The sequence below is a fragment of the Chanodichthys erythropterus genome, chromosome 10 (genome assembly GCF_024489055.1).
Source record: "Chanodichthys erythropterus isolate Z2021 chromosome 10, ASM2448905v1, whole genome shotgun sequence".
NCBI classification, from domain to species: Eukaryota; Metazoa; Chordata; class Actinopteri; order Cypriniformes; family Xenocyprididae; genus Chanodichthys; species Chanodichthys erythropterus.
In genome coordinates this window covers 53,795,884-53,856,187 of record NC_090230.1, presented here as the reverse complement: position 1 = coordinate 53,856,187, position 60,304 = coordinate 53,795,884, and the positions used below count along the sequence as shown (strand labels likewise).

Genomic DNA, 60,304 nt, shown 5'->3' with positions numbered 1-60,304 from the left:
GCGCTCGCATCTGATCTCAATTATCGTCGTGCAGCGGTCGAGGATCGAGCCCAGCCAATGGCGGTGATGTTGGACCCTCTGAATTCACCGGCTGAAAGCGTCAACTGCAGCGTACATACGTCCTGTATGTCACATTAAACAATGGGGGTTGGGGGTCTTATTGAATAATTGGTTCCTCATGGGTTCTTTCTTGAGGAATATTAATTACGGGATGATTAAAACCTTTTTGGGGTCTTTGGGTGAGCGCTGTGAGGGGAAGTCAGGCCTAGCGCGGGACGGTGTACCGTTTGATGGGTTTAACTGTCATTTTGGGAGGAGATCGGACATTTGGTTTGTAGTTCAAGAGGAGGCATTTCTCGTCTAGAGAATTTCATGAGGACTGAGGTTTTGGCAGTGTTTCCCAAATTAATAGAGTCTTTCAGCATCTAATTTTTCTTACGGTCACTGGAAATGAAGAAAAGAAAAGCACAATGAAGAAAGCTGCGCCACATATGCTTTCACAGAAAAAAAAAATGCCTACTTGTTTTTCTCTCAGACAAGATGCCAAAAAAAAAAAAAAAAAAACTGCGGAAAGAGTTTGTTTGTCTATCTCTCCTGTGGTCCTTGGATCCTTAAAGACACATATCAATCTTCTATCTTTTTAGTCTAGCTGTGGTTAGTCTTAAAGGCAGCACAGGCTTCATTTTAATGTGTTTATTAGGACCAAGTATGTATACTAAATTTCAGCCAATTCACTTTCTCCTGATTTAGACAAGACTCCACCATGTGGCAGTATGTAGAACAACAGCCTGATGTGATTCAAAACCTCAGGTAGTCGTTAACTTTATGGGATATGAGCAATTGAGGAGTGTCCAATTCCGCTCCTGCAGGCCACTGTCCTGCAAAATTTAACTCCAACCCCAATTAAACACACCTGAACCAGATAATCAAGGTCTCACTAGGCATATTATAAACTTCCAGGCAGGTGTGTTGTGGTAAGTTGGAGCTAAACTCTACAGGACAGTGGCCCTCCAGGACCACCTGTACACCCCTGCCTGACACAGATTTTAATGATGGTGCGTTCAAGTCCTCCTGGGAAGTTCATATTTACGAGTTGGGAAGTCGTGTGTATGACGTCAGGCTTATTTTGTTGTAAATGAAAAGCCTGACAATGTCAATGCTAAATACCTAGGCCTAAGTTTTGTGGTATTCCGCCATGTTTCTCACTGACACCCCACCAACTCGTAAAGATCGGGGCTTAAAAAAAATGTTGAGCTCCCACTTGTATTTAAGACTTTGTGGTGGCGTTCATGTGTGTTCAACTCGTACAATCTTTTTGATATGACTTGAATGCACCATAAGTCCTGATGCATATTATAATAAATTATGTTTAGGAGGGTTGCATTTGACAACTTCCTCTTTTTTTCTTTTTAAAATGTATTTATTTATTGTAAATTTGCTTACATCAAAGTTCAGAATCTTTTGGAATGATTAAAAGTAGGCTGGGACTACTGACACACATTTCATTAGTCAATTGGATTTTGATTCACAAGCAAGTGATTCGATTCCGATTCAATTCAGTTTGATTCAATATCGATTATTTCGTATATGCTATATATCAGGTAGCCTACAATACAAATTTTCTCAAGGGAAAAAAATCTCTCATGCTGTAAACTACGGGAGTCAGTTGGTATAGGCTACATTACTAGCCTATAGGCCTATATGTAATATTTAAGGTTAAAATGAACAAAATTTTACATAAGTTATAACATAAGTTATAGCCCACAGACACATAACTTTACAATCACATAATTATAGCCTATATTCCAATTTGTTTTTTGAAATATAAACATTTAAATGGTGGCTGTCATAACTTTACAGATTTATTCAAACATGCATTAAATATTGAAGAACATTAAAAAATAATGTATAATATGTAATATGGTGCATAGATATTTAGCAAAATGCTCCTCTCAAGAGTTCACTTTCTAGCTGACTAATGAGTTTATGGCCACTGAAGAGGCCATAGTAATTTCCTGAGGTAAATGTGACTTACGTGACATATTGTAAGCTGTTTTTATTGACGTCTTGCAGCGGTTGAAACAATGATTACATGATTACATGAGACATGATACGAATTTCGGTACGAAGGTGTACTGTATCTTTTAACATACCTTCAGATGTTCATTCATATTTATTTTGCGCTGTAACTGGTATTAAAGCGGAGGAGATTATAAGTTCACGTACGCTTCGAGCTGCCGCTACGCTTAAACTCAGGCGCAACACAGCGATCTGTCAAGCCACATTAAACAGTGCTAAAACGGTATTTATTTTTTTGAATTTGAGTCTTTGTAAGGAATTCGCTCTACAATGTTCCGTTCATTCATCAACTGAAAACAGGATAGAATAATCGATTCTTGAGATTTAAGAATCAATATCGGATTGTAAAAATTAAAATCGAGAAATCTATATTTTTACCCAGCCCTACTTTGTAGTGCAGTGAATATTTTGGGGTATAGGTTTATTTTTGAAAGTAAATTTCTCTATAGACACACACCTTAAAGTTATGCTAGGCTACAAAGACGCTATTGAACATTTTTCACTGTTTTTGCCCAGAAAAAAAAAAATACAAAGCAGTTTATTCAATACACATTATAATATTGTGTCAAGAAACACGGCCTATTGTAGACATTTTAGCTAAATTTAAACAGTAAACAATTATGAAACATTAAACGCATTTTTTAAGAAAAGCATAAAATTACATAAAAATACCAAACCACAGTTTAGTCATAAAATATTGTAATTCATGCATTTAAACAATACTTTTATAGCATATTTATATATTTTTTTAAAAATGTATTCGAAACAATTTATAAAACATACTGTGACATGACATTAATGAAAAAATACTCGTTAAAATCTATTGTCATTATTGACTATTGTTTGAATGTGCTAGTTTTATTGTTTTCACAATAGTTACCCAACAGCTTTAGCAAAAATATGAGTAGCCTATTCAAAGCAGAAATATATATATATATATATATATATATATATATATATATATATATATATATATATATATATATATATATATAATGCTCATATTTATCCTACACAAGTTGTGAAATAATCATAGACTGTAAAAAAATATGGACGTAGCGTCCGTGACGTCACCCATAGAGTTCTGAACAGCAGTTTTGAAGCGAAAATGAGGCCGCGGCCATCTTAGCTGCGCGTCACCGAACGTCACTCCCGGATAACTGAAAATGGGCAAAGAGGCGGGGAGGTGGTTTGAGCTGATGTGATTGGTTGCTGAAACCACGCCCGCCTAGCTCGACGTGACCACGTTAGCAAGCAAAGGAGCTAGCTATCTAGATACTATCTAAATTATTAATGAAGATAAGTTTTAACATCAGAAAGTTATAAAGGTTTACTGTCAATTTACGGTGTTTTTTTAAGATATAGATGCTCCAACACCAGTCATTTGTGTTGGGTGTGCAAATAACAACATGGAACATCAAATGGGACTTCATACCTTTATAATAGAGATCGCGAGATGAATCCAATCTGTGGCACTTGGGTAAAATATAAATGTCCATTGCAAAAAAAAAAAAAAACATTTCACATTTCTTCTGAATGATCTGCTCTCTGTCATCGTTCTTCAAGAAAGGATGCAATCTGAGCAACGATCGTATCTAACAAACAAATGAGCCTGTGTCCAAAGTATATTTTTTTCAAAATAGTGCAGCAGTTTTCGTTATAATATCCAAGCAGTGCTGTCAGAGTTGTATATCCTCCTGGTTTTGTCATTGTAGTAACGTTAAATCTCGCAATCAAAACTTTCAGCCAATGCCACGATCCAACAACGTGTGTTCTGTCTCTTCCGCATGCATGCACACAGACACACATCAGTCTCGACTATTATGCAGCAAGCCATATTTTATAATTGTATAAAATAATCGAGAAAAAAAGCACAAAAACGGCTGAGATGCCAAATTCAGCGGCAGCTGAGGTAACATGACAGCTCACAGACAGCAGCGCACTCTACCTGTCACTCAAGTGACCACGCCCTTAATTATGCAGAACTTTTAAGGCTTAATATAATTTAAACGGATAAGTTATAAAAAAATTCACCCCCCTCAGAGTTGTCATGAAGGGCAAAAATAGCAGTATAGACCAAAACCACAATTTGTACCAACTTGTAAACATGTTTTTTTCTGCTATAAACTTGGCCAATTTAACATGGGACTCTATGAGATTCTGCTCTCTTTTGGAGCCTGTCCCTAGCGGCCAGTCGATGAATCGCAGTTTAAGTTACTTCCGTATTGGCTTCACGAGAGAAAGGGGGAGGTTGCCGCTTGGAAATAATCAGTACATTTGTTCTGTTTGTGAAACCAGGCCAAGTTTGGTTCATGTTTAGTGCAACTTGTGATTTGAGAAAAAAAGAAAACAAAAAACAGAAAAGCAGTCATTTTAAATGTTTATTAAATACAGACACTCATTTAGCAGATAAATCATCTTTTATGAACATCTATATATATATATATATATATATATATATATATATATATATATATATATATATATATATATATATATAAAATGATATCAGTGTTACAGAGGACATTATAGAAAATTAGCCCAAAACTGATATATATATAAAAAAAGTCACATTTTGTAATGACATGAAATTTTTTTATGAAATTTAAAAAAAAAAAATCCTTTTCTTTCTTTCTTTCTTTCTTTCTTTCTTTCTTTCTTTCTTTTTTCCCCCCTGGTAAATCCTTTTTTTGGTCCCTGGTAAATCCTTTAGCGTCTAATTTTTTATTTTTATCCCAAATATTCCATTGTGCTCACTTTATCCAGTAAATCAAAAGTAAAATAATACATTTCTCTAGGCCTACATTTTTCATATGGAAGTGTTGACTATGGATTCTGTATTTGTCTGCTTCAGCTACTCAGTGATCTTCTCAGAGCACAAAGCTCTCCTGGTCTCTCTGGGAAAGACTTGGCATCCCACAGTCCCAATCTGCACTTAAGACGTTATTCTCTGACTTGGATCATCAACTGCTTCCTTCAACCCACAATTTGCTCAAGTGTGCTGCAGTGGAGATTCGACTATAGATAAAAGAGGGCCGGTGTTTTACATACACTCAGCAGGGCTCTCCTGAAATTGAAATATTAATGTATCTATACAGCGGTGGTGTGGAGAACAGGTGATTTACTGAGGTTGTAAACCTCAACAGCTCTTGACAAATGAGAGCTGCATAAAAAATAAATAAAAAAACCCTAGACTTTCATCAAGCTCTTTAGTTTTCACACTTTCTCCGTTTCTCATCTCTGAAAATTCCACGAGGTCAAGGCTTTCGAAAAAATTAAGCTAATTTTGTATTTTGAACAGTAACGACCAGCAGAGGGAGACAGTAGACAGTAACCGACTAGAAGCCGCTAAGTCTTTGCTAAATCAGCAAGAAATGAGGCTAGTTGTCACAAGGGCTCACAAATTATTATTATTATTATTATTTATCTAGCAGTTTTGTATGTTGGTTTCAAACGTCTCTATGATTTACATGTATATGCATTTTGCAGAAGTTTTTATTTCAAGCAAGATAGATAGGCTACAGACAGACAGACAGACAGATAGATAGATAGATAGATAGATAGATAGATAGATAGATAGATAGATAGATAGATAGATAGATAGATAGATAGATAGATAGATAGATAGATAGACAGACAGGCAGACAGAGATAGATAGATAGATAGATAGATAGATAGATAGATAGATAGATAGATAGATAGATAGATAGATAGATAGATAGATAGACAGACAGGCAGACAGAGATAGATAGATAGATAGATAGATAGATAGATAGATAGATAGATAGATAGATAGATAGATAGATAGATAGATAGATAGATAGACAGACAGGCAGACAGACAGAGATAGATAGATAGATAGATAGATAGATAGATAGATAGATAGATAGATAGATAGATAGATAGATAGATAGATAGATAGATAGATAGACAGACAGACAGGCAGACAGACAGAGATAGATAGATAGATAGATAGATAGATAGATAGATAGATAGATAGATAGATAGATAGATAGATAGATAGATAGATAGATAGATAGGCAGACAGACAGACAGAGATAGATAGATAGATAGATAGATAGATAGATAGATAGATAGATAGATAGATAGATAGACAAACAGACAGACAGATAGATAGACAGATAGATAGACAAACATAGATAGACAAACAAACAGATAGATAGACAGACAGACAGACAGATAGATAGACAGACAGACAGACAGATAGATAGATAGATAGATAGACAAACAGACAGATAGATAGATAGATAGACAGACAAACAGAGATAGACAGACAGACAGACAGATAGATAGATAGATAGATAGATAGATAGATAGATAGATAGATAGATAGATAGATAGATAGATAGATAGACAGAGATAGATAGATAGACAGACAAACAGATAGATAGATAGACAGACAGACAGACAGATAGATAGATAGATAGACAGACAGACAGATAGATAGATAGACAGAGATAGATAGATAGACAGACAAACAGATAGATAGATAGACAGACAGACAGATAGATAGATAGACAGAGATAGATAGATAGACAGACAAACAGATAGATAGATAGATAGACAGACAGACAGATAGATAGATAGACAGAGATAGATAGATACATAGATAGATGTTAATTGCACATACAATTACAATTCTAAAGTTGGCCAAAACAATGGTTTGATATTTATTATCGTTTAACTATTCCCATTGCTACATTTATGTTTTCATAATGGTTTTACTAATTATATTTTAATCAAAGCCATTAAATACCAGACACTGAAAAACAATTGGCGGACAATTGGATTTACTTTAAAAATATGTTCACTCAGAAACTGCTAGTACATTTATTAAAGTAATTATGAAGAAATAGCAAGTAAAACCTTGATTTAAACGAAATTTAAGTAGAAAGAGTGAAATTGTATTTTCTTGTAAAACACAAATTAAAAAATTAAACTAAATTAGTTTTATTTACAATTTCGAAAAAAAATTTTTTACAGTGTATAATTTGTATCGAAATGTTTAATATGTTGTGTAAGATGGCTTTTTTATTTTAAGATATACTATTTAATCAAAAATGTATTCTTGTCAATAAACAGAAGGTTCCCATTTTGACAACTTGCCTTGCTGAAACATGTTTTTAATAATATATCCTTTTTCCTGAGCAATAATTGCACGTTCAATAGGTTTTTGTAGCTACGACTGTAGAAATACATTGTTTGGTATGTTTTGACCCTGTTATGTTCCAGCTCTCAGCAGTACTGCTGTTATGGTATGACTGATGAAAGCTTGTCCTATAAACGTCTGAATGTGAATTGGGTCACTTTTTCCTATGATCCTCTTCAGACATTTGACTATAAGTAACATTGCAACTACATGCAACTAACTCTCATTAGAGTATTAGTAGACTCGACTGTTAGGTTACAATTAGGATTAGTAGAATAAGTTGACATGTACTTGTAAAGTTACTTATAGTCAGTAGAATGTCTGTTGGGGACCATAAAATAAAGTGTTAGCAGATATTAAGCAGACAGTCTAATACTCTAATGAGAGTAAGTTAACATGCAGGTGCAACGTTACTCAAGAGAATGTCTAAAGGGGACCACCAAAATAAAGTGTTACCGTGAATTGAGTTGTGCTCCACATAAATAATGTTTTTATAATGTTTTTTGTTGTTGTTAAGACCTCATTTTTTATTACACCATCATATCTTTCCATGATGCTGAAGTGACTTTTCCAACCCTCGATATCAGTTACCTCACTCTCCATGTTTGCTTTTGCTCCTGGAGTCAGAATGCAGATGGATGGTATCCTGCTGTCGTTTGTTCTGTATGGAACAGTCATATGGGCAGTGGTTTCAGTCTATCTTCTTATCTGTCTCTACCTGCTCTGCACTTTACGCTGTAGGATTCAAAAAGAGGAGAGTGACATGGAAAACACTGACTTTGGAGACATCTTATAGCTTAATGTTACATCTGTCTCAGGTAAATATTGTTGTTGGGCTTGTAGAGTGAGTTGGCTAGTGATGGGGATTATTCACTGTCTTATGCATAGGTTTTAGTTTATATATAGGATGTGTGGTAGAGATCTTCAATGCAGGACATTGTGTAACTTTCACAACCAAAGTGTACAGGAAAGGACTAGTGAAATAGGTTATATGCATTATTTTATGACTGAACATGAGTATATTGTGCAGTTATAAATCAAGAGTTTGTCCAGATTATTTCTTTTTATTTTTCTCACAAAGATCCAGCACTTTTAAAATACTGTACTCATGAAACATTCAGCTCATATATAAACATATTTATATTTAATGTTTCATTCAGATTATGGTTTTATGACTGTGCTAACAGCAGCTGGTCCTGGCAGAAGATTCAAAGTTAATAATACAATCAGTCAACTTCCTTATTTGCTTAGGAAATTATGAAATGTGGTTTAATGTAAGTTATAAACCTAACCGGATATGAGGTTTCTTTTGCTCATTTTGGTATAAATGTACTGCTAACACGAGCCCTGACTCATTAAACTCATAGATTAATCATATGAAAAAAAAAAAAAATTGTTGTCCTGGGAACATGAGCTTTTTTAATATAGGATTTATTTATTATACATGACAAAAAATGATAAGAAAATAAATGTGTACTGGTGGGAAATGAAATGTTATTTAAAGCAAAACAAAAATTAAAACAAAGAAACACTTTAGAAGAATAACGATGCTTCAATTTTCAATATTTAGTAATAATTTTGTAGCCTATCAGTAGTAATAATAGGTAATTTGTTATGCTTATGCTAAAAATACAACGTATAATAGAAATATTGGCCCTATATTTAACATATAGTACGGTGTAGGCTATGTATTTTACCAATACTGCATTGGGGAATAAATGCAAAGTCATATTATGAGCTGAAACATTCGCCAGATTTTATCACCACATTCATCATTTAGGGAGGCTATGTGATTTTTGGCTCTCAGTTGTGGCCACGTATGTAAAACTAGCGTGATAAACGCATTCAGGCCGAACTCATGATCTCATTTTGATCTCATATCCTCTAGTGTTTGGGAGTTGTCACAGTCGTGAAAGGTGTGGCTTATAGTGGACACACAGAGACGATTTAGCAGAGGTAAAGTTGAAAGTTTTGTTGCGATGTATACTGAAATATGTGTTTATGCCAGTCCTGCACTTACCAACAAGGTCGATTTTGATGTTTTTCTGTGTTACGATGTGTGTTGCCAAGTATTCGTCTGTAAAAGACGCGAGAATCATCACGTTTTGTTGGGTTTTCTCTCAGCGAGCATAGTGATGTTAACGGATTTTGTCATGCTGTCGTTAATCGTTCATAAAATTGCATAGAGCATAAAACTTTGCTATGATTCTTGCCTGTTTGCGATGTAATCCTCCATTTTGACCAAATTCATCATAAATGCGTAAAGATACGCAGCCTTAGGGGAATTAATTCAGCTTTACATTATCCAAACTTTTGATAGTGACTAAAAAACAGAAGAATATTCATTTACATTTATTTACAATATAACTAATATCTGATTGCAGAACTTAAACCGACCCACAAACAGCAGGAATGTCTTCTGTATGGGTCAGTACACTTTTTTTTTTTTCTTTTCAGTTTCACTTCAACCATTTCAGCAAAGATTAACATTACATTTACTTTTCTTCTTCTGAAAGTGTTATTTAATAAAGATAATAGTTTATTCAGAAAATGTAATACTTTCTGTTTTACTTTCAGGATGATTTGGATCTTCTCCTGGAGTCCCCCTCCTCTCTGACTGTTAATGTAAGTTTGGCATTGTATATTAATAGTTTTATACAGTAAATTGTATTTGAGCATAATTATTTAGTTATCACCATGTCATGTCTTTTAGTAGTTTTATACAGTCAATATATATTGTATTTTGAGCATAATTATTTAGTTATCAGCATGTCATGTCTTTTAGTAGTTTCATACAGTCAATATTTATTGTATATTCAAGCATAATTATTTAGTCATGTTTTATTAAGTCAACATCACGTGGCACCATTAAGGAGAAGCCTGGCTTTAATCCAGGGGAGGATGCTGCTGCTTTAAGGAAAGCCATCGAAGGCATTGGTAAGGCACTAACCTGGGTGTGGACTTTAGTAAACTTACACTGCACACATTCATCTGAGATGTTGAAACCTTGTTGCTTTTTTTTACTGGCTGTCATTGACCTTATGACACAATGAGGAACTGTATGTGTAAATATGCATGTTTGCATTTGCAATTTCTCAGGCACTACTGAAAAGACTCTTATTGACATTCTGACTCAAAGAAGCAATGCCCAGCGCCAGCTGATCTGTAAAGCGTATCAGGACGCCACTGGAAGGGTAAAACACCACCGCTGACACATTCCCTGGACAATGTTGCAAATTACTGTTGTCTAATGTTTTAAAGCCATGCATATGTTTTTTCATCTTAGACTCTTTGCGATGACTTGGAAGGTGATACACGTGGAGATTTTGAAGATATTTTGGTGGCCCTGATCACTTCTCCTGCTAAGTTTGACTGCCAAGAGTTCATGCGTGCTATAAAAGTACACAATCTTGTTTCTGTTTGACAGCTAATAGTTTAAATGTCTTTATTTGGACTTTATTTAGAATTGAACCAAAATGAAGTCATTAGCTATGTTTTGCACACATCTATTTTCATGCAAATTTTGGAATACAGCATAAAAAACGCTGGATGGAAATGCAAAGATGCGTATAATTCTAAACGTATGCATATAAGTAACATTCTAAAAACATATGCGCTCAGTTGAGGCTGATTTTATTTATCCAATATGAAGACTTGCACATACAGTGGGTACAGAAAGTATTCAGACCCCCTTACATTTTTCACTCTTTGTTATATTGCAGCCATTTGCTAAAATCATTTAAGTTCATTTTTCCCCCTCATTAATGTACACACAGCACCCAATATTGACAGAAAAACACAGAATAGTTGACATTTTTGCAGATTTATTAAAAAAGAAAAACTGAAATATCACATGGTCCTAAGTATTCAGACCCTTTGCTCAGTATTTAGTAGAAGCACCCTTTTGATCTAATACAGACATGAGTCTTTTTGGGAAAGATGCAACAAGTTTTTCACACCTGGATTTGGGGATCCTCTGCCATTCCTCCTTCCAGATCCTCTCCAGTTCTGTCAGGTTGGATGGTAAACATTGGTGGACAGCCATTTTTAGGTCTCTCCAGAGATGCTCAATTGGGTTTAAGTCAGGGCTCTGGCTGGGCCATTCAAGAACAGTCACGGAGTTGTTGTGAAGCCACTCCTTCGTTATTTTATCTGTGTGCTTAGGGTCATTGTCTTGTTGGAAGGTAAACCTTCGGCCCAGTCTGAGGTCCTGAGCACTCTGGAGAAGGTTTTCATCCAGGATATCCCTGTACTTGGCCGCATTTATCTTTCCCTCGATTGCAACCAGTCGTCCTGTCCCTGCAGCTGAAAAACACCCCCACAGCATGATGCTGCCACCACCATGCTTCACTGTTGGGACAGTATTGGACAGGTGATGAGCAGTGCCTGGTTTTCTCCACACATACCGCTTAGAATTAAGGCCAAAAGTTCTATCTTGGTCTCATCAGACCAGAGAATCTTATTTCTCACCATCTTGGCAAACTCCGGGCTGCGGGCTTTCATGTGTCTTGCACTGAGGAGAGGCTTCTGTCGGGCCAATCTGCCATAAAGCCCCGACTGGTGGAGGGCTGCAGTGATGGTTGACTTTCTACAACTTTCTCTCATCTCCCGACTGCATCTCTGGAGCTCAGCCACAGTGATCTTTGGGTTCTTCTTTACCTCTCTCACCAAGGCTCTTCTCCCCCGATAGCTCAGTTTGGCCGGACGGCCAGCTCTAGGAAGGGTTCTGGTCGTCCCAAACGTCTTTCATTTAAGGATTATGGATGCCACTGTGCTCTTAGGAACCTTAAGTGCAGCAGAATTTTTTTTGTAACCTTGGCCAGATCTGTGCCTTGCCACAATTCTGTCTCTGAGCTCTTCAGGCAGTTCCTTTGACCTCATGATTCTCATTTGCTCTGACATGCACTGTGAGCTGTAAGGTCTTATATAGACAGGTGTGTGGCTTTCCTAATCAAGTCCAATCAGTATAATCAAACACAGCTGGACTCAAATAATGGTGTAGAACCATCTCAAGGATGATCAGAAGAAATGGACAGCCCCTGAGTTAAATATATGAGTGTCACAGCAAAGGGTCTGAATACTTAGGACCATGTGATATTTCAGTTTTTCTTTTTTAATAAATCTGCAAAAATGTCAACAATTCTGTGTTTTTCTGTCAATATGGGGTGCTGTGTGTACATTGAGGAAAAAAATGAACTAAAATGATTTTAGATTATAGCTGCAATATAACAAAGAGTGAAAAATTTAAGGGGGTCTGAATACTTTCCGTACAGACTGTAAACTACTAATAAATTCCTCAGTGCACAACAAGAAACTCAAATAACTTTGCCTCATGTGAGAACTCATGTGAGATGGCATAACTGGACTAACCAGTGGACCAATTTTATTGCACAGCATCTCAAATGTTGGTTTGATCGTTTTGAAATGCTTGAGCAAAAGTCTGTCATCAAAATGATTTGGTATAATGACCTCTCGCACGACTGGGTTCCCAAACACCAGACGTTATTCACCTCCGAACACAAGATACCATGACAGTGTTTATTGCATTTTGTCTGTGCGCTCTGAGGCGCAAGTCATTTGTGATGTAGGAAAATAGAGCCACAGTGGCTTCACCGATTGCAACAACTTCCATTTTTATTACAGATATTTTGCACCAATTTGCCAGGAAGTGATGATTTAGTTCTCTTGAACACATGGGATGAAACTGTGCTTTATTCGCAAATGTTTTATGTGAAATCCCCATTTGGTGCATAAGTTAAATTTGCTGCTTTGGATGAAAACTTAGCTATTGAAGTTGCTAACAGAATGACTTTCATCACAGGGTGCTGGTACAGACGAAAGCGTTTTGGTAGAACTATTTGCATCACGCTCCAACCATCAGATCAAGGCTCTGTGTGATGCATATTTGGCTGGTTTGTATCTTTAATGTTACTCTTTTCATTTTTTTTTCACCCAAGAAATATTATTTACAATATTTTGCTGGGTATTTTGACCCTTGAATCTCATTAACTGTCGTTTTCAGAAACCGGAAGAGCTCTAGTTCACGACCTGAAATCTGAGGTGTCAGGGGACTTCGAAAAAACATTGTTGATCCTCGCTGAGGTACAGTCAAATCATTTTTTTCAGTCCTGCATCATATTTAAATTAATTCAAATGAGTTATGCAGCTGTCACGCTTACAATTTGTTTGTCTTTCTAACTAAAAGGGCAAGAGGGATGAAAGTACCAATGTGGATGTGGCAAAAGCTAAAGCGGATGCTAAGGTGAAGTGAAGACACTATTGCTAATCTTTTGTCAGTTGCTTAACTTCAGCTAAATGAATCAAAATGAAAAAACAAAATGTCCCAAGACTGTGTTCCACCCTTCAAAATGGCGGAAAGCATGTGGCTATTTTCTGTTATATCTACAATTGATATTTTTGTGCAGATCTTGTATGAGGCGGGAGAGAAAAAGTGGGGAACGGACGAGAGCAAGTTTATCGACATCCTCTGCCACAGAAGCGTTCCTCAGCTCAGACAAAGTATCTGAGAAAAAATATCCCTCATTTTATATATTATTTTTATAATATATAAATTAATTTATAGAATTTATAGTAATTTCGAAGTAAACTAAATGTCAAAGAGTGATAATCAGAATTGAATGGAATACTATAGTTTCAGAATCACCCACTGATGAGCAGTGTTACTGTTTACTTTCAGCAGTGTGAAATGTCTTTCAATCTTTTTGTCTTAGCTCTGGTTGAGTATAAGAGTCTGAGTGGAAAGACCCTTCAGGAAAGCATTGAAAAGGAGATGTCTGGAAAACTTGAGGATATTCTGGTGGCTATAGGTGACATTTTAAAGTTTTTTTTTTTAGTGGTGTTTGTTAAGGCACTATTAGGGGCCATTCACACAACACGTTTTTTCATTCCACTGCACTACTTTTTTCATTGTTTTTCAGTGTAAACTTGCTAGATGGATGTGTTTGACTGTTGTGCTCACATCTTTCACAGCATGTCATGCATGACACGTCATTCTAAAAATGCGGCGGTCAAGTTAAAATGTTCAACTTTTTAAAAAACGTGTCTCTATACCTTTCATGTTTTGTTTTTTTCACTTGACCTGCGACTGTTTTTAACCACAAAAACGTATTCTGTGTGAACGGCTCTTCCTTATGCTATGCATGCATTTTTTTTTTTTTTTTTTGTAAATTATTTTATCATTTTATTTTTACATATAAAAGCTTGTTTGTGCCACTGAATGAAAAAATAAAAAAAGCTAATTGCAACTTTTTATCTTACAATTCTGACATTTTTCTTCTCAGAATTGCGTGATATATAGTTGCAAGGGTGTGTTTTAAAGTCAGATTTGTGAGGTATAAACTCACAGTCTTTTTTTCACCCTCAGAATTGGACTTTATAACTGACAATTGCAAGTTTATATCTCACAGTTCTGAGAAAAGAAGTCAGAATTGCAAGATAAAAACTCACATTTGCGAGAAAAGAAGTCAGAAATGAGAGAAAAAAAGTCTCGCGATTCTGACTTTATAACTTGCAAATTGTGAGTTTATATCTCGCAATTCTAACTTTACAATATATCATGCACTTCTGAAAAGTCATGTGTGGTTAAAATAAAAAGTTGCAATTATCTATTTTTTATTTTGTGGTGGAAACAAGCTTCTAAAGTTACATGCTGTAATTTTCCACTTGAAAAATCTAATTGAAAATGCCTCTACTTTAGTGAAATGTGTGAAGAGTGTCCCAGCATACCTTGCTGAGCGCCTTTATAAAAGCATGAAGGTTAGATCTGTCTTTCTGTATTCCCCTTTTTTACCACATTACAATGAAATGTCTAAAACTGTGAAACTCTAGAACAAAACGAGCAGAATTTTTGAATAGAAACTTCTTTTTTCAGGGTGCGGGTACCACTGAATCTACCTTAACTAGAATTATAGTGGGCCGTTCAGAGCTCGACCTGCAGGAGATCAAGACAGAATATAAGAAGCTGTTTGGCTCTTCCTTATACTCCGCCCTTGAGGTAGGAAGCATTAAATAAGAACTTATAAGTCAAGAATGTCATTGTCCAAAATCCTTTTTTGCTCCTAAAAATGCGCTTTTAACAAGATCCCATTTTGTTCCTTAACTTTACTGAAAATTGATTTACACCTTAAGTAACATGTGAATGACTCGCATGACCAGTGTCTGAACATGTATTGCAGAGGAAATGATTCACATCCTCAGTGGGTGATCAGTCCCGCCCTAAACACCTTGAGAAAACCTGTGGGTTTTCTCAAGTATGCGTATTTGCAGGTTGAAGTAATGGGCATGCCGAAAAGTAGCGGGTGTGCTGAAAAGTCTTTGGTCACGAAAGCTGCTTGTTATGCTATGGGGTGAGTTAGGGGTTAGTTTCTGTTGTAGCATTGTGTACAGGGGTTGGACAATGAACCTTAAACACTTGCTAATATAGTGTTTTGCACCTATAAATGCGTGACCTAGTGGCCAATCTTCACTCATTTTACATTCCATCAGTAAGAGCAGAGTGTGAAGGTTGAATTAGCAGAGCAATAGCACTGCTGTACATGAAATATTGCAATCTACACAACATAATGGGAGATATATCAGAGTTCAAAAGTGAACAAATTGTTGGTGCGCATCTCGCTGGCTCATCTTTGACAAGGACAGCAAGTTGGCATACCACCACATAGGACGAACCACATCCGACAGGATTAACTGTTGACACAAGAGGCCCCAAAGAGGCTTAACACATGGATATATTATACACATTTGTTTTCTTTCTCAACTCTTTACATTCACCTAAACAGTTAGTTCACCCCAAAATGAAAATTCTGTCATTAATTACCCTCATGTCGTTCCACACTCATAAGAGTTTCGTACTTCTTCGGAAGACAAATTAAGGTATTTTTGATAACAGAATGCTCTCAGATTTCCTTCCATAGACTGCCTTTGCAACTATCACTTTGACGCTTCAAAAACGCTTAGTCCAGATTTTCTGAAGAGAATCAATCGCTTGTTATGATGAAAAGATTTAATTTATGCTTTTACCCGCATGTAAACATTGATCAGCCAACATAAGCAGAAGCTCAACTGAACCAAACTTCAATAGCTAAGTTTCCTCTTCCGTGCTGCGTAACACACGAGAATGAACCTCATTGGTTACGAAACACATTTGAGCTTCCAGAAGAAGTTGGTTCTTGTGTGTTATTCACATTCGGTTGAGCTTCTGCTTATGTTGGCTGATCAATATTTACATGCGAGTAAAAGCCTAAATGAAATCTGTTCATCATAACAAGTAATTGATTCTCTTCAGAAAATCTGAATTAGTTTTCCAATTTCTTTTTGAAGTTTTTGAAGCGTCAGAGTGGTAGTTGCAAAGGCAGTCTATGAAAGGAAATCTGGCAGCATTCTGTTATCAAAAACATCTTAATTTGTCTTCCGAAGAAGAATGAAACTTTTATGAGTGTGGAACGACATGAGGGTCAGTAATTAGTGACAGAATTTTCATTTTGGGGTGAACTAACCCTTTAAAACATAAATGACTGTTTACGTGAATACTCTCCAAGACCGGCATTTTGACATTATTTTGTGTGTATTTGACTGCTTAAGTGCAATAAGCAGCAAAAAATAACTCAATTTAGTACTGAGAGGCGGCTTTATGTTCGTGCACTTTGGGTGTGAACACAAAAACTGTGCGAATGCGAAAAATAATGTGCAATACGCACAATCCCACGCCGAAATTCAAGCTCTGTAACACCAAACACCGGCGTTCAGACGTAGAACACGGAAGCGCTGCACTGTGTTTACTGCATCAGTCCCTCTGGCCACTGTGTAGGACTTGTATCTGTCATTTCCAAGATACATTGATGCTGTATTGGTTGCAAAAGTAGGCCCTAGACCATATTAATAAATGATTGTGGTCTAAAACCAGGTGTTTCAGTTTCATTGTCCAACCCCTGTACCTTTCGGCATGCCCATTATGATCTGCAGTTATCCCTGTCTCGATTTTCTAGGTGATAGCTGCTTTCAAGTCATGTTGAAATCAAATTTTTTTGCTCATGAATGCCATCATAATGTTGTAGTTACCAGTGGGAAACTCTACATTTTCTTTAAACCCTAACTTACAACTGAATTGTGGTGTATCAGTTAAAAAAATCATGACATTTATAATTAGGTTTTAATTGTGTTGACAGTTTAGTTTTGTTGTGCACTGTTGGTGAAGAATGGTATTAAAGCTGGTCAGAAAACACTGCTCACTTAGTCAAGACTATGACTGAATTGGACTTGAAGCATGTGGCTGAGCATCTTGATGAGGTTCATAAATTGAATTTGCTAATTCAATTGACTGCATGAAAACATCCTAAGCCATGTTGATTTCACTGAGGTTCAGTGTAAAACCTCATGCCAGTTTGATATTGTACTGTAGCGTTTTGACCAGCATGTGTGCCTCTCTGCTAGACTATCAAACACGCATTGCACTGCGACCTGACGTCCCCTTTGTAATCACAAATCTCCTGCATTGAAGCCTCGACATGTTTCTTTGTTTGTTCCCTTTTCATTGTTTATTTTACTTTACTATGAACTTGCTATTATCCTCCAGCTTGCCTCTACCTCTCTAAAACCAGTGCTCTTTAGCAAAGATCTTAAACGTATTTCTAAATAATAAAGGCTCTGAATGTTTAGCAAGTGCAGTATGATGTTTAATGTCTGCAGTCACATAAATGATGATTATTTTTTTTAATTGTAGTCTGAAGTATCAGGGGATTATTGTCAAACCCTGCTGAAGATCTGTGGTGAAGATGACAAATGAATGTATCCAGCACAAACCCGTCATAACACAGAAGACATCACGGCTAAAGTGCTATAATGTGAAAGAATATCCAAATATATAACAACATCCAAATATATATTTTGAAAATACTATTAATAAATCAGAAGAGATTCATGAAATGTATTTCTTGTACTAACCTGATTGTTTATAATCATAGATCACTTGGTTTTAGAATAACCTTAATATAACACAAATGACAAATATACAGTTTGTTCCTTCATTGTGAAATAATAGCAAACAGTGACTAAAGAATAAACTTTTTTTTTCTATGCCATTTTGCATATTGTCTTCAATGTGTGGTTTTGTCCTTGATCCAGCAGGTGGCAGTGAAGTACATGTATATGGTATCCTAGTGGTCAACAATTAAAATCTCTTGGGATGCCATGAATGGGATGAGCATTTAAATAAAGTGAATGCTCATTTTGCCTTGTCACTCACTCATAAGTACATAAAACTACAATTAGGATGACATTTGGTTTCAATTCTGATGCTGGAATTAGACTTTCATCCTCATTTTGAGATGATTAATATCTAATCCCCAAGAACAATGCAGATTGTCATGAGAAAGTGAGGTTTGCAGATGCTGGTAAAACCCACAAACGATTCTTAGCCCCCTTTTTCGCATAAGGAGGCCACTGATGAGATTTTAATTTGCTGTAGAGAATCTGTGAGGTCAGAATGACAGATTGTGAAATGATTGGCGGCCCAGAAGTGTTTTTGTCAGGAAAAATCATTCTCATGAGATATAGTTTACATGAGTGCTAATATTACATTTGGAGATAAAGCAAGATACAATAGCATGAGCAGTAAATATGCTAATGTGTTGAAAACTGATTTTTACATAGGCCTACCATAATTCAGTCTTTTATTGCAATTCATCGGATATAATGTTCAATTAACATGAGCATGTGTACAGTCTGCAGTCAGAAGTGAAAACTCAGAGATTATCTTCATTACTGTTCATAATCTGTTACTTTAGTAAACGCTGACCTAAACCACAATCTCTTTTTTCAATTAGTCTTCAGACAGCAAAAGAACAATGCCCTGGAAAATCCCTAATGCCACTAGAGTAGGACAAAACACTCGGATTACAACAGATTTAAGAATACAATTCAGCCCTCTTTTATTATGTCAAACCTCCATGCAAGACATTTGATGATACTATCAAAAGATTAAAGACACACCAGGCCACAAGTACAAGGTCAACTTTCAAGTCAGTACAGTAATTGTTCTGAAGGATTACAATATATTTCTTTAAGTAAGGGATAATGTACATCCAGCCGGTTGTTATTTCAGATTATTACACAGCTGTGTGGAATACTTGATTCTGATTGGTCAATGGTGCCATCCGGCGGTATGTTATTTCCCGATAACAACCGCTGAAAACAGTTTTCCTTGTGGATGTTTTGCCTTTGGTGAGCTAATAAAATATTAAAAAGTATTCAAATTTTGTCGATAACAATCAGGTACATAAATAATTATAGGGATAAGAGATACTGATCTGAGATTAAATTGATTTAAAATCGTACCTGTTTATCTTAATCATACAGTGAACAAAATAATCGCAAAATGCCAGCAGCTGCTTTTTGTATTAAACGAGAGAGCGAGTCCACGATACATGATGACATGATTAAATAACTACACAAAATCTGACTTCTTTTAAATATTTTATTAGCTCACCAAAGGCAAAACTCTGACGAGGAAAAACCGTTCCTAGCAACCGTGTAACGTTAGCGCTGCAGACTTCAGTAACCCGGAAGAGCCTGTTAACTGTTTTCAGCTTTAGTGGTTGTTACCACGGCTCTGGTTGTTACCGATTCCTTCGTGAGTTCAACTGAATAGTTCCGACTTCTGGGCGATGTCTGAATTACAAGTGGATTTTTTTGGAGTGAACCAAAGATTTTACTTATGGTACAAAATGTTACTTGTATAGTAGAACATGTCAGAAATATGAGTTTAATCGTAGTCTACTGGAAATATGTTTATATGTCTTGTATTACATTTTATAATATTTAAATGAAATATATTTTATAAAAACATGCACATGTGCACGGAATGAGACCACGGGATACGTTAATTCAATCACATCATAACGAAGAATTGGAATTTTTATCATCGATTCGCGAAGGACTCATTCCCGTCAGGTCAGCACATTGCGACAATGACACAGCAGTTTTAATTTACAGTTCATTAAGTAAGATAAAATGTAATAACTATAAGTTCAGAGGCAAAATGACAACATATTTGTTTACTCTTATTACGCCAACAAAAATAGCCTCACATGAAGGCAAAGTAGAAAACCTGCCAATCAAATTAGTGAACCGGAAATAACGACTAGCAATGAGTAAACTCGACGGATTTACTTTATATATTGTGACTGAAATACACAACAGGAACAAGCAATGATTTTCATGCCGTTTCATCATTAAGATATTCATTCAGGCAATTTATTTCCAAAAAAAAAAAAAAAAAAAAAAAAGGAAAATCAAACAGCTAACAGAATTTAAAAAACGGATGAGGAGTGTAAGAGGATAAAGTCACAACAAAAGGTTCTGTAGTTCTGTAACATTCATAATCAATTCAGTGCAAGTATAGTGATTTTGGCCCATTGTTCACATAAAGTAGCCTACTTAAGATGCTTGGTCATTTAAATTCCCAGTGTCTAGTGCTACTATATAGGCTACATGAACTCTGTGCGTTTAATACAGCAAAACAACTCCCTTTACCAAAGAAGTTGTAAAAAGTAACAATTACAGTATCTTAAAGTCTTAACATACCATTTATCAGTCACAAAACAGTGACGGTTAAGGTCATTTAAATTATGGACATTCCAGAAAAGTGAGGCAACATATTAACAGCATGTACAGTTTCCCAACCCCGATGATACCATGGGCAAAAGGCTCAATAGAAATCAAAATACATAAAGTAACAGACAAGGACAGTGTATATCCAGCAGAGAATGTGTATGAAACATTTCTTCTTAAACCTAACTGATTGCACGAAACATGATATTCATTGCACGTAACCCTACGGTACGGTGTTCAAAGGCAAATGAGAGGTAAAGTTTCATTGTTCGATTCTGTTAGCACAACTTAAAATAATGCCAAACAAAATGGCTCTGATAATTTTATAGCCATGTTTAACCGCTGCTGCAGGGCTGACTGTGTCTGTAGTTCATGATGTACACAGCGGTCTGGTGCCACCAGTAGAACATGACCACCACCAGCACATGCCAGAGCTGGTGACTGGCACCAAGATAGTTCAGCTGGCCTGTGAGGACAGAAAACAAACAGCTGTGTAATTATTAGCTCTATTTTCAATGTGTTTCTTGACTAATGTGGTCATGATTTGGTTTGATTAGATTACTATAATTATTTACAGGAATTTAACAGAAAAAATAACCTGGGAAGTATCGTTCTGGGATTTTACTGACGTAGAAAAGGAACGCTGAGGCAGCGATCACATACATGATCATGACTCGAGGAAAAAACACCTGTAAAGAGAGGAAGTGCTTTCATGAATCAAGTGATGTAAACATTTAAATTAATTATAGAACAAGGTGATAGTGTTTCCACCTAATAGTGTCTCCAATACATGACAAGCAAATATATCACCTTTACGATTTCAGAGTCAAATCCTCCGTTGATCCAGACCCAGTGGCAGGCTGGGATAATGCCGTATCCGGCCACAGAGCAGAACATAACAGAGCGCAGTTTCTTCCACTGCTGTGTGAGGTAGAGCGGATGAATTTGAGCTGCAAACACAGCCAGGATGAGAGCCAGCACCGTCAGCAGGTACACCTGCCTCCAAAACTGAAACAAACATCACGTGTTGTTATAACCATAGGGGATATCAAAGAGTCAATCATTACTCAAATCTACATTTGTACTTAAATTAATCAGATAACTACGGAGCCCCTAAAGGGACATGGTGTAAAAAATAATAAATAAAAATAATATTTCAAATAATATTTGTTCGCTTGCAAAGAACTCAAAAGTTTTGCGAACAAATGCAAAGTTTCTTGAGGGAACGAAAAATATTTGTGAGTGAATGTTAAAAAAATGTATTATTTTTTTTTTTTGACAATTTAGGGGGGATTTACACAACACGCATCTAAGCATCTAAAAAGGGTTTGAATTTTTCTTTAAGGTCTTAAAGTCAGCATGAAATGAAAAATCTGAATGAAAAATTATCTATTTTCTTAATGCATGCTATAAATCTTATAACAATTCTTCTGTGCATTTGTTTTTTTTTTTTTTTTTGTTTTTTTTTGACGTTGTAATGTTTAATCAGAATGTCATAACTGGACCTTCAGGTGAAGCTCATGTTCCTCTGTATCGCCCTACCTTTTTTTTTTTTTTTTCAATAATCAGTTTCAATCCAAAATATGTCAATATGGAAGAAAATGGAAGGAATTTTACTTCCATTTCATTGTGACTTTATGTAAAATATATTGTACATCTATCTATCTATCTCTCTCATATATATATATATATATATATATAAAATATATAATATATATATATATATATATATAAATAATGAAAATAATAATACATTTATAATTTATATAATAAAATTAAATCAAAGTTGGAAAAAAGAAACCATGCATCATCAGGCTTGAAGGCCACTCATTTAAAATACATGCCATACACTGTTGCAGTAGAAGGCATAGAAGACTCCAGGCACATAACATCCCAAAATTCCCACGGATATTCCAGCGTAGTCCAGAGCAAGCCAGCGGCGACACGTCTTCTCCGAGCGATGACAACAGAACAAGTGGTAGCCCACAGAGCACAGCATGCAAACCTAACCATAGAATAATACCCATAAATTAAAAAAAGTGTATTTGTTCTTGTGCATTCTATGTACTTTATAAAAATATGAAGTATAGTTACAATTTTACCTGAAAACAAAACAGTCCTATTGAATAAATCACATAGTCCTCTCGTGACGCCCCTGAAGACGGCAGGACTGTGGCCATATCGTTTACTCCCAGCGAGAAGAACAGCAGGAACCCAAGCAGATGACTCCAGATGTTCACCGTCTCATTGGACAGAATGAATATACTGTGGGATATGAGTAATAATGAATAAAGGAGCAGCAACACATCCAGTGTTTCAACAGGGAAAGAAACGCACCTTTTGAGGCACAGTTTTGATGGCAGGTGTGCTCTGTATCCATCTGTGATGTATGGATTCTCCTTCAGAAACACTGGGATCTGTTCATAGGTGTACAAGCGGATCCCTCTGGGCACAAGCACAGGCCAGTACTGGTAGCTGCCCAGCTCGATGTAATGAGTGCTTTTGAGGGTGTTCTGAGGCATCTTGGTTCAAGTGGCTGAAGGAACAAGGCAGATCGATTACAGACCCTGCTTGCAACTTGGAAAGTTAATATAGCTGTGTCTCAGTTTAAATAACACACAAAACGCAGACTGAAAACGGTGCAGCATCTTTGAAGAGCAAAACAAAAAGCAGCTCAGCAAGACAGCTGTTAAGAATTTACACGGAGACAAATGAATGCTAAATCACTTCCTCTTTGCATATCTTATTTATTTTTGCTACTAAGATAACAATAAAATTCAAGTCTCTATTTTTCCTGAAAGCTAATATATCATTAACACAACCAAACAAGCAATACATTCCCGTTTATTTTATACTTTAATTACTCAAATATCGAACATGCATAAATGTTTTGTTTGTGCCGTGAGCTGCTGCAGGCTAACAACTGTGCTTCAATGAGGATTACATTAGGCTTTTAAATCCATTAGATCTCAGTGTAATTACTGTAAACCTCTCACCTCCACGTAAAGGCCTGCCGTCTATCCCATTCAGCCCTATATATTCGTTAATTTCTGTTTAATAATAGAATATGAGCTTCATGTTGATAACCGGCGACTAGCCGTCCAGCTAAAAGCTAAAGAAACGAATGTGTGACATTGAAATCCTGCGACAGACGCACAATGCGACGCAAGTCACTCTCGCTTCATAAATGGTTTTATTTTACGGGAAAGTATGCAAAGTAATGAAACAATTTAAAAAGGTTTTACATAAAAGTCTCTTAAATGTTATATTGTTATAAATATTATGTTTAAATGTAGATAAAAACGAATTTAGTCTCACTCAAAACAAAAATGTAGCGTCTTTTGATCACGTACAATTATAAATGTGAAATCCATATATATAGCCATCCATATATAAATCCATTATATATATATATGTATATACCAATTGTATTGGTCCAAGTATTGCTGTCCAAGTACAAAACAAAAAAAAACAAAACAATAGGCTACATTTGTTATAAAATGATACTTTTAGCTATTGTGTTCATGACAGTGATTTAAATCAGACTTATTTCGTTATGTAGTCCGTATTTAAATTTTAAATATTTAAATAACATGTACTGCTTCTCAATCACCGTTTTACTTTTCGCCAAAATAATCTCTCATAATATAAAAGATTAGGATTATCATTTGGAATATCCAGACATTCTAACATGCTATAATCAAACATTAAACAGTCTGTTGATTGTGCTTCAGATTAATCCCTGATTAATTCCCATATTCTCTCAGAACATTTGAGTAATGATAACGTCAAGAATTCAGTGTGCACTGTCAACACATAAATTAACCATTTATATTTTATTTTTAAGGTACTACAAGCTTTTACATTTCATCATAAATCATTTATTATTACATCATAAATCACACTCACAAGTGAACTGTATTATAATTTATTTGAAAGCATTCTAAATGCCATTTACATCATTAACAAATATTATCACTCATGTAATTGATTAAATCGAATTATAAATAAAAAAATAAGAACAAATATTTAAATATACATCTCTACTAATTAACTGGAAAATGAACACCTTTGCTAATAATAATGGAAAATAATAATTTACATTTCTTTCCTTTACAAACCCATTCATAATACACTTGCAAGAAGGCACTGTATTGATTTGTACCTAGAAAATCTTAAAAAAAATAAGTGTTATAAAAGCAGTAAATTCAACCACATACAAAGACATGCAGAAAAAACAGCAGGATAGATTTATACATGTAAGAATTAAAATCCAAAAGTTTTAATTCAGAAGTACAGCTTTGCACACTGTATCCATACGGTGTGGATTCCCCAATCCAAGTTGTCTGAATGTGTCTGAAAAGTAACATTTGAACACATACAGTCAAACCAAAAATTATTCAGACATTTTAGATATTTTTGATATATTTTTACTAGTGGGTGCAGGACACTATAGTTTATTTATGTAAGTGAGGATAGCAAAATAAAGTAAACTGTGACATATTATACCCAAAAATTCTTCATACAGTGGACTACCAGTAAAATTGATACAAATTTGGAACCAAAAATTATTCAGACACTTTGACATAAGTGTTATCCAACATAATTAATATTATTTTTTTCCCGACAGTTTAACTCTGAGATCTTGTCATATTTTATTACCATTTTTTTAAAACTATAGCGAATAAACTGTATTAATGAATGAAATGTTCAAGGTGTCTGAATAAATTTTGGTTTGACTGTAGGTCTAGGTACATCAAAATTTGTAGGCTTTCCAAAGTAGTATCTTAAAATTGATCAGAACTCACTTTAAAGTGTGTTTGGTCAATGACTCTGAACCCGGGTGAATTTGATGCAGCGCCCCTGAAAGACAAAAAAAACAACTAAAGCAGGTTGTTACACATTACAGATAGGCAGTATGGAGGACCAACTATCCCACCACCCCCTCTTTCAGTCACACTCATCTCTACCATCTCTTTACCCCATTATCTCTTATCAATGTGAAATATGACAAATCAAATCTCTTAATGTCTCTGCCTCATGTTACAAGCTATGCCCTCATTTTGAGACTGGTGAAAGATCTTTCTTCCACCATTCACTGACTATATATCACATTAACCCTACTGATGCTAAATCATCCATAATGGATTTTTTAAATGCACCTCATATGGTAAAAAAATAATTGTTTTGACAATATTTTTGTCACACTGACATCTGCGATAATTTGAAGTAATTGAGAGAGATTTGATTTTAATTGGTGGTAAGGAAGCAGCAATGATGGAGGTCAGGCAGGTTGATCAAGCAAAACTAATGTTTGACAAACCCTGTTTGGACAGATCTGGTACCATGAGTGCAGAACAGGTACCAGTATCGAAAATTAAGGCCTATTCACAGCAAAGCTGAATCTTTGAAATGAAAATGTACAATGAAGATGTACAATAAGATTTTATACAAAAAGATTTTTACATTTTATAAAGAAAATGAGTTGAAAATCCTGCCACAACATTGCAAGAGCATTGCTATGCAGTTGCTATGCCATTGCCAGGTGTTTTTTACTGGTCCAAGGGCACATTTTATCATTTGGCAGAAAAAAAAGCAAGTTGGCAGATGAAAAACTTAAGTTGAATGCTTTATTTGCATCAGACTTAAGTTTTTTTTTTTTTTTTTTTTTTTTTACATAAACAACTGCCAAAGACAAGAGAACGGAATGAGAAAATTTTAAAATAGATAATATTTTCCCATCATTAATATTTCTATTTATATATATTTATATATAATATTTATATAATCATTGTTTTTATCTTATTTTGTTTTTAAATCTTATTTTTCTTTCTTGTCTTTTAAGAAAAACTGTTTTACATGAGTCTATTCATGCAAAGATATACTGATGCCCACAGTCAAACAGTTGAACAATATTCACATTGTGCCCTAGAAGGACATCCAGTTAAACTCAAACTAAGTGTGACAGTGAAATCAGCGAGAGGTCAGAGGTCACTCTCGGCAGTGAAGTGTCAGACGAGGGCCGAATCAGTGACAGCCTGAACTCTGACAGTTAGACCTACCTAATGATTGTAATACTGACGACTCCTCTGATGAGTGTGTGTTTGAGGGTCAGTTCATGACCAGTCGGAGCACCATAATGAGATAAAAGACGAGAGTGCGTTTGCGTGTGTGATCTGGTCTGTCTGTGACAGCACTGTCAGCCTCGTTTGTGCAGCTTATTAGTGCTAATGAGCCTTTTCAGCTGCCCAAATGAGGGACTGAACTAAGCGGCTTGAGCAACATAATGGCTGTTCCAAAGCCTAGTGAGCTACTGTACATACAGTAAGCAGCTTTTTAAGGCATCATAGGTTCATGTTCCAAAAGGTAGGCAGAAACATTATGATACCTTCTTTTAGCAAATCATAGAATGCTTAACAAGAAGAGCAATACCATAAAGCATTCAGATAAGCTCAGAGAAAAAAAATAATAATTTAAGAGAAATGACCCTTAAAATACACTACCGTTCAAAAGTTGTGGATCGATAAGATTTTTAATGTTTTTAAAATAAGTTTTGTCTGCTCACCAAGGGTGCATTTACTTAATTATAAATACAGTAAAAACAGTAATATTGCGAAATATTATTACAATTTAAAATTACGGTTTTCTATTTGAAAATATTTAAAAATGTAATTTATTCTTGTGTTGGCAAAGCTGAATTTTCAGCATCGTTACTCCAGTCTTCAGTGTCACATGATCCTTCAGAAATCACTCTAATATGTCAATTTGCTGCTCAAGAAACATTTATTGTTTACAATTGTACAAAATATTTGTGTACAATATTTTTTTTTTCAGGATTCTTTGATGAATAGAAAGTTCAAAAGAACAGTGTTCATCTGAAATCTAATCTTTTGTAACATTATAAATGTCTTTACTGCCACTTTTCATTGATTTAATGCATCCTTGCTGAATAAAAGTATTCATTTCTTTAATTTCTTTTAAAAAAAATAAAAATAAAAATTCTAACTGACCCCAAACCTTTGAACGGTAGTGTAAAATGTTACAAAAGCTTTGTATTTCAGATAAATGCTGTTCTTTTGAACTTTCTATTCATCAAGGAATCCTGAAAAAAAATTATCATCATATTAGAATGATTTCTGAAGGATCATGTGACACTGAAGACTGGAGTAATGATGATGAAAATTCAGCTTTGCCAACATGAGAATAAATTACTTTGTAAAATATATTCAAATAGAAAATAGTTATTTTAAATTGTAATAATTTTTCACATTATTACTGTTTTTACTGTATTTTAATTAAATAAATTAAGCCTTGGTGAGCAGACGAAACTTCTTTTAAAAACATTAAAAATCGTACCGATCCCAAACTTTTGAGCGGTAGTGTATATCATATAATTTGTTCAAAATACTGCAAAGTATCAACAAAAAAAAGTTCAATCAAATTAAAACGTAAAGTTTGTGTTTTAAATATTATGTGTTTTTATGCTTGGTATCGTGCTGTTAGCTTAGCTACATGCTAATGACGAATTCTGTTGGAATCAATTGAGAATTGAGTCTATAGTTCTATTCAGTCGGGACTAGTTTTCATGGAGGAGGACGTTAGAGAAATTCATTTTTCACAATTGTACTTTGTGATTTTAATCCTGTCCAAATCTGCCATGTCTGTGTGTTTCTCTCCCAACCTCAGTGAAAATTCCAGGGCAAATTACCTACTGTTTTTCGGTAAACTCCACAGTCCTCTGGGAAATCTAATCCCATCCAAATGCGAATGTCTGTAATTGCTGGTATTGTATTACCCTAACACTTCTTATAATGTGTTTTTGATCTACCTGAGCTGCTTTTTGCACATCAATATTTTGCAAGCTTTCATTTCAATATGGATGATATATGACAACAAAATAAAATGATAAAATTAATAAATAGCGCCAAATCACTGAAACTGCAAAAACTGCCCATTTTTTTAATATCAGTGTCAGGAAAGATACTTGTCTTTATTTTTCTGCTCACGTATGTTGGTTTATTATAAACAGCTACTTCTATAAACTCATGTGAAGTTTACTTGAATAGTGTTTTAATAATAAATTAAAGATATATCAATAATAATAAATTCAAAGACATACGCCATACATGATGCACTCAAGAACAGTAGATGACCTTCTGTAACACCAACATCTACAAAACACACACTCCCACCTCTGTAATAAACATGAAGATGCTAGTCCTGTCCGAATCGGTACATGAAATCATAGAAGTCAGGTGAATTGTAACTCAAATATCATTTAGAAAACTAGTCCCGTTCAAATAGGGCTTATGGTGATGTCTTTGTAAGAGGAGCGCTATATAAAATGTGTTGTTCCCCATGTAGAGCATTCCAAATGGCCCATTTCAGTTCACTAGGAAGGTTTTGGAATAAAGCCAAGTAATGACTAGTATTTTTTTGTTTAATGATTCTTCTGTACAAAACATGTAAAATAAGTTCCTTCTTTGCTGATCCAATAATTTAATTAACAAAAGCAAATGTTCTTCTGTTGGTAACATGCAGATTTGCAAACAAAAAGCACATAGGCTTAAGATGGCAGCTGTACCTTGTCATTTGCTGTAGGTCTCATGATAGCAACTCTGTCGTATTGTCTACGCAGCAATGCTAACACAGCATCAAAACGACTCTACAAATTCAAATTACACATAAGCACATTATAACATTTCTCAATACATACTGTACATCATCCAAAAACAAAAAGACAATGTGTTGACAGAAAACTTACTTTAATGGGAGTGTACCATTTGTCTGGGACTGGGGCCTGATATATTGGTGGTGGTCTGGGTGGGGGTCTTATTACAGGCTCTTCAAACTCCTCCTCTGGCATTTTGACCACAGCATTTTTGGCTTTTGCTAACCGCGCCCCTTCCTCTGTAGAGCCCTTTTCACCCCAGCGAACCTGTGGATGTTGTAAGCTTTAGCGTATATCCATAGAACATTTGTTTTTGCCGTCAGTGGATTGCAATGGATTGTTGCGTTACCTCCATGCGTGTAATACCTCCCGGCCCTCTGCCACCATAATACGATGCATCCACTGTAGGCCATTTCTTCTTCGGCAAAGGGTCAATCTCAGGCTCCTATAAGATCACACCGAACATTTCAAGACATTTCCAGTTCAGCTAATTCAAATATATTTCAAGTCCCAATGTACCTACAGGTATTGGGCGTGGAGGCGGAGGGCGAGATGGGGGTGGATCCCTGATTACCTGCCATAGGATGAGAAAAACAGCCCTCATGAATATTAATATCTCATTAATATACAAAAGTGTGTGGAAAAGAACAGAACTCATGTTCACCACAGTGCAGCAGAGAGGCCAGAACCACCAGAGCACAATTAAACCCACAAGCACCAGCAGCACCAGGATCACAATGATCATCACTATCCCATCAGACTATGAGAAAACAAAAAGATGAATGGTACAATGTATAATATATATATTAAAACAATGATTATATGGAAATATTAATCATGGGAAAATATTATATATTTTAAGTTTTTATTATTCCGTTCTCTTGTCTTTGGCAGTTGTTTATGTAAAAAAAAAAAACATTTAAGTCTGATGCAAATAAACATGCAACTTAAGTTTTTCATCTGCCAACTTGCTTTTTTTTCTGCCAAATGATAAAATGTGCCCTTGGACCAGTAAAAAACACCTGGCAATGGCAGAGCAACTGCATAGCAATGCTCTTGCAATGTTGTGGCAGGATTTTCAACTCATTTTCTTTATAAAATGTAAAAATCTTTTTGTATAAAATCTTATTGTACATCTTCATTGTACATTTTCATTTCAAAGATTCAGATTTGCTGTGAATAGGCCTTTTCAATACTGGTACCTGTTCTGCATTCATGGTACCAGATCAGTATATATATATATATATTTAAAACCAAAAATTATTCAGACATTTTTGATACATTTTTACTAGTGGGTGCAGGACACTATAGTTTATTTATGTAAGTGAGGATAGCAAAATAAAGTAAACTGTGACATATTATACACAAAAATTCTTCATACAGTGGACTACCAGTAAAACTGATAAAAATTTGGGACCAAAAATTATTCAGACACTTTGACCTGACCATGTTTTGCCTAAGTGTTATCTGACATAATTAAGATAATTTTTTTCTGACACAGTTTAACTCTGAGATCTTGTCATATTTTATTATAATTTTCTTTAACTATAGTGAATAAACTGTATTAATGAATGAAATGTTCAAGGTGTCTGAATAAATTTTGGTTTGACTGTATATAAATACACACACACTTTTTCCTATAACCCGAATGTTCATTGTGATATTTATGTATTATTATAGTTGGTTTGTTTAAAAATGTATTGTACTTACACATGTGTTGGCATATATTGTGATTGGACTTGAAATGAAAGACTGGCCATTATTCAGACTAATGAGCACATCGATTGAGCTGTTGAGAGAGGGAAAGTACATGATTTAGTGCCAAATGCGGAGCATAGTTTGTCATACAGTGAGGAAAACAGCGCTGTGCTAAAGTCTTCTTTTTAAAACAACAAGACAAATGAAGTTGCTCAATTTGGGAATTCATTTGTTCAAAACAAACTTGGCAATGATGAAAAGCAAACGGTGGGTCATTTTGCATTTCTCCTTAGCTGGCAAACAAAAATGTGCTGTAGTCACACACACTGCTTTGTTTCAGCCCTGCACTTAGCCTGCTCCTTATCAGTTGTCTGTTAGCTAAGCTATAAACAGAAACTGAGATAGAAACCCCCAGGAAAAGATGATGAACTCGTTCCCTTTGCATGTCGGCTTGTAACAGCTGTAGCTCTGAATGGAGAGCCACTGTTCTCCAACAGAAGCTGGTCGAATGCCACTTACTGTCCAACCTCGGTCAACACTGGAGCTGGACACAGCACGTAATTATCCTTCACTATACTCGCCCTCTCATCTAGAAGGAAGAGAGAGCAGCATGGGATTGCTGTAAAATGCCAAATACAGGCTGAAACACAATGGCCTTATTTAAGGATGTAACTGCGTGCAACTTCCCCATCGGCTAAAAAGAGTAAGAGCCTCTCGAGGCCATGCAGATTTTGGGATCACACTTGCTAACAAAAAATAAATAAATAGCATTGTGGCTTACCACATATTCATTTGCTGAATGGGAAGCTGAATTATATGCCTTGTTTTATATGGGGTATCTTTGTGGATAGGGCGTCTTGTTTTGTTTTTATAATAGATGGAATGCATTAAATGGCTTACTGTAAGGATCCTGTTGATTGACAGATAATGTGCAGACCACACCCTCTGAGGTTCTTCCCTGTGTGAAGCCCCTTCCTCTCAAAACAATGTTAAACGATTCTAAAACACAATGATCATGAGCTGTACGATTAATTGTTAAAAGATCACGATCTTGATTCAAACACCCACGTAATTTTATTCTTAAATGATCACGATTCGCCTGTGTCTATTAAACCTTTACAAAATTATACAGGAACAGTCAAATCTGGTCAGCACTGCCACTGATTCAGAGAAAGGAGTTATCATGTATATGTATGAAACAGCTTCACAAACAGTCTTTTCAACCACAGAGTATCATTATTTTTGTCTTAGAATAATTCATATTATTACAGAAGTACTGGGATAAAGGTTTACAGTTCAGATATAAACACTAATGTATGTCTACGGTAGCGTGACAGATGCAAGATTGTATCATTACATCGTTACATCAGTAGGTGGCGACAAGTGACTGTTACAAAACATATGTCATTGAATCATTCTTTCAAAAGATTTGTTTAAAAACACTGATTCATCCAGTAATGAAACAACTGGCCTTTATTTAGAATTTAGAATTAGTGGTCTTTATTTATTTTTCCAGAATTGTGCAGCTCTAGTTCAAAGGGATAAAATCTTTTACATGGACCTTTTTAGACGTACCATTCACGCAAATGCTGGAGGGCTCAAGGTTAAAAATCTCTACACAGGATTTCTTTAAAATCTGTAAACGCAAATACAACTCAATTAGAAGGCAGCATACAAACCACATGTAATAAATGTCATTTTTGGTTACTTATTCTAAACCTCACCGAATTTACAATGTTTTTGAGGGCATGAAATCCATCCACAACAGGAAACACTTGATCTTTGCTGTCTGCAATATCTACAAGCTGATTAAGAACACACACAATTTAAAAACTGGCATACCATGTCAGAAAAGAGCTTTTTTCAGAATCACATATCTCTGTAGCTGCACATTCTTGAAGCAATTTTGCTACCATTTCCTAAGCCGGAATCAATTTCTTGCTAATGTAAAATGAGCCGGATATGTGCTTTGCAAAATCCAATTACACTCAGCATCATCCTGCCTGGACAAGCACATCCACCACAGTCAATATAAAGGGTCCCTCTGTTACACTAATGCTGCTACTAATGCACATAAAAAAAACACAGAAAAACAATTTCGTCATGACAACAACATTCCCATGACAGCAATTATAAGTGATACACCAACAACTGATGGACTACAATAGATTCAGACAAAAGAGAATGTCAGAAACTAGATTTTTACATTTTCTGATGAAAATTTTGCTTGGCTGTGAAATGCACCACCATGTGTGGTGTGGGTAGTTGCCAAGGTGTTGCTGAGGTGTTTCCACCAATTTTTAGCATATTGATATGCAATTGCTAGGGTGTTTGCCAAACTATAATGTGGTTGCTAAGGTGTCCTGAGTGGTTTATAGCACATTGCTATGGAGTAGATATGGTGTTCTAGGTGGTTGCCAGGTTGTTTTGTGGTTGCTAAGGTGTTCTGAGTGTTTTTTTAGCATGTTGCTATGTGGTAGCTAGGGGGTGCTGGGTGGTCACCAGGCTGCTTTGTGGTTGCTAAAATATTCAGTGTTTATAAGGTTGTTTCTATTTAGTAGCTGTTCTGGGTGGTTGCTAGGTGAAGTTAAAAGAGTCCACATCCAAGTTTCTGCTCAGGTCCCCCCTTCAGTGTACTTCTATGGGATTTTTCACTTGTTTTATTATCCAATAGATGAAAAATGTATGTCTTTAATATTTAGTAGTGCTGTTAAATCGATTAATCACGATTAATCGCATCTAACATAAAAGTTTTATATTATATACTAAATTTACAAACTTTTTTGTTAGATTTTTCACAATTAATCAATTTGACAGCACTTATATTTAGTGTTAGTTTTTAACATTTTATAGCATTTAATATTAAGTTTTTTTTTATAGTATATTCCACAGCAGGTTTCATCTCTCTGTTGAAAAGTCTTACTTGGTTTGCATCAAAGTCCTTCACGCCAACACAATAAACCCGTGCACCAAACTGCCTCGCCTGATCAGCCTGAGAAAGCACACAGGCAATTCATTAAATACTTTATTATTTAATATTTTATTTTTAAAAAAATAATGTGCATAATATTTATCTAAATGCAAAACGCCAAAATGTACAATTTTGCAGTACAATTACAATTGTATTGCAAAAAAAGGGGGACTGATTTTATCTCATTTCAAATATGTAATAATTTTCATGTAACAAATGCTTCCATAGGTTATGCAACATAAATATTCCATATATGTGTTGTGCTGCTTTACCTCTTTCACAGCAAGGTCATGCAGATAGACCTCCAGCTTCCCATCAGTCAGTGCAATTATGATGCTAGAAGCTCTTGCGCCCTGGGTAGCCATTTGTTCTGATGCCTAAAATGTTTTTATTTGTTATGACCTTTGACAAACATACAGAAAAAGATGTGCTTTTGAGAATAAGCTATTTACCTTTATAAAGCCCTCATGCATGTAGGTATCACCAGCAGGTCTGATCTCGCTCAACTTTTGCAGACCATTATCAATAGCTGCCCTAAAAGCCCAGGAAAAACATCAGCTTTACGCTTTTGATCTGTGGTACAGTAGGATTTATATTAACAATACAGTATGACTCACTAAATGAAATCGCACCTGTCTCCAGTGAGAGGTAACACTACTTCTGCACTAGAGGAAAACACTATGAAGGACACCCTCATTTTCGGGCTAAAGAAAGCAGAAACAATTATGAATTGTAAAATCAAATATACTCTATGGGTGGTTAAGAAAGATCTGTTTTCTGAAATATTCTAATATACACCATAACTATTTGGTAGTGCAGTAATTGGTGTAAATTACTACTGTGACACTATTTGAGGTTGACCATTGTGCCCTCATGCCCAAACTTGCATTAACTAGGTCACCATACCACACACTAATCCAAACACACATCTTACACGGACTCAAGTTAAACATAGTAATCTAAAATTAAGTTTATATTTAGTTCCACACATGTGCAAGAGGTTGAGACTCAAACAAGTGGTTTGTAACAGGCAAGACTTAAGTGTGGTAGTGCTGAAACTCTATAACCCAATCTGATAGCTTTAGTTGTTTGTTAGTTGATTATTAAAAAAGTAACTTAAAAATATTTTAACTGATCGTTTCTTACCTTACAAAACGATTAGTAAGTTGTTCCACAAATCTATAGATCTCCAGCCAGTTGTCAGACACACTGCCTGACCTAGAATTATGGTGAACAGTGAGTGCTTTAAAAGATAAACAGGGCCATATAAGGGCTCCTGAGAACTTTGTAGAAGAAAATAAACTGAATAGGCTACCCAAAAATACCAGGACTAATAATGAGCTCACTTGAGTTATTAAACGTACGCTGTTGATAATATCTGAAATAGGCAAGCACACACTGAGAGAAAGAGAGGTGCGCGTGTGTGCTTGTACGTTTTATAAACATACAGCCTATAAGAATATAGACATATACAGTCATGCTGTCAAACTCACCGATCCAACACAAAATATAAATCAAAGGCTCCATGGCAAGACCCAGTATCTCCTTTCCCAAATGAAGTCAGGAGAGAGATGCAGAAAAATTGGAAGACCCAAGTCGCATGATTGCTGTCTCCTCTCATTCCTGTCTTGTACCTCACGTCGTTGTTATGGGAACACATCAAATCCAGTACTAGAAATGCAGTTGACGCGCGTGGACGGAGCGCGCAGTTATTTTACTCTTGCATGACAGCGCGTGCTCACCATAGAAGAATAAACCACTCTTTAAAAAGCCATTCCTGCTCCGGCCTTCAGGAATTGTTATTCGTTTTCTCCCGTTTTCAAATATCCATTTCCTCCACTCGAGATTAATTTCATTCCGTAAAGTGTTTTCTATTTTATTCAAAGAGGGTCCGGTTTACTTTGCTGTCAGGAGGAACACGATTCAGTGCGCATGCGTCTGTTCAAGTTAAGAAGAGCAGGGATACTTTTGAGACACTAGAGAGCACCGTACGAAATGAAAGACCTTTGGCAAGAATAGGCACCCAAAAATGAAATTTCTGTCATTAATTACTCACCCTCATGTCGTTCCACACCCTTCGTTCATCTTTGGAACACAAATTAAGCTATTTTTGATGAAATCTGAGAGGTAAGTTATATCACTCATCCATGGACAGCAATATGACCACCACTTTCAAGGTCCAGAAATGTACTGAAGAAAACAGTCCACATGGCTGCAGTGGTTCAACCTTAATTTTATGAAGCGACAAGAATACTTTTTGTGCGTAAAAACAAAACAAAAATAATGACTTTATTCAACAATCTCTTCTCTGCCCTGTCATTATCCTTACGCAGCTGACGCAGTAAGCACAGTGAAGGCTTCCGTGTTTACGTCGAATGTCGGCTCAGTATTGGCCAAAGCTGATCACGTGAGCAGCACAACGGAAGCGCTGGACATAAACAATGAATGAAAATGACACAGAAGAGAAGATATTGTTGAATAAAGTCGTAATTTTTGTTTTGTTTTTGCGCACAAAAGGTATTATCGTAGATTCATAAAATTAAGGATGAACCACTGCAGTCACATGGACTGTTTTAACAATGTCTTTAGTACCTTTCTGGACCTTGAAAGTGTTGTCTATGGACGAGTCATATGCCTCTCGGATTTCTTCAATAAATATCTTAATTTGTGTTCTGAAGATGAGTGTTTAATTAATGACAGAATTTTAATTTTTGGGTGAACTAACCATTTAAGGTTTATAGTATGTGTTAATAGTGATCAACAACAAAAAGTAGCTAGGTCATTTGATTAGAGAAAATAACCATGCCACCCTCCTTTTTTCAATCACTGTCTAACCAACCACACTACACCCCAAGTGGGTTCGGGACCCACTTGGCCCCTGTTGCACCCACCCACCACACCCTGGCAGTGGGGGCCAAGTAATACTAGTACCGGCTTCACATGTTTCCCTGGGGTCATTAGTGCCGTTACACCCAACCCAAGCATGCTTGAGCCCCTCGCCCCAGGGTGTTTGTACGTGTACACCTGGTGCCAGTCCGTGCCGGAGACCGGACTGACCGGCACAATGGAAGCAGCTGACACGCAAAGTCCTTCGCAAGAATTGCGTTTAGTGTACACAATCCCGCAAAGAATTGGACACAGACATGCCGAGCGAAGAAACTTCACTCGACCGTCGGTATTGATTCTTTCCTTTGCCTCCTGCAGTTACACTCAGAGCTCGAGAGAAAATTCCAGCTCTATAGAGAATGTGAAGCTATCACGCTGCATTGCATGCTGGGGTAGCGCCACCATTTTGGGAGGATCGCCCTCTGCTACTTATACTGAAATTAATACTGATACCTGCTTTCCTTTTGTTTTTTGCCTTGAAAGTAAATGTTCATATTCTTCATGGTATCATTTGCAGGGAAGAGAAGCTATTTTATCGCACTGCGATATTTGATGTTTGCATTTGATGTTTTTTTTTAGAATTCTATGCCAAATGTACCAGGTTACCATGAAAACAGTATCACACGCTGGGCACTCGCTGCTGCTTCAGCCATCATATGGTAGAAATGTCCAAAAAAAAAAAAAAAAACTGGCAGAGGTCGATCCATTTCTTTGTTGGAAATGTTTAAATGTCACTGAGGTTTTATTGTTGTCATTGTAAATACTTACTTTCCCATGGCCACGGAGGAGAATCAGAGATTGTTGGACACACATTCAGTGGACAGACACAGACACAACCAAAATCAGATTTCTAGAAGCTTGTGAACAATTCTATGGTGCCTGCATGCAAGTTCTGCTAATTCACAAGCCGAGTGAGAGTCATACTCACAGAGGTAATGTTAATTATTAAACCAAACAAAATACAAAACTTTCAAAAACACTTAGCAATGTGATTATTTTATCAAGTGATAGGCAGTGGGTTTAATCAGTGACATTATTAATAGAATTGCTACCCGGTGTTTTCACGTCACATCCTCAACCTCCTTCCCTTGATGTTTTTACATGTATACATTACATTATACAGAAAAACTGGATAATGTAATGTAGTTTTTTAATTTTAAAGATGAAAAAACTACATTACATTATCCAGTTTTTTTCCCTGAACAATGATGTGAATTCTGTGATTATTCTAGATGCAGCAAGAATGACCTACAGTGGCGGCATTTTTCACAATCATGACAGAAAATCAAAATACTGCCTTAAACTCACTAGCAGAAAGGCAGCACAAATCTGATATTCCTCCCAGTATGGCATCTAAACAAGTTACCCAGAACTCAACAAGGCGTGACGTCATCTTGTCAGTGTGACTTCACTGAGATTAACTGATTACGGAGCTGCTTCTCTTCATGAGGGAACTGTTTAGTACAATATCTTGAAGTCCTGTCAAATAGATAAAAAAATCTGTGGTTTTGCTGGACTCAAATAATAAACAGTGGATCATTTGTGCGGATGGTGTAGGCCTGCATGTGTGTTGCTGCAGATACATGATGCTTTCAATGGAAAGAAAGAAAGAAAGAAAGAAAGAAAGAAAGAAAGAAAGAAAGAAAGAAAGAAAGAAAGAAAGTGAGCACCTCGGCCTGTATCTGAATGCGAATAATAGCCTGCAGTCATAAGTTATCATTAACGCTTGAGCGCACTGCTGTTAATATGCAAGTATAATGAGCTCGTCTCAGCGATGTCATGTTAGACGTTTGAGCAAAAGATCAGGCACACACACTGACCCAGAACGACTCGTATTAGGGATAAGAGCACAGAGCAGAGGGACCAGAGGTCAGAAGTAATCGGGGCGGAGTCTTCTCATTGTTTTCCGCAAATAAATGATTGCGCTTGTAATTTAAGAATCAACGCTCAGAGCTTCCAGTGGGATCAGGACTCACTCTAAGACACTCAAAGTAGGATTTTATCTGTGCTGTGGATTAAAATGGTAAGATGCGTTTATAATAATAATAATAAAAATAAAAACTCTATAAAAACATAGCCTACAGAAAGTTTGATTTTAAAAGTCTTGTCGCAGGGTCCAGAGGAAAGTGCGCGTTTTCTGCTGGACGCAGCGGCTGCTAAACGCTGGATTAGAAACGCGCTGAGCAGCATCATCACCTCTCGAGCCATCCCTGCAGGAGCTGTGCTGGGTCCTTGTGCTGTAACACACACCTCCCTGAGTGACAGCATCGCGTTCATCGCCTCTAAGTGCTCGGACAGACGAGCTACTGCCTACGTGCTCCAGGTAATTTCCGCGCTTTAATCACTCTTTGTCACGCTCTTACACAGTGAACATTTCTTAGGATGAAAAATTATTTCAGTAGGATATATATATAGGACATACCTAAGGTATTGGTTATCTAATGAAATTTCCACCATTATTGCATAGAAAAAAGATACCGTCCATTCAACATCTTGTTTTGCATTTGAGAACTTTATATATTTTGTTAGAATCAACAATGAAACAAGTATTTTTGGAATAATTACATATAAAAAATTATAATAAAAAAAAAAAAAACCCACAAAGCACATGACAACTTCCTCTGACCTGATATTAATTGAAAAAAGAAAAAGAAAAAACTATTAAAAAACCAACCATTAAGTTAAAATCTTCTTTTGTTAAATAGTTGGCTCTTGTCTGAATGTACTGTATGTCAGTGCAGTGTTTTCCAAGCTATTATAAAAAATATATATGATCATATGAAAGTTTAGTTTCAAATATTCTGATTAAGAATATTGTTTTAGTTGTGTCGGCTCTGTGTGACTGTGCAGATGAATATGGTTCTTTCTCATAAGTAAAAAAGAGAGAGAGATTATCCTATTGCACATAAAACATTAAAAGACTATAATATAGTCATTTAACCAGAGATATAACCAGTTTAGATGGAAAGGATCTGAAGCTGACTAGCTGAAGACGTTATTGTAGCTTTATAGACACAGTATTTCCTTGAAAATAAATTCCAGCACAGCGCTACAATAACCCATACTGAAATGACCCTTCACAATAGATAATGCTTTACAATGAACTCTGTTAGAGAGCTACATATGGGCAAGTTATCTGTTCAATAAAATACCTCACTCACCTGAGTAAAAAAATGCCTAAAAATGTTGTTTTTATAACATAACAAATCCCTCATTTCTAGACAATGTTGATTCTTGTTTTATTACAAGCTTTGTTGTGTTTTGTTTTTGGCCTCTCTTTGACCTTTTTTTTCTTTTTTTTAATGGGTGATTCGAGGTTTAGCATTCTTCAAATGTGGGTACTTTTGGGCATGCTGAAAGGTAGGGGCATTCCGAAAGGTAGTGGACATGCCGAATGATATTTATAATTGGTCACGAAAGCTGCCTGTTAGGGTGTGGGGTAGGGTTAGGGGTTAGTTTCTGTTGTAGCATTAGGTGTTTTCGAATTTTTGGTTTTTATAGATTTTCGACATTTTATAGATTAGAACAGCAGACAGAATGGTGTATGACATCAAAGTACTGCGTGGGTGATTCAAAAGAATATGGAGCCGTCTGCTCTCTAATTGCTCTTGAGGTACTTTGATGTAATACACTGGTCAGTCTGCACAGCTTCAAGTCGAAAATGTTGTCTATTAACGAATATGATGAGACACACACAGGCAAGTGACATACAAAATTTCCGAAGAAAACCATAATGTCAGGTCTAAAGTATAAACACTTATAATAAGAATACCATGAATCAGGGTAAGACAAAAACACATTTTGGAAGAAGAATTGATACTCATTATTTACATTGTTAATTTTGAAAAAAAAAAAAAGTTACTAAGTGTACCCTTAAGTTTTAAACCAATGCACAAAGCCACTGATAGAGAAAATCAGGATTTGTATAATTGCAATTTGGAAAGAAAACCTTAAAGTTACTGAGATATAGCCCTGTGGCACTGATCTGCCCTATAGGCTATTATAAATTATGCAAATAAATTGAATGCAATTTATTGGTATTACAAATAATAAATGCATGAATTTATCAGATCTTAAGGACATGTTCTTTTGCATTGTTCAGATTGACCCATCCGCGCCCAGCGAATATCTGCAGATGATTCAGTCGGCTAGAAACGCAGAGGAACAAAATCTAGAGGCATATATGAATAAAGGACATCTATGTTTCAGAGCCATAAAGGATATTCCTGAAAACACTGAGCTTTTAGCTTGGTATGGGAGAGATATAGCCAAACTGGTTGGTCTCAGCACCGAGCAAAAGAACACAAAAGGTTTGAATACATTATATTTTATATAACTGCATTATATTGAATGTAGTGTTTCAGTGTTTTAGAACAAATCGGTTAAGTGAATGATTCAGTGACTAACTCATAAAGACAGTCACTTGTTTTGTTCATGAATGAATCATGAATGACTCACTAATAAGCTACTTTTTAAATTTTTGAATATATCAGTGTTTTTGAAAGAGATGGTAAAATGAACGATTCAATGACTTGTCACCACATACTGTTAATTCCTAAATGTTTCATTGAAATGAATGTAAATTGATTTTTTATCGGTCTTTCTCTTTTTAAGGTTTCATTTGCTCTGAATGCAAACAAAGTTTTCTCTTTGAATTCCCCTTACTGGCACACCAGAGATTTTTCTGCATAAAGAAGCCTACATGTTTTTCGAAGAAACTCACCATCCCAGAAATTAATTCACTCAGTAGCAAACCAACCACAGACTTCCATAATTTGGCACGAGAGGTGGAGAATTGCAGGAAAAATCGACCCGCAGATGCAAAGAGCACTAAAAGAAGACATTCTCTTGAATCAGACACAGATGAGAGTGATGGCGAACCATCATCTTTTGACACCCATGGAGATGAAAAGGTATCTGTGAAAAGGTTTTGTGTTAATGCCGTGAATAGACCTTCCTGGTCGTCTACCAGCAAAAAGTCTTTCAGCAAGGGCCAATATTCTCAGTGCAGCTCACTACAAAGCCATGACAACTGCACAACAGACCCCGACAGGCAGGATTTGAAACCTATTACTGTAGCGTCCAAGCCTGCGTTCACCACTAGAGGGTCGTATGATGTTCCAGATGACAAGGGCAGGAAGAGCGCGTTCACACAACCTCCACGCATCACGCCCCATATCCCACTGATGTCAGCCAGTCTTACCAATGACAACTGGTCAGCTTTCCTCCCCAGCTTTCTACCACTCAACTTCCAGAGCTCTGCTTTGCTATACAAGGACCTTCCCAAACAGTTGTCTCTTCTTCCCAGCACAAACCTTTGGCCCAAGAACTCCCGGCTGCAGAAACTGCACACTACACCTTTGCAGTCGCTACTGCCTCCCTCTCCATCTTCTCTTGGTCTACCTATGCAGAACTGGTGCGCTAAATGTAATATTTCTTTCCATATGACATCAGACCTGGTGCAACACATGAGGTCCCACCACAAGAAGGCGGTGTCAGATGAGCAGCAGAGGCACAGAGACGAGAAGCTGAAGTGTCCCATATGTAACGAAGCGTTCAGAGAGCGTCATCACCTGTCACGTCACATGACCTCTCATATCTAAGCTCATGCTAAAAAAAATATTAGGTTTGTTTGAGATTAACTACACTAGCCTGCCACCGGCTGGCGAGATCTGTCGGTTGCAAGAGGTGGAGGAATACAGAGACGGCCATCAGGTCGGACACTCCGTGTTTTCCATAGAACAAACGTTATCCATGGAAGACCACACGATTTTTGTGTTGATTGTAACCGAAGAAGTGGATGAAATTCCCATGTTTTGAAAATCAGATATTCAATATCAAGATTGGATAAATACAGGAACTTGTCTAAGAAAAAACAACACACGTCATCCTTGTCATCATCAAGGCTTTCGCAGACTATTTTGAGCAACTGCAGCTCCTGACCTTGGCGGCTGGTCTCGTTTTGCTCTTACAATACTTTGATGGCACATGTGATCGTAAGGCGGCTGCAGTGCCGATCAAAGTCGGACAAATTTTCTAACCAGAATGCATTGCTTTTGTCAGGCTGCAGACAATCTTACCCTGCGTTCCATTCGGAAGGGCTCATCCCTATGCCCTAATCCCTTCAAAGGGTTTACCCTCCGGAGTGAGAGCTTCGAAGGGATGAAGGGTGTAGGGGTAAAATAAACTCTTCTTTTGGAACGCACATCTGCATCATCTTAACAGGACAATCAAGGAGGAATAGATTTTGCAAGCTGCACCCTTTGTTTAACATTACTTTATTTATTTATTTAAGGTTTATCGCACCATGTATATTGTATCTATGTATTTTAAACATTTAAATGGACTGATAAAAGGAGCTGTAAAGTATTTTTGTTGAAGTACAATGTCGTTTTGACCATAATGTACCAAATCGAACTCGTTTAAATATTACAGTAGTATAGAAAAATACTATACATTTATAGGTAAAATCGAACTCCTAACCTCCTGTTCCCATTCTGTGACATCAAGCAACTTCCCTGTGCAAAGGATCATGGGGGGCCGAAGTGTCCATCAGTTGTACCCTTTGAAATCCTTCATTCCGAAGGGCCCTTTGAAGTGGCCAGTTTTGAGCACTTCGGTTTGGAACGACCCTTCAATATGGCGGCCATAAGTATTTTCACTCCGAAGTGCCCTTCGGAGGGCGATATATCCCGTTTGGAACGCACCGTTAGTTAGCAGCGCTGCATGAAGTCGAACAAGCCTATTCTGTTCCTCCTACCTCAAGAATAATTTTGAAAATTGCTTTAGTAAAAGTTTTTAAAAAATGTATAGCAAATGTCATTGTCGAATTTAAATGTATTGTCAATGCCAATGAATTTCAGTGAAAACATTATTTGGTACTTACCCAGGGGCATCACTCACATTAAGATGAGTTTATAGTTAAGTTTATAGACCGTATGTGCCAGAGAAACAAGCCTGCAGTCATCTTTAGAATTTTGTGTTTGAACCTCCGTTTTTGCGGTTGCTCTGTATATTTCTAAGGCACCGCTGTCGAAGAGTAATTAGACGTTGAAGTGGATTTACTTATTGTAGTTAACTAAAGTTACCACGAGCATTGTAATTTTTGAAGCAGATGTCATAACAAATGTCAGTAGACTGGGAAGATTTTAAAACGAACGGTTCATTCATAAATCCGTAAGATCTTACCTTAACGCAGTGGAAATACAAACCGGAAGACAGAACACGAGGCGCAGCACTGAAAAGGGGCGGGGCTACACAATATCTTGTTATTAGATTTTATATATTTTTTTTTTATTAAATAATACATGTTTGATACATTTTATAAAATGCTTATGTAAATGTGGCAAAATTGAGTGACTTTATTTGGTAAATAAGTCCTATTTTTAATAACACACTTTATTTTACATTTGGTGTATTTTGTGTTGTTAACTAATTGAAAGAAGCTACATAAATGCCATAAATGAAAGCATCAATGATACCATAAATTCATGCTATCAGAAAACAATCCAATGTCATCACTGTTTTATTGTACTTGTAAATAAAATGTTTTGCTTTCTGTATCATACACCAGCATTAATCTTGATTTTCTTTCTTTCTTTTTTTTTTTTGTTAAAGAATACTAAAAGGCACTAACAGATTCTTATTGTATTTGTGTATTTAAATGGTTTGAACTTTAGAAGTTTATCATCTAAATTGTTGGTTACCACTGCAAATTGTAGCAGCAATACTAGTTTGGACACTAGGTGGCGTACGAGTACTTGTTTACTTGCTTTTCATCTCTACAGTAACAAATGAATAATGCCAAATGTATGCATGAACTAAAAATAAAGAAATTAGATGAAAAAAATTAAAAATAAATCAAAAATAATAATAATAAAAAAGAAAAGCTTTATGAATGAAAAGTGAAAATAGTGACCACCCGAGAATCAGCTTAATTCAGAGATCCTTTATAGGGAAACATGTACACTGATCACATGAAACTATAATACACACAAAAATATATTTTAATATTGTAACAAATATGTTCACAAACTATTAATACCACTTACCAAAAACAAACAAAAACAATGTAATAATAGAACAGGTCAGCCAGCGACATGCTCTTAATTCACCCAGGAGATTTATAGCATGTTTAGAACACATTTCATTAAGGTACTTGAGGTAAATGAGATGAATATGTTTCCTTTAGCATAATGTTACTGTTACAATGAGAATCCAGCCTCAATTTCAGCGATGAAACCACAGAAAAGTGTAATGATTATAAAAGTCCTTCAAAGTCTTCAGTGCCATCAGTCCTTGTGTTAGGACACAATCCCAAATTGACCGTTCACATTCTACTAAGGGACGACCTAGGGCAATGGAAAACAAAAACCAAATTAAATTGAGCCTTCACATACACTAGTGACAGGTCATTGTTGTTTAAAAATGACAGCTAAAAATGTCTGGAACAACAGTTTTCAGAAAAGACTTCAGACCTGAGCGAACGGCGAGTGTCCCTCTCCAGGTTGTTTTCAGGACCTTCACTCTCATACGAAGCTAGCTGGAGCTCTGTAACAACACAAATACATTTATTCCACAATTAATTCACCCAAATTTTTATTACAGAAATATGTGACATTGTAATATTTGCATACTGAATAGTGATTGGTCCTCTTGTATTTATTTGCAGTGGTGTGTGATTGGACTTTCCATTTTTCTTTTTGCAAAACACCTACAGCCAATTCATCATCTAGTTCTCTTAAAGGTGCAGTAAGCAATTTCCGAGAAACACTGCTCATACATAAAATCAATCCAAACAAACACACCACTCCCTTCATTGCTCCGCCCCAAAAGTGCACAAAGTGGATATCTCCATCATCGCTGAAGAGAAGCAAAATAATGCTTCGCGAAAAATAAAGTGAATTTGACAAACAAACAACAAGGAAGAACAAGAAAAATGAACATACAAGCAAGAGTTGGTTGTTAGTCACCAGCAGCACACCAGCTCCAAAAAACAAAACAATAGCACTCATGTTACTATAGCTAACATCACAATATCAGCATATCTTGGGTCTGTGAAACAGCAAAACCAATGTTACTCACGTATGGAAAAGAAACAACCTCAGCGACCATTTTCATTTTTCCTGCTTAGGTCTCTTAAGTGCTGGAAAGCTTTTCTAATATTAACGTGGGTCGTAAAGCTCTTGCCTGATCATAACTCTTCTTTTTCCAGTGACATTCCTCTGACCTTTTCTCTCAGCCATCTCTCTTTTTTCAAATCTCCCTCTTACTCGCTCTCTCTCTCTCGTCCCCCATCATGAGTGGATACGCCCCTTACTGCTGACTGGCTATAAGTGTATTATGCTGCTCGGTCCGATCCACTTTCAACAGCATTTCTCAGAAATTGCTTACTGCACCTTTAATGCAAGTAGGAAAGTGTGACTGCTCACCATCTTCATTGAATACTGGTGCGCTGATGAGATACTGCAGTGTTTTCCTGTCCCTCTCAAAAGGACAGATCACCTGCCTCCAGGACAGAAACTCACTCACTTGCTTGGCCAACTCCCAAAATTTCTGAAAAATTAGTAAAGAGAAAGTTTTATATTATATAATATTATATATTTATATTAAAAGCAACAAGGTAACAATATAGTGCAGTGTTTCCCATACATTGATTTATTTGTGGCCACAATGACTAGGGATGTAAGGAACCCCCTTAACCCACGATTTGATACGATTCACGATATTGGTTTCACAATACGATTTTCTAACGTTTTTTTTTTTTTTTTTTTAATTAGATTTAAATGAGAAAAGGTCTATCATTTTTCAGACAAAATGCAGCATTTTTCTTTGTGAAATTTAAATATTTTTATAACAAAACTGAAATTTTGAAACAAATCCTAAGTCAAATAAATGAATAATACAAATAAAAGAAATCTCTTCATATGAAGAGTTGAACGAGATGTTTATTTGCTCTATTACAGACTGAACTATCTGTAGCCATTTAAAATTAGAGGCAATTTAATCATGATCCCAACGAAGATGCTACATACATGCAAATGAGCAGTTTTTAAATTTAAATTAGATTGTATACTTTTTGACATTTGAAGAAAAAAAAAATTCAGACTTTAGCTTTGTGAAATAATGCTACATAAAACTTCATATCAGCAGACGGGCTGCATGAGAATGCAAATTCACTGTCTTGACAGCAGGTTGTGCTTATGGAACAGCGGCAATACAGCACTTCCTTGGTTACCGCTGTAAACAAAGCAGCGTTGTGTGCTCATAAATACTACTTTAAAATGCATTGTACGCAAGGAAGATGAAGAGAAAATACTAAACTTTTCTGAACTCAGTCAGATATACATTCATATAAACCGTCACCCTCAAATGTATCACAATTCATTTAGCATCTCAACCAACTTCAATCGTCACATATTTTAATCAATTTTCAACCATTTCCGAATGCATCGTTACATCCCTAACAGTGACCGCCACAAATAATTTCAGTGCTTCCCATTCATTAACTAGACTGTGGCGGCCCAAAAATATATTTAAACTTCTCATAATAACATAAAACGTGGTTTTGCGCCAGTGAACACTATCTCTGAATGTGCTCAGTTTAGCGTGCCTTTGTGAATGTAGCGGGCACCAGCTATGCATTATTTCCACATTTGCATAGTTGCGAGTAATGAGACGCGTTTGTAAACTTGTTTTCCGCTGAAATAAACGCTCGACCGTAGTTTGTCAAAATCAAAGCTCACGGGTTTATCACTTACATGTATAGAAATTAGAACAAAAATAATGATCAAAGTTTCATTTATTTTTCAGTGCATTTATTAGACAATATATGACTATTACCATGATAGGAATAATATTATAACATATTATTATTATTATTATGTAGTGTAATGTAGACTGAGACATTATATTACAATTAAAAAGACGGCTGAGTCCACATTAAAGTTCAGGTACAAGTCATTGCACTGACTTTTTCTTTGTTCAATTTGCACACTGAAAATGGGTTGGAGCTCTTAATTTTGAACTCTGAAAGCGCACAAAATTGATGAATTTAACTTTAAAATGTACTAAATTTTCATACAGGGTTGTTTTTTTCCTTCTCCCTCTCTCTCACACTAAATCCAGTTTCACAAAATCCTGTGGGAAACACTGTAGTATTAGCGTTACATGCCAACTTGCCTCAAAATTGATGTGGCCATTGGGTAATCTATTGACACAGCCTTCATTAAGGAAGTGGATATCCTTTATGAACAAGCTAAAGAAAGGAATAACAATCTGAAAGACAAGAAGGGTGAGTTTACATTAAATTCACATTTAATTCAAATGTAATAAAATTAGTTTTGTATGAAAATTAAAAAAAAAAAAAAAAAAATACCATTTCTTGGCTTGTGTGTGCTGTACTAGACCTCTGAGTTGCTCCACGCAGGGCAGTGCGGTAGCTGTAGAAGTTGCTAGATGGGTCCATTTGGTGCTAAGACAACAAATCAAACAGTAAAATCAACTATGTATATACACAAATCTGTACAGTTTAAAGTCCGAAACCACTTATGAAAAGGCTTCAATTTTTCTGATGGAAATTCAAATTACACAGGCATTGAGACAAACTTGCTTATTTGATTAGAGACCAAGAATGAGTGTAGTTTCTTAAAGGGTTAGTTCTCCTAAAAATGAAAATTCTGTCATTTATTACTTACCCTCATGCCGTTCCACACCCGTAAGACCTTCGTTAATCTTCGGAACACAAATTAAGATATTTTAGTTGAAATACGATGGCTCCGTGAGGCCTCCATAGGGAGCAATGACATTTCCTCTCTCAAGATCCATTAATGTACTAAAAACATATTTAAATCGGTTCATGCGAGTACAGTGGTTCAATATTAATATTATAAAGCGACGAGAATATTTTTGGTGTGCAAAAAAAAAAAAAAAAAAAAAAAAGACTTAGTGATAGCCGATTTCAAAACACTGTTTCAGGAAGATTCGGAGCATAAATTAACCAGTGTGTCAAATCATGATTCAGATCGCAAGTCAAACTGCCAACGGCTGAAATCACGTGACTTTGGCGCTCCGAACAGTAGATTCAACACACCGATTCATTTGTGCTCCGAATCTTCCTGAAGCAGTGTTTTGAAATCATTAAATAAGTTATTTTGTTTTGTTTTTTGGCACTCCAAAAACGCTTTATAATTTTAATATTGAACCACTGTACTCACATGAACTGATTTAAATATGTTTTTAGTACCTCTATGGATCTTGAGAGAGGAAGTCTCATTGCTCCCTATAGAGGCCTCACTGAGCCATCGGATTTCAACTAAAATATCTTAATTTGTGTTCCGAAGATTAACAAAGGTCTTACGGGTGTGGAACGACATGAGGGTAAGTAATAAATGACAGAATTTACATTTTTGGGTTAACTAACCCTTTAAAGGTTGTTTTTGAGGTCTACTATAATAGGATTTCATGTTTGAATGTTCAAAAAAAAAACAAAAAAACAAAAAAACATGATTTTTCATATATGTTGCAGAACTTCTATTCCTTGTCTGTCAGTAATGCTCTGTTTAGTCTCCATAAAGCCCCTCCATCTGAAAAGCTCACTGTGCTCTGATTGGTCAGCTGGACCAGTGTGTTTTGATTGATCAACGGCTTTGTGTGTGTTTGGGAAACTTCACGCCCCTTACCACAACTGAGTTTCAACACATTACCAACTCAACCAGGCTTTGCTTTTTTTTTGCATATGCCTTGGGCGGGATTTATTGTGATGTTTGTTCCCAGAAGAAAACTCAAGACTACAATGGAGGCGTATCAGGGAGTTCAGAAACTGCTTACTAGTATAGAGAATAACTCCCTTTGGAGGGACTTTGTGCTTTATAACTTTGCAGATTTTTTCCATGGTCAAACAACATTACACACTAAAAAAGTTGAACATGTAAAAAAAGCATAACGGGTCCATCTTATCTTTTTATCTTAATGTTTCTTTGTTCTAAAAACATCTCAGAATGTATTTCTAGGTTAAATTAGATGGTCTCAGACTGTTGGGACTCCACTGCGTATCTTTCTCTATTCCTCAAAGCAGCTTCCTTACCACCAGGATGTCAAACTTGTCCGTGTTGACTTTATTCCAGGTTTTCTTCAGTCTGGATACAGGGTTCATGTTCATCCCAGCTACATGGTAAAACATTTTTAAACATGTTAAGTCACTTCTATGCAAAATCAAACTGTGGTTATAAAATGGTAAAAAGAAAGAAAGAAAAGAAATTGTATTCCAAACATTACATTTTAAAATTAATAATGAATAACAATATAATTCAATATATGTACTCACTAATAATGGCCATTAATGAGTTGAAGTTGCCGATGTTGAAGCATTCCTGTGCCACATCTATGAAGAACTCCAGCACTCTTGCCCGGTGTTTCTTCTTCACCGGCTGAAGACGAACCAGCAGAGGGCAGCATAATGTCAAAGATTGCCAACCATACAATCAACAACATATAGCAATTGTTCTGAGCTGGTTTTGCATGAGAATGCAGATTTTACATTGAAAATAAAGTAGCAATCCAACACAACTGGATCATTCAAAAGTAACAAAATGAACTGCACAGGCTCAAGATATGCAGAATTATTAATGTGACAGTAGTTGCACAACCTTTGACGTCAACAAAAGATAAGATATTCGCCTGCTAGCACTGCTTGGCTTTATTCCCAAAATAGATGAAAAGTGTGCTCACCATGCAAATTTCGGTGGCTATCAGGTAGCTCAGTCTGTTGAACCATTCAACATAGGCCTCCAGGTTACTTGCTTTTCTTTTGCTGAAGAAACTCTGAAGAACAAAAGTTTAATTGTCATTGAAAGTAATTAACCGTCTTCCTTATCTGTGACCATTCTGTTTCCATCTATTTACTGTGTTTTACGCAATCTTCAACTACAGATGTGTGATCAGCTTACCTTATGGTTGTCTGAGGGTCTTTTCTGTGCAAACGCTCGAACGAATTCTTCAGGGCCAATAAAGCTGAGTCTCTCCTACATGTGGAAAACATGAGAGCAGCTTGAAGACTGAATCCATAAAGTACAGAAACAGATATTACATGTGGATATCATAAAACATCAATACTGACAGCCAATCAGATTGCAGCTTGCCGTCACTCACCATCTCGATGTGTGTCAGCTGTTGGGCGAAAATGAAAGGGTCATCGCATAGGTTCAAAACGCACTCGTCTCTGCGTACTAACTGCGGTTTGGACTTCAGGGCGACCGGTCGGTCCATGGCGGTGGCAGCGGCAGCGGCGCTGGATGTCGCCAGCGACTCTTCGTACTGTCCGAGGGTGGTCAGTTTGCGTAAGAGGCGCTGAATGAGTCTCTGCATGGCCCTCCGTGAGAGCTAGTCAAAAACAACAGAACCATTTCCAATGTCAGCATTATAATATCCATTCATGTCTGTAGCCAAAAATAACATTTGGTAACTGTAAGCTGTGTTTTTGATATCCCAGCTTGTGCGAAAAGGAAATACGTTAGAGGTTTTGGAGCCAAACTACGTACATGCAAATCCAATATGATGCACAAACGCATTTGCATTTGGCTCCAAACCCATGTCATGTTGTCCAATATATTGATATATTCACACAAAAGCCATGTAGAATTTAGTCATACTTCATTATTCAGTTCACAGACAAACAATAACATGATGCAATCATGATGTTCATCAAGGTGATGTCATCTCGACTGACCTCATCTCCGAAGGCAAGCCGGTGGGTCATCTCTTTGAGGCTGCGCATCATACGCTCATCCCTGAAGTCGTACGGAAAGGTCTCCGTCCATTCTGTGAGCAGCTGCACGATTTTCGGTGCTATTTCCCGTATTCTTTTCTGTTGAGTAAAGCAGGACAATTAGCACTGAATCATCTACAGTTTGCTGGTAATAGCTATAAATACTCAACAATAATGATCGATCGCTGTTTATTTTAGTAAACTGCACATGTACAGGTGTGTGTGTCACAGTAGGGCTGGGTGGCATGACGGCATATAGCGTACAACAGTAGAAATGGGTTAATCAGTAGAGATTCTGCTTAGCATTTATACTATACTATCCATGGAGTAATTAGATTTGTGTATGTATATGTAATATATAAATGTATGTATAAAAACTGCATGAGGACTACATGAGGAGAGCTTTTTTTCTTAATGCAACGATTCAATTTGAAGACTGATATGCATCAATCTTGAAATATGACTTTTGTAAATCATTTGAACTGGTTAATAATCATGTTTTTAAATGCACAAAAAAAACCTTGAATATATCACGATTCTTTAAAAATATATATAGTGCGTCAAGATGGGGGAGTCGTGAAGTAAGTGAAATAATGAATAAACACTATGGGATCATAATGGGAAAATTTTATAGTGAATTGAAAACCAGAGAACTTTTTTTATTACCAGTGAGATACTATTATAGTTTTTATTAAAGGTGACCTAGAATCAAAAAATTAATTTATATTGGCATAGTTGAATAACAAGAGTTCAGTACATGGAAAAGACATACATTGAGTTTCAAACTCCATTGTTACCTCCTTCTTATATAAATCTCATTTGTTTAAAAGACTTCCGGAAAACACGCGGATCTCAACATAACACAGACTGTTACGTAACAGTCGGGATCATTAATATGTATGACCCCAATATTTGCATATATGCCAGCCCATGTTCAAGGCATTAGACAAGGAAAGGCAGTATTAACGTCTGGATCTGTGCACAGACAAGGTAAGCCAGCAAGAACAACAACAGTGAAAAATGGCAGATGGAGCGATAATAACTGACATGATCCATGATATTTTTAGTGATATTTGTAAACTGTCTTTCTAAATGTTTCGTTAGCATGTTGCTAATGTACTGTTAAATGTGATTAAAGTTACCATCGTTTCTTACTGTATTCACGGAGACAAGAGAGCCGTCGCCATTTTCATTTTTAAACATGTGCAGGTCTGTATAATGCATAAACAACTTAATTCTTTATAAATCTCTCAAACAGTGTAGCATTAGCCGTTAGCCACAGAGCATAGCCTCAAACTCATACAGAATCAAACGTAAACATCAAAATAAATACTTTACTCACATAATTCGAAGCATGCATACAGCATGCATGACGAACATCTTGTAAAAATCCATTTGAGGGTTATATTAGCTGTGTGAACTTTGTAAATGCACTGTAATATAGTCGAGAGCTCGTGTGGCAGGGAGCACGCGATTTAAAGGGGCGGCGCTGCCAAAATCAGTGTATAGTTAATGATGCACCAAAATAGGCAGTTAAAAAAATTAATTTAAAAAAAAACTATGGGGTATTTTGAGCTGAAACATCAGACACATTCAGGAGAAACCTTAGACTTATATTACATCTTGTGAAAAAGCATTCTTGGGCACCTTTAATATTTTAAATTTTCTGTTTTCATTTTCATTTTAGATAAAGTTTTAGTAATTTTGTTGTGTGTTTTTGTGATTTTTATAAGTTCTATTAGTAGAGCTGCTTGATTCTGGATAAGTTTTTTGTTTAAAAGAGATTCTGAATACACAACTACACAAAAATAATCTAATTTAAGAGAGGGTTCTGACAAAATGTTAATTGCTGGAGTATATTTAAAAATACTTAATTTATTTATTTTTTTAAATCAGCTTTGAATGAATAAATGATTGAGGTAACCGTGATGTAAATCGATACAAACTTTATTTGAAGCGTCAAGTTACAAAAGGTGATTTTGATTACTATCATTGACATCAGTGTTTATATCCAATTATAAACTTTTATCACAGTACTTCTGTGATCATTTTAATTATTGTAAAAGTCTTTTCAACCACGCAGTATCATTATTTCTGTTTGTGTAGGTGTTTCATACCTATATATGACAACTGCTCTTTTTGGATCAGCAGCAGCACCAACACATTTGAATGTTTGCCGTGATCATACTTGTCAAAGGGTTAATAATAGACATAGACAAATGGTTTTAATTTAGGAATAAGATTATGTGGGTGTTTGAATTGAGATCGAGATCTTTTAATTATCAATCGAGCAGCTCTACTACAGTTTTTAATTCATGTTTGTTTTAGTCATTTTAGTAGATCAAGTTAAACTAAATGAAAATGAGAAATGTTGCCTTAGCAACAAGCTAAAAAAGTTAATATTTCATTTCAGTTAACTTTTTTTTTAAGCAACAAAAACAATTTGGCATATTAATATAGAACTGATTCATGAGTTGTCACAAAAATGGATGAAACGTGGCAACAATAATTATTATTATTATGTAAGACTCTTTTGAATCTTTTAAGTGTTACATAATGTGAAGATGTTTTTGCACTGATGCCAGACTTATTCATTCATTTGGTTTTCGTCCATCAAGTACCTTTCACTTGTGAAGTTTGTTTAATTCACTGGATTATCCAAAAACAGACATTACCACATGGTTATGCAATACACCCCTATTTCCAGCAAGGATAACAACATTGTGATGTAAAAACACTCATGTGGTGATATAACATCTTGGTCATACTTCCCACTCATAAGATTACAGCACGTACCTTATCAGTCTGTGGGTCGCCAACCCTGTGATGGTCCACACAAAGGTAACAAACACGAGACATGAGCTCAAACGGATGCAGGAAGAGACGGGAGCTTAGTAGGAAGGTAAAAATGTATGACCTCTGAAACACAAGAAAATATCAAGTGTCAATCAAACTTGACATTTACGGTGCAAGGAGAGATTATAATAATTATCATAGGAAAGTATAAAGGCTGTTTATGCTTACGTCAGGGTAATAGTCCACAGTAGGGACTAAAAGCTGTATCAGGGCTTCAAGAGACCCAGCCACAAGCTTATTATCACGATAGTGCAAACCCCCATAGTTCTCTTCCACAGGTTGCCGGTGACTGTAAGTACTAGGGTTGAATTTGCTTGAATATGGAGTTGTCTGTGGCATGTTGGACCTGTGGATGAAAACATTAGTCAGTCAGTAAGAAAGTTGCAATGCAGGCAGCATCTCTCTGAAAGGTGTGAAATGAACACCCACCACCAGATGAATGCGGGTACATGCAAGCAGTTTATCTACTAGCTAATTTCCACCAACACAACAGCAAACATTTTTATGTGCCTTTTTTTTTTATTAAACATTTCACTCTGCTTTAAACAAATAATTAAACTAAAAACGTAAAGCCATGACATTACAGGTAGACTCATAAAAAAAACTTTTGGAACTTTTCGGAATTTCTTTTTGCTTTTCCAACCTATTTTACCTGATACTTAAGAAATTTAATCGGTAACACTTTACAATACGGTTCATTTGTTAAACATTAGTTAATGGATTAACTAACATGAACTAACAATGAGCAATACATTTGTTACTGTATTTACTAATCTTCGTTAGTGTTAGTTAATGAGAATACAGTTGTTCATTGTTTGTTCATGTTAGTTCACAGTGCATTAACTAATGTTAACAAGCTTTTAATAATGTATTAGTAAATGTTGAAATTAACATTAACAAAGATTAATAAATGCTGTATAAGTGCAGTTCATTATTAGTTCATGTTAACTAATGTAGTTAACTAATGAACCTTATTGTAAAGTGTTACCATTTCATCTTCTATATTAGCGACTCGTCATGCATGTCATTCAGCTAGATAACGTTACCGTGGTGACTTATTTAACTACGTCACAGAAAACCATGTTTAAGTTCAGTTGTTGGTTGTTAAGGCATAAACATCTGCAAGCTTGTTTCCACCATGGAATAAAAACATTTTTTTTTTTTTAAATTCAGACTTTTTCTCAGAATTGTGAGAATTGGTCATGATTATGAGATACAAACTCCAAATTTTCAACATTCTCTTTGTTATTCAATCCAAATCGTACGTATAAAAGACTGCAAAAATATTAAGTGATGTCTCGCACTCATTGAAGCAAAGCGCGAGACATCACTTCCGTCATCAGAACGTGTTTTCTGACCTCACCAACTGGATGTGGAGGGCAGTTGGACATAGTGGTGTTTTTAGAGGTAAAAAGTGATATAAATACTGTTTGGTTTCTCACACAAACCGATCATTTAGGACATCAATGTGTCGTCTCGAGCCGCAGGGTTTAATTTGGATTTGTCTGTGCATGTTTTTTTACTCTTATAGACGAAGTTCCCATTGACATGCATTATAAGACTGACAGACGGCAATGTCTGGAATTAAAAATCATCATGTGTGTTCTACTGAAGAAACAAAGTCACCTATATCTTGGATGCCCTTGGGGTAAGCAGATAAACATAAAATTTTCATTTTTGGGTGAACTATCCCTTTAAAAACAGAAAAAAAGGGTATTACGTGTTGTCAAAACATACCTGATGAGTGCGTCAACACAAAGGCCAATCAGAGGTGTTAATGAATCCGCTCAACAGCTCTCAAAGCATCATATTTTTTAAAATTTCAGTACCGACTTGGTATCACGGTCTGTACTTTTGACAACACTAGTCTCCCTATTGACATTGAACTTATGAGCTTGATTCCTTATTGCGAGTTCATATCTCACAATTATGACTTTTCTTTCCCCGGGCAATTCTAGTTACAAACTCAGAATTGCAGGATATAAACTCAGAATTGAGAGTAGAAAAAGTCAGAATTGTGAGATAAAGAGTTGCAATTACCTTTTTTAATTTTTTATTATTAATTATTTTGTGGCGGAAGTAAGCTTCCATATAAACATGTGCTTGGTCAACAAAGGTTAAGGCACCCAAAACACTACAAGATAATAGGGCCGATTTTGGGCCCAATTCTCCCCTTCCGACTGATTGTCTTGATGGTTCTACAGATTATCATATCAGATTTTCCGGTGGTCTGAGACGTGTTAAGAGTGATTTAACCATCGGGGCCGCACCGATCTCAAATCGTAAATATCCAACGTGTTGAATATTTACAATCAGAAAGCTCAGAGAACAAACATGCACGCTCTCTGTAGATTGTCACATGGAACAAAACGATACCCAATCAGAAAGCGAGCTGACGGAAGCATAACATGGCTTCATCCAAACCTCCTCCTTTTCCCCCCGTGAAAGTTTCTGTAAAATGCAGTCCAAACAATATTATCAGTTTCTTTTTGCCCGTCGTCTGCCATGTTTGTTTACTCTAGTCCAAAGTCACATTTAATCGTGAGAGATTTTGCGAGATCTCCCATGTTCACAGTCGGGAATCTGGTTGTTTGTGAATGGAATCTGTTAGTGTGTGGTGTGCTGTCTAGGTCACATTGCGGCACTCCACAAACTATAGGAACAAAACTGTTAAACTGTTAAAACTGTTAAACCTGTTTTTAACTGTCATGTTTGTGGTCTCTCACATTTTGGTAAGATTTTAAAAATCTTTTAGCGTGGACCAGCCCTAAACAGTTAGTTCACCCAAAAATGAAAATTCTGTCATTAAGTACTCACCCTCATGTCGTTCCACACCCATAAGACTTTTGTTCATCTTCAGAAAACAAATGAAGATCTTTTTAATGAAATCTGAGAGCTTTCTGTCCCTCCATTGAAAGCATACACAACTACCACTTTCAAGCCCCAGAAAGGTAGTAAATGCATCATAAAAGTAATCCATGTTACAAAGATGAACAAAAGTCTTATGGGTGTGGAACGACATGAGGGCGAGTAATTATTGACAGAATTTTTTTTATTTTTTGGTTAACTAACTGGCCCACGCTAAAAGATTTTAGTGTGATCTTATCAGATTTTCAAGTGTCAAAAATGTCACTAAAAGTTATAAAAGTGAAATGCAAAAGGTACAATGTAAAAATAAAAAAAATGCCCCTCTATGGCATTCAATGTATGCATCACAAGACTCACAAAAACCTACAAAATAATCCAACATAAAGACCGGCAATTATTATATATTCTTAAACGGTTTATTTAGTTATGATATCTTGAACTTTATTTAAAATCAGGAATAGTTATGCAAAAGTTAATTTCTGATCTTTCAAGTTATTTTATATATTTGAATTGGGAGAAAACAAGCAAACTAACTAGCAAAAAGCCATTTACTAGCCACTGTGGATGGTGGTCTCTTTCCCATCCTGCTCTGCAGTCTCTAAAGCTCCTGTGTACTAGGTGTACTCTTAACTCTAAACACTGTTATTGGATTAAGGAAGAGTCCTGTGGTCAAGCAGGTTTAATGGCAGGAGTCTTTTCTTGAACCACTGATCTCCTTCATTGACTTCAACGTTTACAACGCATCCTATATGACAGACCGACTCTGTTCTTTTCTACTAGATTAGAAAACAAAAAACAGAGGGAAGAATTGCTTGTTTATAAGATTAAAAGTAAAATGATCTGACATGCTTGTGATTAAAAGAAAACGTTCTAAATCCTAAAAATATCTAATTTGACTGATATTTCTATGACAACAGTGACTCACTGACCAGCCACGTAACGTGCGAATCTTCCCTGATGAACGAGTCTCGTGCTTTTCCTTGTTGCTTATTCATCGATCATTAAAGGGATAGTTCACCCAAAAATTACATCTGTCATCATTTACTCATCCTCGTGCTGTTCGAAACCAGTATGACTTTTGTGTCATATGTGGACGAGTAACAGATGACAGGCAGAATGACAGTCTCAGACACCATTCACTTTTATTGTATGGAAAAAGATTAAATGAAAGTGAACGCTGACTGAGGTTTTCAGAACCTAACATTCCGAACAAAATCTTTTTTTGTTCAAAGAAAATCATACATGTTTGGAACAACATGAGGACGAAGAAGAAGTGTTGACTGAAATTATATTTTTGAATGAAATATTCCTTTAAATGTGATACTTCCCAAGAGAAGCGTAGTAAACAGCGTCATAAGCTTCTCTGAAACACATCCAGTAACAGAACTGAAGAAACGGAACATCAGAAATACATTAAATACAAGTAGTTCATCAAAACAGGAGGAAGGAGATGGTAAACAGACGGTGCAGTCGGTGTAATTACACGAATCTGCCCTTCACTAACTGACTGACTCATCAGACCAGACTGAAAATCACAGATGGACTGTGTGCAATCACTCTTACACATGTATGAGCAACACAAGCAAAACGAAAACAAGTTCAAACAGACCAATAAGTAGAAGAAGAAAAAAAAAAACTTCTGACAACTGAAAAAAGTGTTATTAGGGAACAGTTGAATTAAATATGAACAAACATGCAGCAAACTAAATGTATTTTAAGAGGTTAATCGTTTTTAGATACGGGTGTTGTTTGGTTGCACATTTCACATTCAATAAGTTAGAAAACAATAGTTATTAAGCAAAAAGGCAGCCTGGCACAGTCATTTTAGAAGTTTTTGAAAGGTAGTGATTTGCAGAAGGCTGTAAACTCACCACAGAATTAAAACAGTAAATGTAAAAGAATGATGACGGTAGGGATATCCAAGGAAGTCCAACAAAAAGCCTCCAAAAGCGTGCACACCCCAGATCAAGTTGCTTTCTTACAATGAAAGGTCGCAGATTAAGGTCTTCTTATCTTTCTTTTGCGTGCGATACAAACAATCAATTCATTGTTAACGTTACACAAACGGATGCTTCGTGATGATCGATGGTCTCCATTGTTTTACTAATAATCCAGATCGCGAACATGAGAAACTAATATCGAATTCCTGTAACACCGAAAGCATTAAGAAGGAAAACCGGAAAATGCGGTGTCGCCCACAGGGAAAGACGAGCCAATCAGATGCAGGAAGCAACAAATTGAAATTTTCGAGAGATCTTATTGGCCAGGACGATGTCCATCAACTTCCTAGACGCGCACAAACCACTGACAAATAAAAACAGTTGGTTGTTTTGAAGGTTCAAGTTTGCAAATGCTGCCTGAACATACCCTTCACTTGGTTTTATTTTCAAAAATGCAAGATAGTTCATTTGGGCTTTGTGAATCGTTATAAACTATGTACAGGGTGCAATAATATATCGTTTAGAGCATAAACTTAGACAAGTGATATTCAAAATTATGGGTGAAGCAATTTCTCTGCTTCTAGTGTCATCAAATGAGGACGTACAAATACACGCAGTATTCATGAAACAAGATGTAAACAGTACCTGGAAAGCCTACTGCATGTACTGAGATTTTGAAGTGTGCATTCTAATGAAGTTCAAAAACTAAAAAAAGGTAAGTGTTAGCTACCAAGAAAGAGTAAATTGTTTGGCAGCATGGTGGATGTACTATGCC

The 60,304-nt window shown here is 36.1% G+C and overlaps 5 protein-coding genes across 9 annotated transcripts; 2 read left to right on the top strand and 3 right to left on the bottom strand.

The window, feature by feature from the left end:
* The first annotated feature begins 9,128 nt into the window (after positions 1–9,128).
* On the top strand, positions 9,129–18,353 carry anxa3b (annexin A3b). Of its 2 annotated transcripts, none has more exons than XM_067398201.1 (14): positions 9,129–9,205; positions 9,634–9,676; positions 9,827–9,874; positions 10,099–10,186; positions 10,349–10,443; positions 10,536–10,649; positions 13,071–13,161; positions 13,272–13,351; positions 13,455–13,511; positions 13,675–13,768; positions 13,981–14,076; positions 14,967–15,025; positions 15,141–15,263; positions 17,988–18,353. In XM_067398201.1, the coding sequence occupies exons 2-14, from the start codon at positions 9,662–9,664 to the stop codon at positions 18,048–18,050; spliced, it is 1,023 nt and encodes a 340-aa protein (XP_067254302.1). In that variant the 5' UTR covers positions 9,129–9,205; positions 9,634–9,661; the 3' UTR covers positions 18,051–18,353. The 2 variants fall into 2 exon arrangements, with proteins under 2 accessions (XP_067254302.1, XP_067254303.1); XM_067398202.1 differs by lacking the exon at positions 9,129–9,205 and adding an exon at positions 9,230–9,276.
* An 842-nt stretch (positions 18,354–19,195) lies between these two features.
* paqr3b (progestin and adipoQ receptor family member IIIb) lies at positions 19,196–24,014 on the bottom strand. 2 transcript variants are annotated; one of them, XM_067395660.1, is made up of 7 exons: positions 23,872–24,014; positions 23,213–23,411; positions 22,978–23,140; positions 22,725–22,880; positions 21,686–21,883; positions 21,474–21,564; positions 19,196–21,341 (listed from the first exon to the last, which is right to left on the bottom strand). In XM_067395660.1, the coding sequence occupies exons 2-7, from the start codon at positions 23,395–23,397 to the stop codon at positions 21,211–21,213; spliced, it is 924 nt and encodes a 307-aa protein (XP_067251761.1). In that variant the 5' UTR covers positions 23,398–23,411; positions 23,872–24,014; the 3' UTR covers positions 19,196–21,210. The 2 variants fall into 2 exon arrangements, with proteins under 2 accessions (XP_067251761.1, XP_067251762.1); XM_067395661.1 differs by having other exon boundaries at positions 21,200–21,341; positions 21,505–21,564.
* Positions 24,015–24,731: 717 nt separating this feature from the next.
* Positions 24,732–36,141, bottom strand: antxr2b (ANTXR cell adhesion molecule 2b). 2 transcript variants are annotated; one of them, XM_067395658.1, is made up of 18 exons: positions 35,709–36,141; positions 35,362–35,433; positions 34,848–34,919; positions 34,668–34,749; positions 34,488–34,592; positions 34,168–34,236; positions 32,969–33,049; positions 32,820–32,880; positions 32,145–32,243; positions 31,764–31,833; positions 31,257–31,335; positions 30,211–30,306; positions 30,070–30,120; positions 29,896–29,991; positions 29,640–29,813; positions 29,460–29,540; positions 25,684–25,738; positions 24,732–25,231 (listed from the first exon to the last, which is right to left on the bottom strand). In XM_067395658.1, the coding sequence occupies exons 1-17, from the start codon at positions 35,873–35,875 to the stop codon at positions 25,700–25,702; spliced, it is 1,494 nt and encodes a 497-aa protein (XP_067251759.1). In that variant the 5' UTR covers positions 35,876–36,141; the 3' UTR covers positions 24,732–25,231; positions 25,684–25,699. The 2 variants fall into 2 exon arrangements, with proteins under 2 accessions (XP_067251759.1, XP_067251760.1); XM_067395659.1 differs by lacking the exon at positions 35,362–35,433.
* A 1,057-nt stretch (positions 36,142–37,198) lies between these two features.
* prdm8a (PR/SET domain 8a) lies at positions 37,199–42,704 on the top strand. The gene is made up of 4 exons (XM_067397157.1): positions 37,199–37,390; positions 39,215–39,424; positions 41,204–41,411; positions 41,716–42,704. Exons 1-4 carry the CDS (start codon positions 37,199–37,201, stop codon positions 42,702–42,704), a joined length of 1,599 nt encoding a protein of 532 aa, XP_067253258.1.
* Positions 42,705–45,038: 2,334 nt separating this feature from the next.
* rasgef1bb (RasGEF domain family, member 1Bb) lies at positions 45,039–59,790 on the bottom strand. Of its 2 annotated transcripts, none has more exons than XM_067398199.1 (14): positions 59,461–59,790; positions 54,890–55,067; positions 54,662–54,784; positions 51,827–51,964; positions 51,250–51,480; positions 51,048–51,122; positions 50,830–50,922; positions 50,426–50,528; positions 50,186–50,265; positions 48,479–48,574; positions 48,283–48,378; positions 46,533–46,656; positions 45,579–45,651; positions 45,039–45,452 (listed from the first exon to the last, which is right to left on the bottom strand). In XM_067398199.1, exons 2-14 carry the CDS (start codon positions 55,058–55,060, stop codon positions 45,431–45,433), a joined length of 1,425 nt encoding a protein of 474 aa, XP_067254300.1. In that variant the 5' UTR covers positions 55,061–55,067; positions 59,461–59,790; the 3' UTR covers positions 45,039–45,430. The 2 variants fall into 2 exon arrangements, with proteins under 2 accessions (XP_067254300.1, XP_067254301.1); XM_067398200.1 differs by lacking the exon at positions 59,461–59,790 and adding an exon at positions 58,519–59,022.
* Between the last annotated feature and the right edge of the window lie 514 nt (positions 59,791–60,304).

Coding starts and splice junctions, on each gene's coding strand:
- anxa3b (XM_067398201.1), top strand. Junction 13,769..13,980: donor CGTTCCTCAGCTCAGACAAA/GTATCTGAGAAA, acceptor TTTTTGTCTTAG/CTCTGGTTGAGTATAAGAGT. Junction 14,077..14,966: donor GGATATTCTGGTGGCTATAG/GTGACATTTTAA, acceptor CCTCTACTTTAG/TGAAATGTGTGAAGAGTGTC.
- paqr3b (XM_067395660.1), bottom strand. CDS start 23,397: ATGCCTCAGAACACCCTCAAAAGCACTCATTACATCGAGCTGGGCAGC. Junction 21,565..21,685: donor TTGACTCTGAAATCGTAAAG/GTGATATATTTG, acceptor CTCTCTTTACAG/GTGTTTTTTCCTCGAGTCAT. Junction 21,342..21,473: donor CCCAGAACGATACTTCCCAG/GTTATTTTTTCT, acceptor CTGTCCTCACAG/GCCAGCTGAACTATCTTGGT.
- antxr2b (XM_067395658.1), bottom strand. CDS start 35,875: ATGTGTTCCCATAACAACGACGTGAGGTACAAGACAGGAATGAGAGGA. Junction 32,881..32,968: donor TCAAAAACATTGTAAATTCG/GTGAGGTTTAGA, acceptor TTGCGTTTACAG/ATTTTAAAGAAATCCTGTGT. Junction 29,992..30,069: donor CGCCTCCACGCCCAATACCT/GTAGGTACATTG, acceptor GTGATCTTATAG/GAGCCTGAGATTGACCCTTT.
- prdm8a (XM_067397157.1), top strand. CDS start 37,199: ATGCTTGAGCCCCTCGCCCCAGGGTGTTTGTACGTGTACACCTGGTGC. Junction 39,425..41,203: donor CTACTGCCTACGTGCTCCAG/GTAATTTCCGCG, acceptor TGCATTGTTCAG/ATTGACCCATCCGCGCCCAG. Junction 41,412..41,715: donor CGAGCAAAAGAACACAAAAG/GTTTGAATACAT, acceptor TCTCTTTTTAAG/GTTTCATTTGCTCTGAATGC.
- rasgef1bb (XM_067398199.1), bottom strand. CDS start 55,060: ATGCCACAGACAACTCCATATTCAAGCAAATTCAACCCTAGTACTTAC. Junction 54,785..54,889: donor CTGTGGACTATTACCCTGAC/GTAAGCATAAAC, acceptor CTTGTGTTTCAG/AGGTCATACATTTTTACCTT. Junction 51,123..51,249: donor AGCTGACACACATCGAGATG/GTGAGTGACGGC, acceptor TTCCACATGTAG/GAGAGACTCAGCTTTATTGG.